The sequence below is a fragment of the Nicotiana sylvestris genome, chromosome 9, assembly GCF_000393655.2.
Source record: "Nicotiana sylvestris chromosome 9, ASM39365v2, whole genome shotgun sequence".
Taxonomy (NCBI): domain Eukaryota; kingdom Viridiplantae; phylum Streptophyta; class Magnoliopsida; order Solanales; family Solanaceae; genus Nicotiana; species Nicotiana sylvestris.
This window is the reverse complement of record NC_091065.1, coordinates 83,622,292-83,694,380: the sequence shown is the minus strand read 5'-3', so window position 1 is coordinate 83,694,380 and position 72,089 is coordinate 83,622,292. Positions and strand designations below refer to the sequence as shown.

General features: G+C 40.9%; 1 protein-coding gene and 1 long non-coding RNA gene across 2 annotated transcripts; one reads left to right on the top strand and one right to left on the bottom strand.

Moving 5' to 3' along the window:
- Positions 1–38,695: 38,695 nt before the first annotated feature.
- On the bottom strand, positions 38,696–41,156 carry LOC104215812 (uncharacterized). Its single transcript, XR_708314.2, has 3 exons — positions 41,026–41,156; positions 39,116–40,883; positions 38,696–38,962 (listed from the first exon to the last, which is right to left on the bottom strand). It is a non-coding gene; the product is annotated as an uncharacterized lncRNA (long non-coding RNA).
- A 5,562-nt stretch (positions 41,157–46,718) lies between these two features.
- Positions 46,719–47,915, top strand: LOC138877856 (uncharacterized). The gene is made up of 2 exons (XM_070157501.1): positions 46,719–46,868; positions 46,983–47,915. Exons 1-2 carry the CDS (start codon positions 46,719–46,721, stop codon positions 47,913–47,915), a joined length of 1,083 nt encoding a protein of 360 aa, XP_070013602.1.
- Positions 47,916–72,089: the final 24,174 nt, after the last annotated feature.

Below are 72,089 nucleotides of genomic sequence, written 5' to 3'. Positions count from 1 at the left end.
GCGGCCCCATCAAAGAAAAGTTTCCAGCCAGGTTTTTCAATTCGCTCCATCTCGTCGATATGCATTATTTCTTCATCAGGAAAATAGGTTTTCAACGGCTCGTACTCCTCGTCGACCGGGTTTTCAGCTAAATGATCAGCCAATGCTTGGGCTTTCATTGCAGTTCGAGTCACATAGATGATGTCAAATTCTGTGAGCAATATCTGCCACTTTGCAAGTCTTCCCGTTGGCATAGGCTTTTGAAAAATATATTTCAACGGATCCAGATGCGAAATGAGATAAGTGGTGTAGGAAGACAAATAGTGTTTCAACTTCTGAGCTACCCACGTTAGGGCGCAACATGTCTTCTCCAGATGAGTATACTTAACCTCATAAGCTGTGAATTTCTTGCTAAGGTAGTAGATGGCCTGTTCTTTTCTGCCAGTGAGGTCATGTTGCCCCAATACACAACCAAATGAATTTTCCAAGACCGTTAAGTAAAGAATCAGAGGTCTTCCTGGCTCTGGCGGGACCAACACGGGTGGGTTTGACAAGTACCCTTTTATCTTATCAAACGCTTCTTGACACTCATCGGTCCATTTGACCGCAGCATCCTTTTTTAACAATTTGAAAATTGGCTCACAGGTTGTTGTGAGATGGGCAATAAACCTGCTGATGTAATTTAACCTTCCCAACAAACTCATTACTTCAGTTTTGTTCCTTGGAGGTGGCAGTTCTTGGATGGCTTTGATTTTTGATGGGTCTAGCTCGATGCCTCGCCGACTGACTATGAATCCCAGCAACTTTCCAGACGGAACTCCAAATGCGCATTTGGCAGGGTTAAGCTTGAGGTTGTACCTGCGAAGTCTTAAGAAGAATTTCCTCAAATCCCCAACGTGGTCGGCCTGATGCTTTGATTTTATGATTACATCGTCCACGTATACCTCAATCTCCTTGTGTATCATATCATGAAACACTGTGGTCATTGCTCTCATGTAGATTGCTCCGGCGTTCTTCAAACCGAATGGCATTACCCGGTAGCAATAAGTACCCCATGGTGTGATGAATGCCGTCTTTTCTGCGTCTTCTTCATCCATTAGAATTTGATGATACCCGGCATAACAATCCACGAAAGACCCTATATCATGCTTGGCACAATTATCGATCAAAATATGGATATTGGGTAATGGGAAATTATCCTTCGGACTTGCTTTGTTGAGATTGCGGTAGTCGACGCATACTCTAATTTTGCCGTCTTTCTTTGGTACAGGAACGATATTAGCTAACCAAACAGGATATCGAGTGACTCGAATGACCTTTGCTTCCAACTGTTTGGTGATTTCTTCCTTAATTCTCACACTCATATCAGGCTTGAATTTTCTCAGCCTCTGCTTGACAGGAGGCACCATTGGATCGGTGGGCAATTTGTGAACCACTAAATCAGTGCTCAGGCCCGGCATGTCGTCATATGACCATGCAAAAACATCTTTGAATTCTATGAGTGCTTTAATTAACTCTTCTCGGATCTTTGGTTCGAGATGGACACTTATTTTAGTTTCCCGGATATTACTCGTGTCCCCTATATTGATGTCTTCGGTATCACTCAAGTTAGGTTTGATTTTTTCCTCAAAGTGAATTAACTCTTTACTAATCTCTTCAAAAACCTCATCTTCATCATATTCTGATTCATAATCACAATATATTTCTTGAATTATTATTTCGGAACCAGATTGATTTTTAAGACTGGGCTGAGGATTCCTCATGCATGCCATATCACTAGAGCCAGCGTAAAAAGAACTGTACAGAAAAAGAAGAAAAGGAAAAGAAAACTATCAGGAATGATAATGAAAAAGGAAACTGTATTTTATTGGATGATGAAAGATAACAAGGTTTGCACACTTCAAACAAACTGTAAGATAAGCATTGGGATTACAACCCTGAGGTAACCCAAACAAACTGAAAGAAAATCAAAATAAACTACCAAGACTCCTTTCGAATGGGGAGAGGAGTGGCTTTCCAATTATTAAGCTTTGTTTCTGGCCCAACGAATTGAACTTCTGCGTTGCTACACCCTTCTCCGCTTTCCAACATATTCACATCATTAAACAATTTCTCGAATCTTTCAATTAATTCCTCCTCAGGATTGACCCGGGATTTAGGAATTGTTGTTATCGGGCGATTTTTAGCACCGGTCTTGACAAAAGACTTTGACAGATGTGGGACTGGTTTTGGAAGAACCCATGCCTTGTGTTTCAGCTTTCTGGCCTTTTTCACATCGGTGATAGTGGGTATAAATCCCAAACCAAATGTTCCCCAGTTCTCGGGGAGAGATACTGGTTGTATAATTCCTTGCAAAGATGAGCCCAGACCTTTGCCGGGTATAAAACCATTTTTTAACATTTCATAGGCTACCATGACTGATGCAGAGGTTATCTTTGGATTCGGAAGGTACTTCCCCTCTGGAATTTTCTCTACCGACACTGTATCGGACACTTGGTATACCCATGGTCCCTGGTCATTTTCTATTCCCTCGACCGGTACAATGGCACTGCTGTGAGCATTTAAACTTTCTTCCCCATGCACAACTATTTCTTGTGATTCCATTCAAACTTGACCGCCTGGTGTAGTGTTGACGGGACTGCTTTAGCAGCATGGATCCATGGTCGACCCAACAATAAGTTATAAGAAACAGTTATGTCCAACACTTGAAATTCCATTGTGAATTCAACCGGCCCTATTGTCAGTTCCAACACTATGTCGCCACATGAATCTCTGCTTCCACCGTCAAACCCCCATACGCAAATACTATTCTTCTGGATCCTCTCTTCTTTGATTTTCAATTTGCTTAAAGTGGAGAGAGGGTAGATGTTTGCACTTGATCCGTTGTCAACCAATACCCGGGTTACTACGGAGTTTTCACATTTCACGGTGAGGTAAAGAGCTCTGTTGTGCTTGGTACCTTCCACAGGCAATTCATCAGCAGGAAATGTAATTATGTTTGCTTCAAAAATTCTGTTGGCTATTCTTCCCAAATGATTTACAGAGATTTTTTCAGGAACATGAGCCTCATTCAGGATTTTCATCAATGCCAGACGGTGCTCCTCTGAATGGATCAGTAATGACAACAATGAAATTTGAGCGGGCGTCTTCTTCAGTTGATCCACAATAGAATAGTCATGGAGTTTCATTTTTCTTAAAAACTCTTCCGCTTCTTCTTCCGTCACAGCTCTCTTTATTGGTGTTGGATTATTTTTAGTTTTTCTTAACTCTTCAGGAGTAAAACATCTTCCCGAACGAGTCAAGCCTTGCACCTCACACACTTCTTCCTTGACTTCTTTTCCTTTGTACATTACAGTCACCCGTTCATAGTTCCATGGAATGGCCTTGTTGTTGATCACTGGTAGCTGGGTTACAGGTGTGATAATAACCCGATCTACACGGGCTCCTTCCATGACTACAATGGGTTTACTGGCAACCCCTGGTACTATCACTTTCAACCTTTCTTGCTTTGTGGCAACCTTGCTCGAAGACCCCTTCTCGTCTACCACAGATGGTTCATCACCATTTCTGCTCTACTTAGGTACCGACTTCTCCTCTGTTAACTGCTTATCTGGCTTGGCTTCATGAGACTTGATCATCATGACAGTTTGTGACGGCTTCTTTGTCTCCCCATCAGCTTATATGATTTCTATCATATTGGCCTCCTGATGGGCTGGCATCAGATTTCTATTGATATTGGGAGCTTCGGGGTTTTGAACCTCGATTTTATTAGTATCAATCAGCTCTTGTATTGCATTTTTCAAATGCCAGCATTTCTCCGTATCATGGCCTGGTGTACCGGAGCAATACTCACAGCTAATGGTGTAGTCCAAATTCTTTGGAGGAGGATTGGGTAGCTTGGATTGTATTGGTCTTAGCATGTCCAGCTATCTCAGCCTGTGGAATAGACTAGTGTAAGACTTTCCCAATGGAGTGTAGGTTTTCTTTTTCTGTTCCCCTTCTCCCCTGAATGCTGGCCTAGGCCTGAAACCTGGTCCGGGATAGGCTCGTGGGTAAGTACTTGGTATGGCAGGAGCACGCCAATTAGCATGAACAGGTGGCTGATTGTATGCTTGTGCATGGTTAATGAAAAAATGAGGCTCTGAAGGGTGATAGTAGTGTTGGGATGAATCGCGGTGGTAAGTTGATTGGCGAGGTCGTTGTTGATTATAGTAAGGTGGTGAACTTCTGGGTCCTGACCAAATTCCTGAATCAACTACCGCTGCTTCCTCCCTCTTCTTTCTTCCGATTCCTCTTACCCCACCTTGAATAGCTTGAGTAGTCGCCTTAATTGCTGAATAGCTCATGATTTTATTTGTCTTGAGGCCTTCTTCCACCATACCTCCCATTTTTACTACTTCGTTGAATGATTTACCTACTGCTGAAACCAAATGGGCATAGTAAGTTGGTTCCAAGGCTTGGAGGAAGTAGTCTACCATTTCACTCTCCTTCATAGGAGGATCCACTCTTGCTGCCTGTTCTCTCCACCGGAAGCCATACTCTCTGAAACTTTCATTGTGTTTCTTCTCAAATTTTGTCAAAGATAGTCGATCTGGGATGATTTCCAGATTGTATTGGAAATGGTATGCGAATGCCTGTGCCAGGTCATCCCAGGTGTACCATCTCCCATGGTCCTGGCGTGTATACCACTCCAAAGCTGATCCACTTAAACTTTGACTGAAGTAAGCCATCAATAATTTGTCCTTTCCCCCAGCTCCTCGCATCTTGCTACAGAAACCCCTTAAGTGGGCTACTGGGTCGCCATGCCCATTGTATAGGTCAAATTTAGGCATCTTGAAGCCAACTGGTAATTGTACATTTGGGAACAAGCACAAATCCTTGTAAGCTACACTGACTTGCCCACCTAATCCTCGCATGTCTCTGAACGATTGTTCTAGACTTTTGACCTTCCTGAACATCTCTTCTTGCTCAGCATTTTTGGTTGGCTTGTCAATTTCGGTTGGGAGGTCAAAACGAGGAGTGGTTGAATGGATTTCGGAGGCTTTGAGGGTGGGCTCCGGGGGGTAATATTGGTTGTCCTGGGCCTGGAATGTAGGCTCACTAGGAGATTTGTGGACTGTAGCTGTGGGAGGTACCATAAAGACATGAGTTACAGGTGGATGAAAGTATGGAACTGGTTTCGGAGGTGGAGACTGCGGTGTCTGAGAGGTGGTTCCTCGGTAGTGTTGGTAAATGGGGAAATTTGGGGATAATTCAGTGGTAATATTATCCTGAGTTTGGGTCATTGATGGAGCAGGGTTAGTTGGGTAAGATGGGGGTAACTGTCCTGTAGACCAGGCTTGGTACATCTCAGCCATTTGCTGCTTGAGTTTAAACATCTCTTCTTTCATTTTCCCGACATCCATCTCCTCTAGCTCAATACCTGTGTCAACATCTGGGATAGACATACTTTCGGGTATTGGTCCTTTTGATCTCGTGTGATAATGATAATATGCCAGTATACTCTTTAGAGAAACTAACTGGAAATTCTGGAAATGAACAAACTTGTTAGTTTTGAGAGTTTAACACATATATAATTACACGTTGAGATGCAATGCTCCTAGAAAAGTAACCCCTTTCTATTATGCATTTGCTCGGCTGCTTGTGTCGTCCCAGCTTTCTTGAAATTTTTATTGTTACTCACTTTTATTTTATTTTTTATATATCTTTTATTGTGGTGGTCGAATCTTATAAAGATTGCCTACGTATCATGCCCCCGCATGAATCAGACCTTGCGTAGTTCGGACATGAGGCAAACACTTTTATTCATTATACAAAGATGAACAGACATTACGTTTGAAAACTTTATAATAAAATGGTTTAAAACACGCATAATTAAATCAAAATAAAAGATACAACTCTTAACATCTCACAACATGCCCCACTTTCCACTTTTGTTGTCAATCATTAGATTATCTGCTTAATGTAGGGCTTGACCTGGATGACCTCCCAGCGTACGATACATCCTTTCCAACTCCATTGCTAGATGACGGGCAAAAGTGGGTGCATGCTCTGTAAACCTTTCATAATCCATTCCTTGGCAGTTTACATAACTTTGAGAGGTGTAGACCGCCAGGTCGTGAATTTGTGCCATGAAATCTTGGAGACGTTGGCCTTGATTCTGCAATTGCTGCTGGCGAGTGGTGGCTATATCTCTGACACGGTCTTCACGATCTAGAGCTGACTCTAATAGAGCTCGGAGTTTGGCCTGCTCTAATCTTGCCTGCGCTCTTTCTCTGTCGATGTCCACTTGTTGATGCTCTCTGTTGTATCTTCTTGCCTCTTCTAGCTGTGCACGAAGTTGGTCTTCTGATCGTATCCAATGGTCTTTTTCCTTCTTGAATTGTGCCCTGTCTTCTTCGGATTGCCTTACTTGGCGTTTCTTATTAGATCTGGCTTCTTCGTTTAATTGTTGGATTGTTTCTTTTGCTTTTCTCAACGCCCTTTCATTTGTAGCAAGAATGGAATCATAATCTTGCATTTTTTCAAAAAGATTGGCGATGGTTTTTTTATCCTTCCAACTCCTCATTGGTGTTTCAAAAGCCCTTTTCATTTTTTGAAATCGAGCATGAAGATTTTCATTCTCACAAGCTAGACTCTTCTTCTTGCCTTCGGCTTCTTGTGCTTGCAAATCTTTCTCCAGACTGAGGCTCCTCAGATTTTCCTTTAGGGCATGGATAGTTGCTTTGTACCCTTTTTCCTTTTCTCCCCAGATCAACCGCTCTTGGATTTTATCATTAAAGCTTTGAATGTGGGGTCTTTTTGTTGGCCTTTTTAGCTCAGGTTCTGGTACATCATCCAGGCGAGACCGTTCCTCAAACCACCTTGCATATCCAGGATTTATCTCACCCTTTGTAGTATCTGGGACTTGAGTATCACTTTTCAAGTATCGACATCCATTCCACATCTGCTGAATTAGAACCTCGGGAATAGTGGCTTCTGGGTGTAATTCGATTACTTGCATACTCAAATCTTCATCATCAGGAACTACTTGGTATCTCCCTAGTTGTCTTAGGACTCTTAGGGGTGCATATGGCTGGATGCTTCTTAATCCCAATAGTAGCAAATAACTATTTGAGGTTGACATGTGTATCACTTCCCTCATCGGGAGCCATCCCAAAGTCCACTCAATTTGATTTGCCGTTAAAGCCCTTAGATGAGATACCCATGCTTCTATCCCTTCTGGAGACTTATAATCTTTTATTCTTTCCTCATAACTTTCGATGAAATTATCATTGCTTGGCCCATACTGTATGATCTTGGGCTGTTGTTGGAGATGTTCAATCACCCACATTTGCAACAAAATTTTGCATCCTTCGAAGACTTTCGCTCCTGATTTACATAAAGTCAACGCCCGATAAATGTCTGAGAGAATGATGGGGACAAGGGTGTGATTTTCCTTGGTGGTGAGGATTTGCACAACTTTTGCGGTGCGAATATCAATTGTTCGCTCTTTGTTTGGGAAGACCATGATTCCTAGAAAAGCCACCATGAAGGCAAAGCGACGGTGAATCTGCCAAGTGTCTTTGTTTTGCTTGTTAGTAAGGCCTTTCTCATGAATTTCGAATCCATCTGACTTTCCGAACCTTGAATATAAGAAGTTGAACAAACAACATCCGTTGATGACATTCCTTTTCCTGGTTTGATTACTGATGTTCAGAAGACCGAAGAATCGATGTACCGAGGGAGCCTTTGTGAATATCAGGCTTTGATTTCTTAGACTTCCGTCAAAACCAGCATATCCAGCTATCTCCTCTAATGTAGGAGTAAGCTCGAAGTCAGAGAAACGAAAGACATTGTGAACAGGGTCCCAAAAAGTTACTAACGCCGCAATCAGATCATCACGGGGTTTAACTTTCATAATATCCGTGAGATTTCCCAAATGCTTGACGACCCATTTTTGACCATCTTCGCCTAATTCATACCACCACATTTGAAGCTGAAATAGAAACTCGTCTGTATTCGTGGATGGGGGGTTTTGTGTGGTGCTCATTTTGTATCTGAAATTTAATTTAATAAAGTCAATATTCATTTTGAAAATATACACTAAAAAATCATTTTCATTTTTTATTTATTTATTAACACCCTTTTTTCAAGATTTAAAACTATTTTTTGGGAATTTTTTTTAAAAACAACCCATTTTATTCCTCGGTTCTCACAATGATTTCAATTAAGCTGGTCAACAAGCATGTTCGAGGCAAATGAATGCACATGTAGCAAGTAGGATGCATCAGGATGGTCTTTTTATTTCGGGTTCACCTGTCCTAGACAAACCCAACCCCTGTGTTGAGTCTCCAAGGTCAGATGTGCATGATGCAAATAGACGTTCCTACTAGGGATCCGGTACATGGCTGAGTTATTCTAGGTAAAAACCTGAGGCGTATTGTTCTAAACCTGGCTTACCCAAACGGACAGTTTGAGCCGAAGTGGGGGCAACATACCGGGAGCACGAAAGTCTACCCGGCCTAGTTACTTGTCCCAACTCCGTCTTATTTGGTATGACTTTAACAGAAAGGTGGGTCACGCGCACGTGTACACCATAAATTCAGAAGACTCAGAAAGAAGGGGGTTTCGTAGCAGTTGTATATATTCACAATTCAAATAATATTAAAGCGGTAAAAAAACAACATTTAGCATATTAAGCATATAAACAGTTGAAAATCATATAGTAAATAAAGCCAATTATCGCAGTTATTTTAAGCTCGAATTCTTTAAACCCTGAACCAGTGGTTCTGGGTTACAGTTTACACTTTTGTCCCCAGCAGAGTCGCCAGAGCTGTCGCACCTCCTTTTTCCGCACCCGCGGGGGTGCGTGGGGAGTTTTCTCCAATTGAAGTACAGTCGAAACGGGATCTATTTATTTGTTTCAGAGTCGCCACCTGGGAATTTTAGGGCGTCCCAAGTCACCAGTTTTAATCCCTGAATCGAGGAGAATATGACTCTGTTTGTTATTCTGCGAACCAGAAATACTGAGTAAGGAATTCTGTTAATCCGGAAGAAGGTGTTAGGCATTTCCAAATTCCGTGGTTCTAGCACGGTCGCTTAACTGTTTTTATTCTTGGCTTATCTTGATTTTACATTTTTATTGCAGGATTTTGTTATCGCTTCTGTTTATTGCTCACAATTATATAAACGAATTACGCGTACGTATATTCGTATTATATACCTTTTATGATTACAGAGGATTGTGCCACGCATACGTGTACACAATAAAATTGACCAAATTATAGTTTTTTTTATTAAAAAAAATATTATGTTCAAAATTTAAATTCGAATTTCTTTTAGAAATATAATCAGGTTACGCGAACGCATCCCTAATTACGCCAAATATTCTTAATGGTAGTATAAATTTTTCGCAAATTATTTATTATATCTATACATTTTATGTAAAAAATCATGAGAAATCTCCATTTAAGGTACCCTTAAATTCTTAAAAAAAATTCACAATTTATTAAATGTTTATTGCGAATTATATTTTTTCGCGTATGAATTATATTCCTCCAAGCTATTCCAATCCAAAGAAAGGAATAAACATATGATTAACACTATTTTAGTAAATACAACATATGTATACTCAAAAGGTGAATAGCGTATGAAACTTAAAAAAAAAATCAATTCTTGAAAGGAAATGATATTTTCGAAGAATTCTCGTTATTTTATTTGCAACGAATGTTATTTTTTACAATCTTAAACTTGTTACACATTATAAATCTAATCTCTTTCCACATTGATTGTTCCTAATCTAATGGGCCTAATTATTTTGTTAATTCTGCTTATGATTGAACATAAGATATATACATATAATCAAACCGATTTGATTCTCAATTTATGTGAACCATTGCTAAACACTAACTTTCGCATTGTAAAATTCCTAGGCCATTTGTTATTAAGAAAGAGAATAAATCTACCTATTGACTTAATAAAATGATATTGCATACAACATTATTCGCCATATTTTTGACATTGTGAACATAGCGGATTTTACTAATGCAACTTTCGACTATTGATTATAATCATAATCATTATTACGCCATATATGGACAAAATGCAACCAACATCATCTAGCCTTAATCCACAACCAAATACTCAAAATATGCTAACAATGCATTTTCTTGACATTTCCATACTACTCTGTACCTGACTAACAATGTCATAAGACTTAATTAATGGCCAACTTTATGCCATGTTTCCTATCTTGACAATTCAATCATAACTATACTTTAATGAAATTCTGGAATAGATAATACTATTACAACACTTATATGAGTTTCAAAAGAGAATGATCAACTGCTAATTATCATGTCAAGCATACTACTATATTAACCAACATGAAACAAGACTGAAATTTAAAATAATGAACTTAGACAAATAAAGAACTGCAATTCAAACTTCATTGATTTGTCATGCTGAATCTCTTCCCAACATAGAATTTAAAAGATATGTACCTGGAAATGAAGGTAGAAGGAGTAAATTTCAGCAGTTGCAGCAGTAACAAAATCAGCAGAATAGCAGTATTTCCACAGATTTGAGCAATAATAAGACCCGAGGAACCCAGATGCACAGTAACAGTATTTTTTAAGAAACTTCAGATTTTAACTGAACAATGGGATCAAATAAAACTGGACAGATTCAATGAAAGAATAATATTTCTGATTTGAGACTTAGAACAAAGCAGACTGAAAAAGCTTTCAATTTCAAAACACAGAATCAACTTCAATACTAGTTTCCGATGTAGAATTCTGTTTTACTGTTTCTGTTTTCCTTTCTTAACTTCTATCCAGATTTTTCTCTCTATGTATATGTATTTCTGTGTGTATTCCCTAATGCCTTAAAAATCAGATCTCCTTTCTCTTCAAATCAGTCCCTGTATTTATACAGGTCTGCCCCCCTCTCTTGAGTGTTGCCTGGATCCCTTCTTTCTTTTTAAAATCAGAAAATCATATCCAAAATCTGCTTTTAAAAACTTTAAATCCCATTAAGTGACCCTTTTCCTGATTTCCAGCATTCCATTACCTTTTGTTTCCCATTATCCCATTAATTTAAAAGCCATTAACATTCCACTTTCAGCCCACTATTATTATCATATTACGCTCAATGTTTTATCCCAAAATACCCCAGAAACCTTACTGTAATTACTGTTATTACTGCCTTTAAACTAAAATTCAGAATCTGATACAAAACAGAATTTAAAATCTGTCCAGGCTTAATTATCCTTCTGATTTAAACAGCTAGAACCAATCCTAATCAACTTCCTAACACAGTTGTATCTACCCAACCCCTGTAAACTTGAATTCAAACCCAACATCACAACAACATTATACAGAATTCAACATAACAAGTTAAACTGAACTTTAACATTGAACTAAGATCAAACAAACACAGGAGCATTGTCAATATACTGACAATGCCCTGAAACCAACTGGTTCAGAAATCAACATACACGCAGCATTCATTTGACGGACTCATTGAAATATAATCAAGGATGATTTAACTGACGAGTATTAATCAAACTGATTATCTATAACAATTGTCCACAAACAATAGGTAAACAGATTGTTTCAACTAGCATTATCACAAACGGGAATTCATAATGTAACTAATCGACGAACTTAATCGAGTCGATTACACACATTGTAAACAATCACAACCAACAGAAACAATTCACACTTTGATCAAGTAAGCGGGTATGAGACAGAATAACAGAATTAATCAAACAAAAATATGAAAAATTAACAGGTTATTGAAACAAATAACTATACATGTAGGAAACAAAAAGAAATAGGAAAAATACCTCTGAATCTTTAAACTTCATACGGACTCGAACTCAACTTGGATTCGGACTTTTGAAATCAAACAGACCTTAGTCGAAGTATTTTCAACTGAAAATACTTCGACTAAGGTCAATTAAACCTCAATCCCTCGTTTGAATTGAAAAAATTCCAAGATTGGAAAATTTTTTAGGGTTTCAGATTTTGGATCTTAAATCCGAACACTTCTGGGCAGATTCGAAGGGAACCAAAGATGACACAAGGGTGAGGGAAGCCTAGGGGTCATTTGGTGTTAATTTGGAAGGAATCTGAGTAGGGTTAGGTTTCACTCGAATCTTCAAATGAAGATTCGAGCAGTTCCATAAAGATTCGAACCATGCTACTAACAGATCCGTGATGAGGATGGATAGGGGATGCTATGGTGTTAATTAGGGGCTGTTTGGTTTAAATCTGAGTTTGTCTCGAATCTTCAAATGAAGATTCGAGAACCTTCAGGAGGATTCGAGCCAAGTGGCTAACATATTTTGATAGAGGATGTTCAGGGGGTTCTGGGGTGTTAAGGTGGTGACCGGCGGCGTTGTTGCCGCCGGGTTTCAGGCGGTGGGGAATGAGTGCGGCCAGGGTTAGAGGTTTGGTTCGAGGAAGATGATGAATAGTATGGAAGGGGGGGTGCTTAGTTAGGGGGCCGGGGTAGGGGTTTGGACTTATATAGGGACGGGGTGGATTGATGTTGACCGTTAGATCAGGCAGAATGAATGGCCAGGATTCGTTCATTAATCCAAACGATGTCGTTTGGTTTAATGCCAGGGTCGGGCTGAGTCGGGGCAATGGGTCGGGTAAAAGTTATGGGTAAGGGATGTGGGATCTCAGCCGTTGGTTGGGTTTGATCCAACGGCCCTTGATGAAGGACGACCAAATGTTGTCGTTTTGGTTCGTTTGAATTGGACCGGACATGGGAGTGTTGGGATTGGGCTGTGGAGGGTTAAAATTTTTGTTTGGGCCTGGATTTCAGTACAGGCCCGATTTTTTAATGTTCAGAATACATTTCAATTTCCTAATTTAAATTTTCCAATTTAATTATTAAAATCCTAATTAAAATTATAAAAACAAGAATTAACTTTACAAGACATTTAATCAACCTTTAACAATTATTAACACATAGACAAAATATTAATCACATAGTGAAACATGCATATTTTTTGTGATTTTATTTTAATTAACTCAATTATTAAATGCATAATTAAATCCTAGATATGCATGAAACATGTATTTTTATTTTAATTTTGTTTAATTATAACAAAGCAAACATTTACGGACAAAACACAAACAATTAATAAACGCAAAACAATTTCTAAAATTGCACACTAAAAGAAATTAATTTTATTTTTGATTTATTTTGGAGTAGTTTTCGTGAGGCAAAAATCACGTGCTCACAACTTGTACTATTCTTGCAGGCATTGTCAGCTTTGATCACATGCCTCGAGAATTTCCCATTTGTCTATATAGCCGTCGATCTGTGCCGCCCAGAGGTCGAGCATAGGGAACCCTCGGGGTCAGACTGGAACTGGTCCTCGAGTCCTTCGAGCCACGGAATGTCATATCGATCATAAAATCGGAGCGTCCGATTTTAGCCGTCTACAGATAGTCCCCGCGTTTCTTAGAGAGGAAATGATAAGAAACAACCTTGAATTCTTGCCTCTTCAATACACCTATCGTGGCGTCAATCGTGACATATCAACCGGTTGATGCTAAAAAAATGGATGACCAAAAGTCGCATCCATACAGTCTTCGAAAAGCCTTTGAATTAACTATAGCGGTTGGCTACCGTTTGGTCTGCTCCAACGTATATGTTTGGCCTTGATAAATACTTCTTCCTTCGCCCCCTATTTTCCACTGTAAAAAGAGTTCTTCTTACTTCTCTCTTGTGCTCTTTCTCTGATTACGATCTCCTCTTTCCTTTGAAACCTTTTGATAAGAATGGCGAAGTCTTCCATCTCTGTCCCTCAGGAGGATGTGCCTCCCTCTTCTCCACGCTCGTCTAAGGATAAGGCAATAGTATCCCCTATCCTTGAGGAATTCATCTCAGGATCCTGCGAAATGATCTTTGATTTCAAGGTTGAGAAGCCTTATTCGAAACCGGGATGGTATAAACCCGTGTCCCGATATATTAGTTTAATAGCAGACGCTGAGAAGGTGAAGACTGACTGCCTATGAGGGGATGCAGTGTTGGTGGAGATTCCTTCTCAGGGAGAGGACATAACGATATACAAATCCGATTTCCTTTGTGTGTATACTGATCACGCCCAACTATGCCTTCTAAAAGGCAAAGTGGTCGTTGCAAATATAATCTGATTTTAAGTTAGGAGTCGAATCCTCAGGGAACTAACCTATCTATTACAACTCTTTGGCAATGCTATTATCAACTCAACCAATTTCTAGATGCAAGATTTTTATCAATCAATCTTGGGTTTTTCTTAACTACTTCAAATAATATTGAAAATAACAATATGCTAGATTAAAGATAGTTCAATGGTAAAAAGGTCTAGCGCAGTGATTTCCCCAATTACTAGTTTAGGTCTTGCCTCTTTCGCTATAATCTCGCCGTAATACTCTATGAGGATTAAGAGCTATGGGTTATTATAATTATCTCTCGATCAACTACAATAATTTACTAGAGCATTCTCTCGAACTACTCTAGCTGACAATATGTGCAGCTCTAAATTATCCCACCAAAGTTTCGTTATCTCTAAACCTACTTTTAAGTTCAAGTAATGAATCTCTTCAATTACCCAAAGGTGGTGTTGTTCAACAGCCGTCTAACCTAATATTCTTTCTCAAGCAATATAAGGTAATTAGACACGATTAATCAAGGGCTCATTCAATTAATCACCATACAAAACGTAGTTGAACAATCATATAATAATATTGGCTCAATTATAACAAGTTGATTCAAACTTCAACCAACAATTGGTTCCATCAACCCTAGATAATTGTTTAGCTACTTATAACAAAATAGAATAAAACTACAAAGTTGTTCATAATGAATAATTGCAAGAATTAAAAGGAGATAGAAAAACTCTAATGTTTGGTTGATCTTCTCACACTTGTTCTTGCCTCCAAAGTAGTCTAAAAACAAGATTAATTCCGTCTTGGGCGAGCTTCTAAAGTTTATAAGGGTTTGGAACAAGTTTTCCCCGAATTACACTTTAGTCCCCAATTTTCTGGCACTTGAACAGTTCACCGCGGTCGCGGCAAGACCGCGGTGAACGCTGAACATTCTGCCTCGCATAATTGATCTGTCGCGGTTCAACCACGGTTCCAGTGCGGTCGCGGTGGATTTCACTCAATCCATTTTTGCTTCTTTATGCTTGGGTACTTCTTGATTGGGTGTTTTCTTCACATTATTGACTCCAAAACACTCTGTAGTGCTTCCTCACTTAGATTATTCCCTACGAAGAAAAAGAACACCATTTAGAGCATTTTGTTATCAATTCGCCTATAAAACAACAATAAATCATGGTAATATTAAGGTGTAAATATCATCTATATAGCCTAATATCAACACCCCACAGTTAAATCATTGCTATTCCTCTTGCAATCCACCACACTCTATCAAAGTTACTTCCCTAATCTTTTCCCTTAACGACTCACACCTTGAACAATTTACCAAAGTTGCACCTAGTAGTGAACAACCTTTGCCTCAAAAGTCGAATCTCTCGTACCATGCAACATTCGCACTTACTCAAACTACTCTATACAGAAGTCAAGACTTACCTTTCCTTTGTAAATCACATGCCCTCACATCACACAAGAGAGTAGTTCCACAACTAATATGATTAAAAACAATTAGGAACTCAGATGGACAAAATTCGCTCATTCTTCAAAAGAACATTCATATGCCACAAAGATGCACCATAGGCTTGCCCGTAGTGTAATACTCTACTAATCGAGCCTATCCAGTCTAAGATCAATTAGGACTTCATTTGGTTGTAATGTAGTCGAAGGGATGGGTAGGATATATTTGGATATAGTGACTAGCCTCCCTAAGCACTTTTAATACAAAACACATTAACATTCCATATCATTCTTATGTCAACGAGACATTCCCCACAATTTATTTATAACATCCCATTCCTTTAGGTGCATTTGCATCAAGCTACCACTTATCAACTACTATATTTATTTATTCATTTTTTTTCGTGGCGCTTCTTCTTTTATTCTTCAAAACTGCACCTTTCCTCTATTTCATTGGCTCCACTCAAAACCAAACCACCACCCCACACTTTACTTTTGCATATGTCAAGGCTATTCAAGTGCTCATGGGAGGTAAAAAGGTTCAAATAGAAGGCTATTCAAACAATTGGGTAAGGTTCGTAATGTGGTTGCCAAAGAAGCAGGCTTATAGGCTCAACGAGGTTATCTACGATGTATTACATTCAGGTGGATTTACGTTATATATCTGGCTTAACAAAGAAATGCCTATATCACTTCTAAGACTGAATGAAGCTACTATTTCGCTTTGCAAACACACAGGGCAAGCTCTAGGCTGATGTAAAACATGGAATACAGTATAGCTCACACACACATGGCATATGACTCACACCGGATTGATTTATCAAGACATTCTCTTTTGAGTGTTCAAGTCAGCTACAAACATACAACTTTAAGGCACTTTAGTAAGAGTCAACCATTGAGACTAAGCGTTACACTCTAGTGCCGATTGTATTCAGGTGTATTAATGCCAAGGGATTCTCTATCTATTTCAGCTCGTAGCACATCAATGCTAAATGAAACTAAAAACAAAATAAACAAAAACTACCTACACCCAGTTCAAGCTAAACCCTTGGAAAAGAACCGTGGCCCGAAGAAAAACCAAGGGGGAGTTACTACACTACCTAAAAATAAAATAAAAAAATCTTTTTGATATTTTCTCTAGAATAACTTCTCTCAAGAAACTGTCTCAAATATCCGTCATCAGGAAGAGTCCTTATATTCTCTTCTTTTTTTTCTTTTTTTTTGTTCGATTCATATCCCTCAAGAGACCTGTCGAAAGGTGTCCGTCGTTGAGCCAAGTCAAATTTAATTACATGATCCTACCATACCAATCAATCAAAAATAAAGCAACATCATACAAAGTTACACAATCTATTTACAACAACATCATACAACAACCGCCATCCCCCACCCCATGCTTAAAAATATGGCATGTCCCCATGTCAACAAATAAAGAGCAGAGTAAGGAATGTGACTTCCCTGAAGATCAATCCTGATCAGAGATGGTGTCGAGATCAAGGCGACATGCTCGTCCTAGCACTCGAAGCCATCCCATAATCTTCTTTTCTGACTTTGTCTGTTGAGTGGTTAGAGTGTCAACTCTGGTTCCCAAGTCTGTGACAGAAGTGCAGAGACCAATCATTTCCTGCTCCAGGGCTGTCATGCGGGTACTTTGGCGGGGCTGTGATGTGCCCGCCTCCTCAACTCTCGTAGGTGGTGGGACTTTAGCTGCCTCAACATCATCATCATCAGATTCATCATCTGATTCAACAACATTCACCACTGGCTCTATCCCAATTCTGATTTTTCTTGCTAGGAACGGGGCTTTCAGTGGCAATTTCCCATCAACTTTAAGGTTTTCAGGGACTCTAGCAAGACAGCACAACTTGGTGACTAGAGAAGGGAAGTAGAAGCCTTTGAGTAACTCAGGTGATCTAATGAACATCTCGTCATGGAGGAGCCGAACCACATCAAAATCCTTGTGGGCTATGAAACAGTAGATCGCTGCCGCTCGTGGTTGATTGACATCGATCGTATTGCTGGAGGGCAACAACTGACTGTTGATAATTGTGAGCCAACACTTAGCCTCCTAATTGAGAGCCTGGGAGTTAAGTGTGATCCGGGGTTTTATCCATATGTATTCTCTGTTTGGCACACACATAGTCTCAAGAAGAGTTGCCCACAAGGCACTTGTTTGGCTATAAGTACGATAAACATCAGATTCCCCCCCCCCCGAACACTGGCAGCCGGTACACCTTGCGGATAGCCTCGATAGATGCATTTACTCAGGTATTGCGTACAGTAACAACCTCATTCTCATGTTCCGGGCAATTAGCATAGAATTCCCTTACCATCTGAATAGTGGCCTCCTCTGGTTCCTCAAAGAAGATGTCCAGCTGACACCTCCTCAACTCATTGAAGATATTCGGGCATTCCACCTCCAAGGCTTCTCGGTCGATATGCACCTGATGTAACAATTTATTAGCCGTCTTTGCATTGTACCTATCCTCCACCGGTTTGGAGACAAACCTAGTGCTGTCAAACTGTGGCTCACTGGCTTGACTCTTAGCTCTCGAGGAACTTCCCGGTCCACTAGAGGAGGATCCGGTGTTGCGTCTCGTCCTAGATGGATGCATTTTACCTGTCAAATAAAGAAACGCCTATCAGTGAGGGTGTGAGATGCGTGAACTATGGGTGGTTACTCAGACTTCACCACAACCATGTCACATTAGCCTTTATAGCTTCATTGGGGCAATTCCACAAACACCTTGTGGGCAAAACAATTTCTTAACACATATAGCTCATATGGATATATCAAAGCTTCCCCCAAATCAAAAGTGGTACTACACCAATCCCCCCACAACAAATAGTTCAACACCCACAAACATACACCTCTCCACCACATTATACACATAATTCCTTAACAAGCACCCACCAAGACACAATTCAAAAGAAAAAGAACAAAAAAAGAAATCTACCAGAAATACTACACAATTACAACATTAAACTACATAAAAAAACTAAAATAAAATACAAAAGACGAGGTAAGGGAGAGGAGATATACCTTGATGGAAGAGAGAAGGAGATGAGTGGGGATGGGGGAAGTATGAGGAGTGAATAAGAAGAAGAAGAAGAAGAGAGGAGTGATTTGGGAGTTAGGGTTAGAGAGAGAGAAATTGGGAAATAAAGAAGGGGGAGGGGCGGGTTTTTTGGTGTTTGGTGTATAGGGGGGTAAGGAATATAAAATATAAGAAGAAGAAAAGAAAGAAAAAGAAAAGAAATAAAATAAAAAAAACTAACTTGGTTCCTACCGCGGCCGTGGTGGGTTACATACGTGAGGCAGTGAAGTAGCCTCTCACCGCGATCGAGCCATGGTCCCACCGCGATCGCAGTGGGTTGACGTTCCTGAGGCAGAATGCTCGCCTCTCACCGTGGTCCTACCACGGCCGCGGTGCTGCCCAGTTTTTTTTATAATAAACATGTTACACACACGAATGAAACACAACAATCTTGGGTTGCCTCCCAAGCAGTGCCTGATTTAATGTTGCGGCACGACGCAGGCTCGGAGCATCACTCTTCATTCACGTACTGGGGCTCTTCCAACATTATTGTCTCTCTATCCCCTTTCTCATTTGCCATTCCAATGTAGTGTTTCAACCTCTGACCATTCAATATGAACTTATTCGTCCCATTCACTGATTCAATCTCAACAGCTCCATTTGGGAACATTTGCACCACTCTGAAGGGTCCTGACCATCGGAACTTCAACTTACCCAGAAATAATCTCAATCTGGAGTTGTATAACAATACTAGATCTCCAGATTTGAAGTTTCAGTCCACGATGTGCTTGTCATGCATCATCTTCATCCGTTCTTTGTATAATCTAGCACTCTCGAATGCCTAGAACCTGAATTCCTCTAGCTCATGTAACCCAGTGACTCTGTTAGTGCCTGATGTCTCCATGTCCAAGTTCAACTGCCGTAATGCCCAAAGTGCTTTGTGCTCAAGCTCTACCGGGAGGTGACATGCCTTTCCAAACACCAACTTGTATGGTGACATACCAATTGGAGTTTTGAAGGTTGTGCGGTACGCCCACAAGGCATCATCCAGCTTCCTTGCCCAATTAGTCCTTATTTCATTCACTGTTTTTGTAAGGACACTTATAATCTCCCTGTTGGACACTTCAACTTGCCCGTTCGACTGTGGATGATATGGGGTGGTCACCTTATGACGAACTCCATACTTTTCCAGCAGCCGTGCGAAAGCTCTATTATAGAAATGGGTACCGCCATCACTGAGTATAGCTTTTGGGGTACTAAATTGTGTGAAAATATTCTTCTTCAGAAAGCCTGTTACCCCTTTAGCATCATTGGTCGGGAGAGCCACTGCTTCGATCCACTTGGAGACGTAGTCAACTACTACCAATATGTACTTATTACCATACGAGCTGACAAATGGCCCTATGAAGTCGATCCCCCATATGTCAAAAACCTCCACCTCTTGAATTGTGGTCATTGGAATCTCATGTCTGCGAGATATGTTGCCTGTCCTTTGGCATTCATCGCAACTTTTGACCCAAGCATGGGCATCCTTGAATAGAGTTGGCCAATACAAGCCCTACTCCAACACCTTAGCTGTTGTCCGAATTCCTCCAAAGTGCCCACCATATGGTGAGGCATGGCAAGCCTGCAAAACAGAATTTTGATCTTTCTCAGGGATACACCGCCGGATCATGTTATCTACATATATTTAAACAATAGAGGTTCATCCCAATAATAAGACCGACAATTACGAAAGAACTTTTTCTTTTGAATAGAGGAGAGTTCATGAGGCACAATACCACTTGCTAAATAATTAGCAATGTCAGCATACCATGGTGCCTCCTCCATTGTCATTTCTAGTAACTGTTCATCTGGGAATGTCTCTGTTATATCCTCAACCTCTACGTTCTTTTCAGCACCTTCCAACCGTGAGAGGTGGTCAGCCACTTGGTTCTCTGTCTTTTTTCTGTCACGTATCTCCATATCAAATTCTTGTAACCGAAGAACCCGGCGAATCAAACGTGGCTTTGACTCCTTCCTTTCTATCAGGTACCTAATTGTTGCATGATCAGTGTAAACAATAACTTTTGAGCCAATCAAGTATGACCTGAATTTGTCAAATGCAAAAACGACAGCCAACATCTCCTATTCTGTCACGGTGTAATTGAGTTGTGCACCGCTAAGCGTTCTGCTTGCATAGTAAATCGGGTGTATCAGTTTATCTTTTCTCTGCCCCAAGACTGCTCCTATAGTATAATAAATTGCATCGCACATGAGCATAAACAGTTTCTACCAGTTGGGTGCAACAATGATGGGTGCAGTCACCAATCTCTTCTTCAATTCCTCAAATGCTAACCGGCAATCATTAGAAAATACAAAGGGGTGATCCTTTTCAAGGAGTTTACATAACGGGTTAACAATTTTAGAGAAATCTTTTATGAATCGCCTGTAGAACCCAGCGTGCCCAAGGAAACTTCTCATTGCCTTGACTAAAGTAGGCGGTGGCAACTTTTCAACCATGTCAACCTTAGCATGGTCAACCTCAATTCCCTTACTAGATAGTCGATGCCCCAGGACTATCCCTTCTTGTACCATAAAATGGTACTTCTCCAGTTCAACACTAAATTTGTCTCCATACATCTTTTGATTACTCTTCTTAAGTTGTGAAGACAATCCTCAAATGAACCCCCCACCACGGAGAAATCATCCATAAAAACCTCCATAATGTCCTCCACCATGTCTATCAAAATGGCTAACATGCACCGTTGAAATGTCGTCGGTGCATTGCACAGCCCAAAAGGCATTCTCCAAAAGGCAAAGATGCCATACGGACAAATGAATGATGCTTTCTCTCTGTCTTCGAGGGCTATTGAGATATGATTGTACCCCGAATATCTATCCAAGAAACAAAAGTGTGATTGCCCGGCCAGCCTGTCCAACATCTGGTCAATGAATGGCAGGGGAAGTGGTCCTTCCGGGTGGCTATGTTCAATTTCGGATAATCCATGCAAATCCGCCATCCCGTGACTGTACGAGTCAAGATCAACTCGTTGTTCTCATTTTTCACAACCGTCATTCCCCCTTTTTTCGGTACACAGTGGACAAGGCTGACCCAATTGCTATCAGAGATGGGGAAGATGATTCCCGCATCTAACCATTTGATCACTTCCTTCTTCACCACCTCTTTCATATTCGGGTTCAGCCTTCGTTGATGTTCTCTGGAATGTTTGTGCCCTTCTTCCAAGAGAATCTTGTGCATATAGAAGGTCGGGCTGATACCCTTTATGTCTGCCATGGTCCAACCAATGGCAGTCTTACATTCTTGTAGTACCTTTAGGAGTTGCTCTACCTGCACATCTAGCAAACCGAATGATATAATGACAGGAAAAGTAGAGTCAGGGCCTAAGAAAATGTACCTGAGGTGAGATGGGAGCAGTTTCAGCTCCAGCTTAGGTGGTTTCTCTACTAATGGCTTTGCTGGAGGTGTAGACCTTTTTTCTAACTCAAGGGACTCGAACTGAGGTTCCTTTTTCCAGAATCCTTGGCCTTCAAGTTCCATGACCAACTCAGCTAACCCTTCACCATCCATCTCCTCTAAATTTGTCAGGCAAGCCTCTAATAGATCTTTAGCCGTCAAGGTCACATCATCTTCGTGCAGGATCACATCCACTACCTCCACCAAGGAGCAATTAGCATATTCACTGGGTCTCCTCATGTATTGCTGAACATTGAATATGACTTTTTCATCGTTCAGCCTCATTTTTAATTCTACAGTCTCACAATCAATCAGTGCTCTCCCAGTGGCTAAGAATGGCCTCCCTAAAATGATAGGTATCTCCTAGTCTACCTGACAATCCAGAATAACAAAGTCTGCAGGGAACACAAACTTCCCCACTTGTACCAACACATCATCAAGAATCCCAGTTGGCCTTTTAACCATGCGATCAGCCAGTTGCAACAGTATCGAAGTCAGTCTAGCTCTGCCAATGCCCAATTTGGTGTATATAGCCAGAGGCATCAAATTTATCCTGGCTCCTAAGTCACATAATGCCTTTGCAAAGGCATAAATCCCAATAGTGCATGGGATAGTAAAGCTACCTGGGTCAGACATCTTTTGAGCCATGGGTCTTGTCACTACTGCGCTGCAGGTCTGCGTCAGAGTCACTATGGATAGGTCCTAAAAATCAAACTTCCGTGACATTAGGTCCTTCATCATCTTCGCATAGCCTGGCATCTCCCTCAAGTCATCCATCAAAGGAATATTCAATTGAATTTGACGCAGCATCTCCATGAATTTCCTGTATTGATCTTCCTTCTTTTATTTTATCAGTCTATGAGGGAATGGTGCAGGTATCACCCTTTGTGCACTGCTTGCTGGATTCTCTCTGTTGGGTTTCTGTGGCACAAGAGGTGCCACCTGTTTTGCAGCTTGTTCACTCACCTTTACCTTACCCTTTTCATCCTGACCCTATTCAACCACCACTTCAGTAAGTTCTGTTGGTTAATCTACCTCTAGTGGAACTAGAGTGGATGGCGTAGTCTCTTTGTTAGCTTATGCAACTTCCTGCTCTTTGTCTAAGTCTCTTCCATTTCGGAGACTCACTGTCATCAGCTGATTCGGGTTTTGTTCCTTAGGGTTAATGTTTGTGTCTGCTGGCAATGTTCCCTGGGGGCAGTTGTTTAAAACCATAGACAGCTGCCCCAACTGAGTTTTAATGTTCTTTATAGCTGAATCATGCACTGCCAACTTTTCCTGCATCTTACCATTTGTCCCAATGAGTTACTGAAGCATACCCCTGATCTCTACCATGTTGTTATCTTGCTACTGAGGAGGTGGTTGATATGTCAATTGTTGCTGGTGGTTCTGCTGTGGATAACCTTGCTATCTCTGGTATGACACCATTTGGCCTTAGGGTTGCATACCTCCAGGCTGTTGCATGTTTGGCTTGTATTGCTGATTTGGTGCCGGTCTCCATTGTTGTCCTCCTTGTCTCTGACCCCCAAAGTTGTTAACATAATTCATATCTTCTCTTACCCCTTGATTGTCACCTTCTCCATTCCATGAGCACACATAAGACTGATTAACACAGGGTGTACATAGTCCTCCATTAGTCGTGTCAACAATATGCACATGTTTTGTACCCATCTCATCAATCTTTTTTGTCAATATACTCATAGCCATGTTCTCTACATGCGAATTATCTGGGTCAAGAGGAACTGAGTGCCCTATGGGTGCCAGTGTTGTACCTATAGTCATCCACCCCGAATTTTGGGACATCTTGTCAAGAAGGACTTTGCATTCGGTGAATGCCTTACTCAAAAATGCACCCTCAGCTAAAGCATCCACATTGGCCTTTAGATTGTCAGCTAATCCCATGTAGAACCTCTGACTGAGCATCTGGTATGGAATACCATGGTGATGAGACTTCACTAGCATCCTTTTAAATCTTTCCCAAGTTTCCTGCAAGGTCTCAGTCTACTGTTACTTGTACTGCAATATTTCATCAATCTGCCTTGTAGTCTTGTTGGGCGGGTAGAAGTTATTCAGGAACTGATTGACTAATTCCTCCCAGGTGACAATGGAATTGATTGGGAGCGAATTTAGCCAAGTCTGAGCTTCCCCAGTCACAGAGAACGGGAACAGTACTAGCTTGATAACTTTTGGGGTCACATTCGGTTGCCTTTGGGTCACACAAATCGACAAAAAAAATTCAAGTGCCGTTGAGGGTCTTCAATGTGTGACCCGGAGAACAATCCCTTATTCTGCAGAAGATAAAGCATGTTGTTGGTGATCTGGAATGTCTCCGCTTGGATTGGGGGCACAACTATGGTTGTAGCCAGGTTGTCAGCTGTAGGTTGTGCCCAATCATAAAGTGCAGCTTCTGGCACCATAGGTGCCACTACTCTGATGTTTGGGGGAGCTGGCGCATCCCCGACGTTCCCGTTGACATTTTCTACGTCACCCATGTCAAATTCGAGCTGGTGTGGTTGTTGTGATTATTGGATCCTCTTGTTGGCACGGTTCAATGCCCTGAATGTTTTCTCAGAGTTTGAGAGTCCTTCTAGCAGTTCTCTAGTCCACGAAGAGTTTCTAGGCATACACCTGAATTCCACGAGAGTTCAAACGTGAGAATTTCAATGAAAAGATTGTTTAACACCTTTGAAAATGGATTTAAACTAGTAATTCTAACACTACTTGTAAGTTTTAATAAATAACACCGTTAGTTCCCCCGGAAACGGCGCCAAAATTTGATCACGCCCAACTATGCCTTCTAAAAGGCAAAGCGGTCGTTGCAAATATAATCTGGTTTTAAGTCCGGAGTCGAATCCTCAGGGAACTAACCTATCTATTACAACTCTTTGGCAATGCTATTATCAACTCAACCAATTTCTAGATGCAAGATTTTTATTAATCAATCTTGGGTTTTTTTAACTACTTCAAATAATATTGAAAATAACAATAAGCTAGATTAAAGATAGTTTAATGGTAAAAAGGTCTAGGGCAGTGATTTCCCCAATTGCTAGTTTAGGTCTTGCCTCTTTCGCTATAATCTCACTGTAATACTCTATGAGAATTAAGATCTATGGGTTATATAATTATCTCTCGATCAACTACAATAATTTACTAGAGCATTCTCTCGAACTACTCTAGCTGACAATATGTGCAGCTCTAAATTATCCCACCAAAGTTCCCACTTTTAAGTTCAAGTAATGAATCTCTTCAATTACCCAAAAGTGGTGTTGTTCAACAATTGTCTAACCTAATATTCTTTCTCAAGCAATATAAGGTAATTAGACATGATTAATCAAGGGTCCATTCAATTAATCACCATACAAAATGTAGTTGAACAATCATATAATAAATCTGACTCGATTATAACAAGTTGAGTCAAAATTCAACCAACCCTAGATAATTGTTTAGCTACTCATAACAAAATAGAATAAAACTATAAAGTTGTTCATAATGAATAATTGCAAGAATTAAAAGGAGATAGAAAAACTCTAATGTTTGGTTGATCTTCTCACACTTGTTCTTGCCTCCAAAATAGTCTAAAAACAAGCTTAATTCCGTCTTGGGCGAGCTTCTAAAGTTTATAAGGGTTTGGAACAAGTTTTCCCCAAATTACACTTTGATCCTCAATTTTCTGGCACTTGAACAGTTCACCACGGTCGCGGCAAGACCGCGGCTCGACCATGGTGAACGCTGAACATTCTGCCTCGCATAATTGATCTGCCACGGTTCAACCGCAGCTGCGGTGGATTTCACTCAGTCCATTTTTGCTTCTTTATGCTCGGATACTTCTTGATTGGGTGTTTTATTCACATTATTGACTCCAAAATACTCCGTAGTGCTTCCTCAATTAGATTATTCCCTGCGAAGCAAAAGAACACCATTTAGAGCATTTTGTTATCAATTTGCCTATAAAACAACAATAAAGCATGGTAAAATTAAGGTGTAAATATCATCTATATAGCCTAATATCATATACCTATCCATTTACTCTTGGCCCGGTGGAGTTGTCTTCGCCTTCAATAGACCTTGTGATCCTCGACTTCTTTGAACGATACTAAGTGACTCTCGACCAAATTCATCCGTCGTTTTGGCGTATTGTTTATATGATCAGATATTTTGCGAGCATGATTAAGGGGATGCCTTTTACCCTTGATGACCTAGTCAATCCACGACTCCTCCAAGGGGGCCTGATTAAACTCCGAAGTCGGGCCTCAAAACCCTTTTTTGCTTGTATTGATGAGATTAGGGACGGAGGGAGGATGAGCCATTTCGTCCGAGTTAGGACCTCTGACCTGATCCCAGTAGAGAAGATGTCGTTCCCTGAAAGGTGGAACATAAAACGTAAACGGATATGCTAATTAAGTATTTTCTTTCCTTTTAAGACCAATTTCCCCATGAACTGATTTCCTCTACTGATGCAGCTGACGCGGTGTACCCTAGCATGGTTAGGGATCTCTTGGGCTGGATTCGCAGGCTAGATTTGACTTGCCCATATGTCGATCTTATGTGGCACGACCTGTCTAGGGCTTGATAGGAGGCCATGGACCATGGTGAGCCCTTACTTCTATTGTAGTTGAATTTCTTGGAAGAGCTATCATTGATTGGGTCCTCATTCTCTATGTTTATATTTTGTATCTGCACAGGTCTAAGAGAGGCCTCCTTGATGAGAGAAGCACCGCTTGGGGAAGCAGATGCCCTGAAACCTGATAGAGAGGAGAAAAGATGAAGGGAATCGTCAACTGAGCCTTTTAAATCCAAGAAGGCAAAAGTGGAAGAACCTAAGGCTGATTCAGCATCCTTAACTCCAGGAGTGGCGGGGAGTCCCCGAGCTGAAGGTGAGGAGAAAAATGATTCCTCGGTAGCACTCGAGGGAGGGGAAAACCCTATCGCCCCTTATACTGCTGAGACGGTGGCTTTCAAGTCGGGACTTGATGCTGTTGTTGTCCTACCTCGGGCTGAAGAGGCCTTTGAGGGTGTATCGGCTAATGTCCTCGAGCCGATCGATGGCCAAAATATTCCTCGAGCAGAGGTGAATTTGATAGGTGGTCTGGGGGAGCCTAGTTCTGAAGCTCTCCAGAAATAAGTAATGGCCCCGATCGATCTAGTCGGGGCTATTGAAGTGAGCGATTCCCTCCGATATCGACTTTACCTCCTGGGGAGATGCAAGATGCTCAAAATAAAGAACCTTCCGATGTGGGGGTGCCCATCGGAGATAAAGATGTGTTTGAAGGGCCTTTGGCTATGCCTAAGAAAAACCCTGAGCTCAACGCCTCACTTATTTTCAATGAGATAGATAGGCTCTGTGAGCAGGTAACCTTTTGCAAATTCTGCCCGGCGTCCTGCTCTTCATCTTTCTAACTTTATTTCTTTCACGGTTACAGGCCAAGGTTCTTTATAATCAGATTTGTGCCCGGTTTCAAGTTGAGTTGACTCGCTACGAGGGCGAGCACAGGAAGCTCACCTCGAAAGTTGATGTGCTTGGAGTTCTTTTTACTAGGAAAGAAGAGGAACTTTGTGGCCTTCGGGACTGTTTAAAGGCGGAGTCCCATGAGAAGACTCATTTTGCTGAGCAGGTTATGTAGTTTCCATTTGCTTTTGTCTAAATGTTTACCTGATTTCAGCGTTTTAACACCTTTGAGCTGATCTACGCAGTTCGAGAAGAAGGATGTCCTTATGAGGGAGGAGCTCCAAGCCAGAGACTCCGCAATTCTCGAACTCAAACGGCACGTGAGTGAGATAGCTTCTGAGAGAGATACCCTTCAGGGGAAGGTGGTCTTAGTCCGGCATCAACTTCATGATGCGAGGGCGGAGGGCAATAAGTATAAATATCTTCATACCGAGTTAGTTGTTGCGTTATCCAAGATCAAAGCTGAAGCCAAGGCACTTGTGTCCTCGCACAAAGAGGGTGTTGTTGCAAATGCTCAGGCCAGGGGAGTGCCCGAAGGGACCGAGCTGCAATTGACTCGAGCTATGGAACATGCTCGGTTAGAATCTCGGAGGTGGACTCTCAAGGATATATATGCATGCGGCATTGATCTATCTGCTAAGATCGAGAGGGTGAAGACCCTAGAGGAGAGGGATGCGGCCCTGCTAACTTCTAAGAGTAAGTCGATCAGTGGCTCAGGAGATGATGAGGATGGAGGCGAAATCCCCAAAGGGGAAGAGGCCATTGAAGACCCTGGGGCCGCGGCCTGAGCCGTTAGGGGCACAACCTCCGAGGGATCGTCAAATGCATAGACCCGGTGGTAGGTTAGGGTTTTATTTGTTATCTCCCTTGTAAGTGCCTTATAGGCCTTATGAATGTACCCTTGTGAGCAATATATATAAATCGCCTTTTGTTTCTCATTATTTCCTGTTTTTCCTTTGCTTTGACAATTGGTCCGAAAATTTGGACCTTAGATTAAACCCTTGGGTTCTTGCCACTACTAGGCAATTTGTGATGGTCGAAAGTTGACCATTTGGGACTTAGTCCCCGAGTCAGGCTCTTGACTCGAGTTTATCGACCTTTAGGTCAAGAAATTGGCCCTGAAATTATTTGGGCCAGCCATTGGGTTGGTGTGACTTCTAGTCAGCCTTGAGGCTCTTTTGCGCTAGCGACAATGGCTCTTACGCATAGGGTTGGTATGACCCTTAATTTAAGCGGTGATAGTGGCTCTTACGCATTGGGTCGGTATGATCTTTTAATTTAAGTTGGCGGCAGTGGCTCTTACACGTAGAGTTGGTACGACCTTTTAATTTAAGCTAGCGGCAGTGGCTCTTATGTGTAGGTTCGGTATGACCTTTTAATTTAAGCTGGCGGTAGTGGCTCTTACGCGTAGGGTCGATACGACAGTGGCTCTTATGCGTAGGGTCGGTACGACCTCTAATGTACGCTTTATTTTTCCCTCGTTGAAGTTTTTGTGTTCGTCCGACTCTTCAACGATTCGGTAAGAACCTCGATTGTGAGCTGTTATGTGATGATAGATGAGCACCTCGGGAGGTTTTGCTTGATTGTTGAATTTTTTCGAAGCCTTTGTGTTGTTTGGAGCTAATATGATCGAAGCTCTTTGCTTATGCCAAGGGTAGCCTGGTTAATCAGTTCTTTTCAAAGTATTTTGATGCAATTTGAAGGCCTGTGATTTTATGGCGACGGTCGGGCATCTCGGAGTCGTGTTAGTTTGGCTGGTACAGCCTTGTGACCATTGTCATTGTATTTGGCCATAGCCTTTTAGTCCCCGAGTGAAGTATCTTCGGCGCCTATATCGAGGGTATGCTTTTTTAGGGGTCTTACAAGTTCGAATATATAGCCTTGACTTTAAGATCGAGACTTGCCTTATGTAAGGTCTCATAAATTTGAGCATGCCTAACTTGAGGCCTTACAGATAGGTTACTTCGTACAAGCATAAATCATGCATGCTTAAGGTCTTACAGATATGGGCACGCCCGGAGGTCTTATAGCGTTGAAGATGCCTCATAGAGGACTTACATTGTTGATAATGCCTCATGGAGGTCTTACATTGCTGATAATGGCTCATGGAGGTCTTATATTGTTGACAATGCCTCATAGAGGTCTTACATTTTTGGGCATAGCCACATGGAGGGCTTTCGAGCTCGAGGTTGCCTGCATGGGGTCTTTTGGCCTCGAGTTTTCAATAGTTCGATGGGGCGGCAGTCCCCGAGACACCGAAAGTTCTTGGCTTTGGAGCCGTTTTTTGATGTTGCATTATTGAGGGATTATGAACTCGAAGTTCCCAGCCCGGAGGTCTTACGGCTTCGAACTTTTGATGTCAGACCCTCAGAGTTTGGGAATTTTCTGGCCCTGGGGCTAGTGCTTGTAATAATAGCAATCTTTGCTTGGAGCGCAAAGCGTTATGATGGTAAAAGTCAAAATGTATTCCTTGACTACTTGGCATAAGTATTACATAGTGTTCTCCGTTGAGGGTTCGATTGTCCTACGTGGACACGGTTTTTTCAACTGTTTGGCCCGATATATCATTTTTCTGTTGAGGCCCTCTTCAGCTCGTCTTGATTTCTCCGGGAGATGACCTCTCGGGGGGATGCCCCCTGTGTTCGAGGCTGATTAGAGGGAAGCCTTGAATACTTGTTGAGTTCTCCTTAGGTAGCATATGGATACTGCCTCGTTAAAAACCTTGCCGGTAAAACCCTTCTTGGGATAAAATCCAATCGAAGGAAAAGAGTGCAACGCATGATTTAAAACCTAAGGTCTTCAATCTGGAAGGTACTTCCATTCTTCTAACTAGACGTCTGCACACAGGTTAGTGTAGGGCGTAAATGAAAAGAGAAATGGTTATACCTTAGCAGTTATGGCGCTTCGAGCCTCGATATTCTTCAACTGCTTGCTCCGCGGACATGGTATGGTCGTTTGTCCATTCGCTCGGATGTGGCCGAGAGCGTGGTTTACCACTGCTACTTCACTGTTTTTTTATTTTTTTGGTTCCTTTGATGTTAAAGGGATTGATGTCGAAGTCGTAGGATGTTTCGGTGTCTTCCATTGGCCACCTCAGCAATAATAGAATTTAAGGATCGATATGTTGCAATTGCTTAGAAGTTGTTTGCCTTTCATGGTACCAAGCTTATACGACCCTTTACTGATAACTTCGAGGACGTGGTACAGTCCTTCCCAGCCTGGGCCTAGTTTCCCTTCATTAGGGTTTCGAGTGTTTAGGGTGACTTTCCTTAGGACTAAGTCCCCGACCCTGAAATATCAGAGATTTGTTCTCTCGTTATAATACCTTTCGATCCTTTGTTTTTGGGTGGCCATTCGGACCAGTGAAGCTTCTCGCTTTTCATATAGTTCGAGGGTTGTAGTCATAGCCTCGTTGTTTGAGCTCTTGATGGCATGTCAAAATGTAGAACTTGGTTCCCCGACCTCGACCGATATTAATGCCTCGGAGCCATATACCAGAGAGAAAGGCGTTTCTCCTGTGCTTGATTTTGGAGTTGTTTGATATGCCCATAGCACCTCGGGCAATATTTCTCTCCATTTTCCTTTTGCATTTTCCAACTTCTTTTTCAAGTTTTGAATGATGGTCTTATTTGTGGACTCGGATTGGTAGTTTGCACATGGGTGGTAAGGTGTTAAGAGGATCCTTTTGATTTTATGATCCTCGAGGAACTTTGTTACTTTGCTCCCGATGAACTGCTTCCCGTTATCACATGTTATCTCAGAGGGAATCCCGAATCGACACATAATATGGTCCCAGATAAAGTTAATGACTTCTTTTTCCCTTATCCTCTCGAAGGCCTATTCTTCTACCCATTTTGAGAAGTAGTCAGTCATAAATAAAATAAATCTAACTTTACCAGGTGCTATCGTTAGGAGTTCGACGATGTCCATCCCCTACTTCATGAACGGCCATGGTGACAAGACTGAATACAGTTGTTCACCAGGTTGGTGAATCATTGGTGCAAACATCTTTGGCATTTGTCACATTTTCGAACGAATTCTTTGGTGTCCTTCTCCATGTTGTCCCAATAGTAGCCTACTCAGATCACCTTTCGGACTAAGGAGTCGACACCGGAGTGATTTCCACAGGTGCCCTTGTGAATTTCTCGGAGCACGTAATCTGTGTTCCCCGGTCCTAGACATACTGCTAGGGGCCCATCAAAGGTTCTTCTGTCTAGAGTCTCATTTTCATCGAGCGAGAACCGGGCTGTTTTGGTTCGCAGGGCCCTCGACTCTTTTGGATTCGCGGGTAGCTTCCCACTTTCTAGATAGTCTATATATTTATTTCTCTGATCCCATGTCAGGATAGTGGAGTTGATCTCGGCATAGCCTTCTTCGATCACTGATTTGGATAGTTAAACAACAGCCCCAGGGAGTATGTCATCTTTCTCGACTGATGATCCCAGATTGGCGAGGGAATCGGCCGCTATTCTGCTCCCGAGGTATGTGGACCAGAGCCCATTATTTGAAGCGGTGCAATGCGACTTGAATTTTGTCTAAGTATCTTTGCATCCTATCCTCTCGGACCTTGAAGCTCCCATTTACCTGATTTACCACCAGAAGGGAATTACATTTATCTTCGATTGCTTCCACTCCTAGGTCTTTGGCCAATTCCAAACCTACAATCATAGCCTCATACTCGGCTTCATTGTTAGTCAACATTGCGGTTTTTATAGATTGCCTAATCATGCTGCCCGTAGGCGGCTTCATAACTATGCCGAGCCCAGACCCTTTCACGTTCAAGGCACCATCAGTGAACAAGGTCCATACCCCCGAAGATGTGCCCGTTTTCAACAGGAGTTCTTTCTCTACCTCAGGTACGAGGGCTGGCGTAAAGTCGGCCACAAAATCTGCCAAAATTTGGGACTTGATAGCCGTTCGGGGTTGATACTCGATATCATACCCCCCGAGCTCGATGGTCCATTTGGCCAGTCGGCCCAACAATTTGGGCTTATGCAATATGCTTCGAAGAGGATATGTCGTTAAAACACAAATACGATGGCATTGAAAATAAGGTTTTAATTTTCGAGATGCGCTTATCAATGCAAGAGATAATTTTACCAAGTGCGGATACCTAGTTTCGGCATCTCCCAGGATCTGACTTACATAATAAATAAGGAATTGTGTACCTTATTCTTCTAGAACTAGCACACCACTTATCGCTATCTCGGATATGGCCAGGTACAAATATAGTGTTTCACCCTTCTTTAGGGTGTGGAGCAAAGGTGGGCTTGTCAGATATCGCTTCAACTCCTCTAGGGCACATTGGCATTCCGGAGTCCATTCGAAGCTATTTTTCTTTTTGAGCAAGGAGAAGAAATGATGACTTCTGTCTGATGACCTTGATATGAATCGTCCCAGGGCTGCTATCCGTCCGGTCAGCCGTTGCACGGCCTTCACATTGTTTACCACCGTGATTTCCTCGATGGCTTTGATTTTGTTGGGGTTGATCTCGATCCCCTTATTTGACACCATGAAGCTTAAGAATTTGCACGAACCTACTCCGAAGGTATACTTCTCGGGATTGAGTTGCATGTTGTAGCTTCTGAGGATGTCAAATATTTCCTGCAAATGAGTCAAATGGTCCTCTGTGCGTACGGACTTAACTAGCATATCGTCAATGTAAACTTCCATGGATTTGCCTATTTGATGCTCGAACATCTTATTAACTCGGCGTTGGTACGTGGCTCCCGCGTTTTTCAGCCCGAAGGGCATTATATTATAGCAATACGTACCGTACTTCGTGATGAACTAAGTCTTTTCCCTGTCCTCGGGGTTCATCTGGATTTGATTATACCCCGAGTAGGCATCGAGAAAGGTAAGGATATCGTGGCCAGTTATGGCATCGATCAGGCGGTCGATGTTGGGCAGTGGGAATGAATCTTTGGGGCACGCCTTATTCAAGTCTTTATAATCTACGCACATTCTTAATTTATTTCCCTTTTTGGGAACTACCACCATATTAGCTAACCATTCGGGGTATTTTACCTCCCTAATAGACCCTATTTTGAGGAGTTTTGTTACCTCGTCCTTGATGAACGCGTGTTTTACCTCGGATGGAGGTCTCCTCTTTTGCTTCACTGGTTTGAACTTGGGGTCGACACTTAGTCGATAGGTGGTTATTTCCGGTGGTATCCATGTCATGTCTAAATGGGACCAAGCAAAACAATCGATGTTATTAATAAGAAATTGAATGAGTTTTTTCCTGAGTTCAGGGGTTAGTACTGTTCCCAGGTATACCATCCGATCTGGGAGATGCTTGATCAAAACAGCTTGCTCCAGTTCTTCAATTGTTGACTTTGTTGATTTCAATTCCCAGGCGGGGGGTGAAGAAGTCCTCTTCATCGTCCTCGGAGGTCTGTCTACCAGCTCCTTCGAGGCGGAGGGTATAGAAGTTGGTACCTCCTCGTGAACTACAAACATCTCCTTTGCCACACGTTGTTCCCCATATACTGTTTTTATACCGTCTTTTGTTGGAAATTTCATCATCTGATGAAGAGTTGACGGTACTACCCTCATATCGTGTATCCATGGCCTTGCATTGTATCTCATGTCACCCTCAATGACGTGAAATTTGGTATTCCGAACTACATCGGACGTGTTGACCGGAAGGATGATCTCATCGTTCGTTGCTTTGTCGGCCATGTTGAAGCCATTGAAGACTCGGGAAGTAGGTATGATTTGGTTGAGCAGTCCGAGCTGTTCTACTACCTTCGACCTGATTACGTTGGCTGATGATACAAGGTCTAGAAGTCTTCTTCACTGAATGCTAGGATGTCCTCTGGCACGAGGCCCCGAATTTGACCTTCTGTTGCAGCGAAAACTTTTGTTTATTTGATCACGGGTCCTCGAGGGACGTCGGTCCCTCTAATGATCATATGAATGATGTGCTGAGGTTTTCCAGGCATCTCCCTCTCATCTCCAGTTGTTATGGTGAGCCCGCTATTGTTCCCGTTGGTACTTTCGAGTCTAGTTTATTTATATAATTAAGTATTGATTGTCATAGAAGCTCTGTGTATATTGTGGGTCGTGTATTTATGTTTAGAGCGTTGGTATTGTATTCATCAATCTATGTATAATTTTTGAAAAGATTTTGGGCCATTGAGCCGAATGTTTATGATTTAAACTTTGAGGTCTATTTTAACATGCACCATGCATTGTCCCAGTATACAACAAGATGAATATTGGTTCATTCAGTCACAAATTTAAAGAATCGTGTGTTGTGTTTGTCCTCCAAAATCAAGGCGTGACACATAACACACGTTATCTAACAACAAGATGCATGACTATATATAAATCAAGAATGCACCGTAAAAGTTAATAACTACTATATTTTTTTTCTTTTTTCTTTTTAGAGAAATACCTAGTTTCAATTTGGAGCTAGATGAAAAAGTTGAGACCCAAAATACCTTTTTCGATATCAAGTTCAAAATATTCCTTCTTTTTTTTCAAACAGCAACTGAAGTTGGGCATATTCCTATATATTATAATGTTACTTCACTCATGTTTTAACTGCTTTTTGATGCTATTTAATCTTTAAAATGCCCGACATAGTTTAATTATTGGTTTTATGACTAATTGAGTTGTGTGTGATGATTTAACGTGTTTGGAGTGCAAAAATATGAAGAAAAAGTGCTCTAGCTAGAGGAGAGTCGCATCCAACCTAGAAAAAAATCATATTTTGGGTAACCTTGGCAGTGAAGTCGGACCATAGCATCCGCCTTAGCATCCGCACTTGGGCACAGCAGAGATGGAGGAACAAAGGGTGGATGTGAAGAATCCACCCTAGCATGCGAAGCTGAAGAAGAGGAGGATGAGGTGGATGCGAAGCATCTACCCCATCATCAATCCCTGAAGCTGAGTCGGATTAGGAGTAGGAGAACTTTGGCCCACGACTTTTATACGAAATATATAAGCCAAAAACGCCTCTTTTAGGTCATCTAACATATTGGAAAGCGAGAAAAAGCCACGATAAAGCTTGGAAACCACGGAATCCATCTTGAGTTCTTACTTTTTCCTTCTTTTATTGATTTTTATGTATTCTTGGGAATTACTTGAGATTGTTACCATGAGCATGTGTGGCTAAGAACCATGTTATTCTGGAGTCGTGGGTGCTACATGAATGTTGACGTTTGAAGTTTAAATTGACGAGTTTGAGTTTATCATATTGGGTTGTTTATTTAATTCTGCTTTTTAACTATTTTGCCAAGGAGCTAACAGTGAAATACTATCTACGAATCTAGAGTTGAACTCAAAAGTGGGAATTCTAGATTGCATATAGAATTAAATAGAGCAAGTTCTTGAACCCGGACATCGGGGAACCGATTCGCAATTAGGATAGAAATATATCTAATTGCCTTGCTTGGTTGAAATACAGAAAGTGTAAATGCATTCTTGTTAATCTTAATTCCATAGACATATAGGCATTAAGTTAGCTTGAATAGGGCAAGAACTCGACAGATTCTTATGAGTAATATCAACCCCTGTCAATCAACAATCCAGATAAATCAATTAGTCATTTTAAACCAAGAACGCAACATGATTGTTAGCTAGCCTATGACCCTGGAATATCTTGTCCTACTGATTGTTATCCGACATTGCTTAAGTGTTGTGGTTGAATTCTAGTTATTTCATTGCTTGATAGTCCTTAGTAAATTAGTCAGTTACACTTTTTGTGAAAAATCTCTTGAATCAATAAGTTAATTGAGTTTGAATCAGTCAAAAGTTAATCATAAGTCTCAATGGAAAAGATACTCTACTCACTACTTTATTACTTGACGACTACATATACTTGCGTGAGTGTGTTTGGTCGCTACAAATTTTTGGCTTCAAAGTTTTTCTTACCGAATAAAATTGTCTTCAAGGACTATTCTTTGAAGTTGTTGCTATGGTGTTTCCCAAAAAAATATTCTTCCACTTATAAAATACTCACAAATCCTTTAAAAAAAGAAACTATAATTATCCTACTCTGAGCTGCCATTGGTTTTTGGAGGAAAGGAACAATATCTTGATCAAGTTTGTGTTCTGCACTGTCACCTTTTATCTTTAGTCCATTAGAGATCAATCTGGTCAACAATGCAATTGAAGATATTGGATAAGGAAGGAGGCATTATTTTTACTCCTATTGAAGAAAAATTAGGTAATGTGTGAGGTGGGACAATCGTTTTGGATTTTTAAACTTTTTGACGTGTCAATCGATCATTAGAAACATGTCTTTTTCGTCTCACGTCATGCTACTTCATTTAACAAATTAATCAATGTTGTTTCAGGTGTCAATTATCCCGACCAAGATGAAAATGTTTTCTAATCTACTCTATGAAAAATATGGTATTACCAAGTTGAATATTCAAACATAACTTCGAAATTGATTGAAGACCGGACATTAACTCACTGAACATCTTAATTCTTAGTGGGTAACAGTGTATAAAGGACATTTGTGAAGGAAGAGAATGGATAAACACAACGCATGAAGAAAAAAAATCCAATTAATACAGCATATGAATCTGCTAATGAAGGTTACAGATTCGGTCAAGAGGAAGAAATTTATAACATCATAGCCGCTCATGATTATTTTGACCGATTGATCTTCCAATATGCTAGTTTCAACCTCTTAAAATGAACTAAATTAGCATACGAAAATTCTACAATAGAATTGTTTAAACATGTTTATACAAAGTAGATTGCTTTTTGTATAAAATCTAAAATATTTACCCCGATATTGTCCTAGACAAGAGGTCCACTTCCATTACGGATTCTTTACTAGTTGCTGGAGCGAAGTCAATCAAAATTCGATGTTTTTGTGTTCCAAGACGTCAGGTTATCATTGAAGAAAAATTGTAATAATGCATGGATGCATAAATATTATTATACCACTCCTACTAAACAAACCAATATATAGTAGCTGAAAGAAGCGAGCAGCACATTGTATAAATTGGACAGAGCTTAAATAAGCAAGCTCTTATCGGTAAAAGTCATTTTCCATTAGCCTAGCTAGCTAACATTTTTCAGCTAGTTGCTAAATTAGTTGTCAGCCTACCCTCCTCTCACTTTGGAAAGACTTTTAGTATTTTCTTATGATGATTTGATCCAGAGAGTACACACATCGCTGTACAAGATTTAAAGGCAATGCCATTACCCATCTTTGTTCTTCCCCTTTTTAAGAGTGTACTATTGGTTTAGATGTTAACGGCCATAAAACTTGTCACTGTGTTATATAGGGGAAACGTCTAACATGAGACGAAGCAGGCAATAAGTTGAGTTATGAACAAAACTAGTCAAGAACTTCCTGCTAAGAGTTCTCTATTGCAATATTTGTTGGCCATGCTGCAGACCACGGACAGAAACATCAAAATATGTCTGAACCTATTGACTTTGCAGCTTTCAACAGCGCTCGTGTTCAACATAATACCTTAATCTCCTTACACTTGAAAATTATTCTTCATGGATTCTTACCAGGTGTGTCACTCTTAACCCAGAAAAATGCAAGCCACTGTTTGTAACCCAACTCAATTTGACCCCATTAAAATTAGAAAAGTAGAATCGTTACCCTTTCATTTACCCAATCTGTTTTTCTCACCCCTAACACTCCTAACTTTTTTCTATTATGGTATTTCGAGTGAATAGAACTTGGAAGCCTCACAACAGATAAATGATTAGTTGTGGGTTGGCAAAGGGTACTTCAAACAGCAATCATACAGACAAATCATTAGTTGAAGTGTTAAATGATGTACTTTACTATGTTGTATGTGTTTTTGATAAATGGAACGTGTATTCAAATATACTGGTATGCCAGCAATAAAGATCCACTACAGCCATTCAATGAGGTATGAGGTGCTCATGCCACAGCTTAGCACCAGCTAGTAAACTTTGAAAATATGGTATATTGCAATCTAACAGGCTGTTATGACTTATGAATTGCTTTCTGTTCTTTCCCAAAATCAAATAAAACATTTTTCAAGGGGTTCAATTAAGAAAAAAAACTTTGAGATATGCTCCTTAAAACCATAATATTGATCCTTGAAAACTCCCACGAGGCATAATCTGGGAATGCAAATAACTGAAGCAACTATCACTATCTATATCACAATGCTAACCTTAAAACCATAATATTGATCCTTCATACAAATGCAAGACCTTAAAACCATAATATTGATCCTTCATACAAATGCAAAAGTACCTTGGTACAAAGGCAAAAGTAGACTTAACAACCCCAAGATCAAAACATAACATAACGAGATAATCATGGCATAGTATCAGTTTTGCAAGTAACAAGAAAAAACACCTAATACAGATATTAAACTTTCACCAATTACACGATGATGAAATGCGATATAGTGCTACCAACTAGAAAAACTTGGAGAACAGCCTCTTCAACAATCTTCGTCTAACTCTGAACAAGGCCCTGTACACCCAAAAACAAAACCAAACAGAATTTAAAGTAACTTTTTTTTTTCTGATAGGTTGATAAGCAAACAGAATTTATAAGTAACATGCACAGCAAGTGTTAGATACAGAACTAAATAATAGTTTAAAAAGAAAAGGAGGAGTGGCTCACCTAGTCAACAGCCAGGTATGATCAACAATCTCCAGAGGCAGAAAGGAACTTTTAGCAGAGAAACAAGTGGAACAACCACAGAGGAGACCCTAATTAGACTTCACAAGAGGAAAGCTCAATAGGCCACTTACCCAAGAGCAGGAGAAGAAAAGGATATAACTAACTTTTACGTCCCACTTACCAATTTTCATTCCAAAAAACAGAAAATGGTGAAGGGGAAAACACAACTTAGAGAGGGGAAAGTATGAGTTAGATCCTATTCAAGGTTAAGGAAAACAAATGACAAGGAACACAGATGAAACGAACGCTGACAAGCCAATTCAGGCATCATGAATTTGTAAGGAGCAAGAGATACCTAATACTCTATACAGGAGAAGTTTCTGCTATTGAATTGCAAAGTAATAGAGGGAAGGATCCTAAATTCAAGACAGAGGGCCAAGAATTTAGTCAGTATATAAAACAAAAGTCTGAAAGAAAGCTGTCCACCTAATCTGATCAGAGCTCTAGTATATGTACATCAGTTTGACAAAGTCAAAAGCTAACTGATTATGAAGAAACAACAAGGAATGAACAAACTACTAAGAAGAGTATAATCAAGAACAAGAATCTGATATCACAGGTAATGTGATCAACCAGAGCACTAAAGATAATTGAGCAACCAGTTCTGAAGGCTCAGCAAAGAACTGCCAAATATAACAAATACCGCAATACCAAGATTCGTCTGCCCAATGACCTCTACACGAACACGCCTCCATGTTGTTGCACCACTACTGAAGCTAACCCGCTCTGCTTATAAGACTAATCAACTTTGAATCTACCAGGAAATGTTGATCAACCTGCCATTGTTCATCTCATACAACCTAAACCACCAAAAGACTATAACAACTATTGTAGCCCATCCACCATTGAACCAAAGCTGCTTTCCAGTTCCACCACAACAAAAGCTAATTAACTAATACCATGTCAAGATAAAGACTGATTTATTATTCACCTATATACAATCTACTTAAAAACCAACTTGCAAACTAGATAACTGCCTTATTTATAAATTCTTCACTAACCCCTCATCACATTCATCAATCTATATTTCAAGATTGAGAATGCGACGAAGAGTCTGCGTCGCGGAGTCAGTAGTATCAAACAAAACGCCAGGAGACAGGCTGCGATCCCTGGTCGGGGATGCAGGTGCAGATTTAGCCAAGGGAGGCAAATCAATATCAGAGGGTGAAACAGGCAACTCAAGGGAAACAGTCCTTTTAGGCTTGAGAGAAAATTTGGGCATAGGCAAAGAACTAGGTGGAGGTGAGTTTGAATAAGCTGGTCCAGCCCAAAGTTCAGAATAAGCAAATTCATCATTCAAAGACTCCCCTTTTCTAGATTCAGCACCTACTTTAATGTTAATTGGTACTGTAATTGCACTACTTGGGGTTGATTTTTTTGGAGTGGAGTAGGATCTTAATGGGGTAGGAAGTATACCGGCACCTGAATCAAAAGTCCGGCAATTAATCTCCTTAAAACCAACAGAAGGAGGTGAGCCAAAATGCCCAAATCGAGCATGGGATTGACCCCTAGTTCTATCATAGTACTGATTCTTATGCTGAGAAACAATAACAAGTGTCTCCATTTCTGAATTAAACAACCGATTCAACCTCACTGCTTTATCCCAAAAACCTGAAGATCTAGTAAAACAGTGTCAATGCTTACTCGCACATATACTTGTACGTATACCTATCAACGACCACCACTTCACTCTTCAGTTTCTTCAGATCTATCAGCAGGAACAAAAACAAAATTCAGAAAATTCAAAATAATCACAAGAAAAATGACTAACCCAAAAGCTAAAAAGAAAAACCCATTAGAAAAAAGCTGATACGAATTCAGTTAATAAGAAAATACGAAACGAGATTTACCTAATTTGTGTGAAATTTATCTTAAGCCCTAATCTAGATCTATATTTACTCAAGATATTTGGTCAGTACTAGTATTTGGTATGGGAGCTTGTGCTCTTTGCCTCTCCGTATATCACAACATTGGAAGTTCAGCCACTGAGCTTTTTGATACGTTAGTAGAATCTCCGGATTCGAAATGTCCATTAGTCGTATTTTAAATTTCAGCACAGGTCCGACGCAACTATTACAAAATTAGCCTCCTAGGTGAGTTGAATAACAAGATGCCACTACCCTTATATTTATTCCAATTTTTCGACTATAAAATACGGCATGGAGCTGGAATGGCATGATATGAAACTATCGATTTAACACAGTTACTCACAAAAATAAATTATTTATCTTTATTTATTCATTTATTTTTTAATTCATAAATTAATTATATTTTCTATCCATAATAATTTTTGTGGGAATTTTTTTCTTTATTCTCCAATTCTTTTTTATTTCTATATTTCTTTTCTTCTTCTTTTTCTTTTTTTTTTCTTTTCTCCTTTTCCTTTTTCTCTTTTTCTTCTTATTTTTTTTCTTTTTTTCTTTTCTAATTTCATTTAACTTCTTTTTTTTTATTCTTTCTCTCTTCATAATCTAATTTCATTTACCGTTTTTATTATTTTTTATTTATTTTTTTATACAATAAGAAAAAATAATTGATATAGTAAACATTTGTTTACCTTTTTTAATATAACTAGTACAATATACCTTTTATTTTTGTTATTTCTCATTTTTTAAATTCAATTATTAAACTGAAATAATATTAGTTGTCACTTGATCTAATTCATTGAATATCATATTGATTGCTGCTGAGCACCATAAATTACAAATAATCAGATTCTAAGAATCAACACGTGATTGACATGCAAACCTTGATCTCATTCCCTATAAATATCAGTACACACTTTACCATTAGTAGTAATACAATAAGTTATAGAGCAAGAAAACATAATCTACGGTAACCAAATCTCCATATATACTAGTTAGAACAAAAATGACAATAAAATATTGAAAAATGCAACAAAAGTATAAGTAGCAAAAAAGATTTCTATTACCATGTGATACCAATATGGTATATATGTATACCAACAGAGCATATGATTTCTCTAGAATATTGCTACAACTATCTGCGACTATACTACTGTAACAAAACATTAAAGGACGCAATAAAAGTATGAGAAAATTATATGCTCGTATTGCAAGCTAAATATTCGCAAAACAACTTGCTCATTTCGTATACTAAAAGGGTATATAGTTGTATGGGGTCATTCCAACAATTGCCTATAACTATAAAAACTATTATACACATAATTTATGTCCATCGGCACACAAAAATTCCAACATTGCAACTCATGTTAATATAAATATTTTCATAATAGAATTCACTTAAAATGCAGCTAAAACAACCAAAACAATATTCAACTACCATATGATACCAATATGGCATATAACTATACCAACATGGTATACAATTTTACTAGTTAATTCCCGGCAACTATATGACTATACTACTATTACATAACACACATGCATAAAGAGAAAAATAAAAAAATAGTGTACCACATATTAATATAATAAGGTATTTCAAGATATTGTATTATATTACTATTATTAAAAGAAAATCAAATATTGTACCAATTAAATGCAGTTAATACAACCAAAAGATGATTCAACTAGCATATGATACCAATATAGTATATAGTTATACTAATAGGGTATATAGTTGGAATGAATTGTATACCAAAATGGTATATTTGTATACTGTTTGGGTATACAATACAAATTCGTCTTCTTCTCTGGTTCAACTATATTCCAACCCAAATTTTTAAAATCTACTACAAAATCTCCACCAAATTGACTAAAACTTTAGCTACAACCTCCAATCAACTTTCCAAACAAACCCATACAGGATTGGATCAAAATAATTAAAAATTCAAACAAACCAAGTTATAAGTTTCAAGCTTCAAGATCCTTCAATGGTGGATTTAATTTTTTGTACAATAAATCTCCAAAAACTAGCATCAAAGGTACAATCTACATATCAAAGAACAATAACTAACGAATTTCAACAGTAAAACACTATAAAAAATCAGATCTGACATTTTGAACTCATTCATATGAAGTTTCAAAAATTGATATGTTCTTCCTATGATCTAGTTTTTGAATTATGCCCTGTATTTTAGTGTTGAAAACTTGTTTGCAGTGCTAAAATCACGAAGGCTTGAAGTTATTTCAATTTTCAGTGCGAACGGATGAGAGAATAGGGCAAACCAATGCCTCAGTTCTTGGATGCATAAAGTATCGCTGGAATTAGCGGGTAAATAGTTTGAGCCGCATGGGTAGGAGTAGTAAATAGTTTGGTCCTGAGCATTAAAGGATAAATAGTTTGGAATTAATGGGTATAAAGTGAGATTTTCTCAAGAAACTAAGGGTGTCTAAAGGGCCGGGTCAGTCCGCTTCCTGACCGGCCCAGACCGGTTGAAACCAGAACTGGCTTGGATCGGTACAAAGGGGGCCGAGTGGGCTGGGTTAATAGGGCAAGGGGTTGGTCCGTTTAACTTGGGGCAACCGGTTAACCGGCCCGGTCAAACTCTATCAACGGGATTTATTGTAGAACCGGTTAATTGGCCCAGATCGGCCCAAATCGGTGCAATTAAGTATTTGGCTCTCATTTTTTTGGAATTTCATTTATCGTATTATTTAATATTTGAAGTTTGAAGTTTGAACAATTGACGTTTCTTCGTGGTAACTATGGAGTTGCGAAATCATCAAGTGTTCAATTTATTGCCGAATTCGGTGCACTCCCTTGTCACGATCCAATATAGGATCGTGACTGGCGCTTAGGAGCAAGTGCCCCCAAGTAAGCCTCATCGGTATTTTACAAAAAATCGGCCAGAGATTCCCCTATTTTTGGATCATGCCAAAAAAATTCCTGTCTCAAATTGTGATGACCCAAAATGTCATCTTTAAATTAAATAATCATCTCGGTATTTTAAAACCTCGAAAAAAAAGTGCTATCAATAATTCATCGGCTTGTGTGCTGATAGGAGGTGAATTTAACTATAATTAGGCCCTAAATAATCACCTTCTTGTATAGTTTGGATGATAAAAGTGATAACAAAATGCTCTTATTAGTGTTGTTCATGCTTTGCAGGTTATATATGACCAGAGAAGGCTATGGAGTACTTTTGGGATCAAATATGGAGAAAAAGAGGCTGATCGTAAAATTCCGTCAAGTAAACCACGCGAAACAGATCAAGTCAGAACTAAAAGAGTATTGTCGTGGTTCCACCGCGACCGCGGCAGAACCGCGGTAGAAGAGGGCTGCAGACAAAGTGAGAATCAGAGAGCAAGTTTGGCCGCGGTTTGACCGCGACCGCGGCAGAATCGCGGCGGAGGCAGACAACTTCAGGGACTAAAGTGCAAAACACGGGATTTTTAGCCCAAAACCCTATTTTAAACACTAGACTTCGCCCAAGAGAGGCATGTATTATTTTGGAGAGTTTTTTTGGCAAGAAGAGAAGTGTGAGAGAGCACCCAAAATATCTTGGTTTCTTCTTCTCTTTATTTTTCTCGCAAGTTTTATGATGAATATTGTTTTAGTTTATTTACCCATAGTTATGAGTAGCTAAATACTTTGTCTATGGTTTTGATGGAACCTATTTGGGGATGAACTTCTTGTTTATGTTAATACAAATTGCTAGTCTCAATCTTTATTTGTTCAACTCTGTGTATGTTATAGTTAATTGACAGGATCCTCAATTAGCTGTGCCTATTTAGTGTGCATAACTCGGGAGAGAGTGCATATTTAGGTTATTGTTGAACAACACCACTCCCAAAGTATAAGAGGGACCTATAACTGCGGGTGTAAAGGCGGGATTAGGGATAACGAAGCCTTGAGTGTAATCTAAAGTGAACCGTGTTAATTAGAGCTAGCTAATGTACCTCGGAAGAGTGCATTGAGTATATTACTGTAATTTCTCGGGAGAGAATTACGGTAAGATGAGCGTTCATGGTTGATAGAGAGGTGTTGGTCAATTTGTATGAAGCATAAATAGAAGGGATTCCATCAATAGGAGAAGTCATTACCTTAGCGTCTTCTCATTATTGTTTACAACCTTAGCATCCTTAGTTTAAAGCTGTTTATTTACGTGCAATTTTAGTTATTGAAGACACCATCAACTGTGATTCAAATGTTTGGGGAAATTGGTTCTCAAGAGTTTAGTAGTTCTAAAGATAGTGATTGATAGGTTAATTCTCTGTGGATTCGACTCTGGGCAGAATACTCAGGTTATATTTGCAACGTCCGCATTGTCCTTTTTATAAGGCATAGTTGGGCGTGATCAAATTTTGGCACCGTTGTCGGGCACTTAACGGAAGTATCAATTACCATTGATAGAAATACAAAAATTCTTAGTATAGTCAGTCTTCTCTACACCAAGTTTTAATTGAAAATTTTGACGGTTGTTGACGTGGTTGCACAGGTGTATGCCTAGAAACTCTACGAGGACTGGAGAATTACTTGAAGGACTCTCAAACCCCGAGAAAACATTCCGTATATTGAACTGTGCCAACAAAATACTTCAACAACCTCATCAAACACACAACCTCGAAATTGACATGGGTGACGTAGACAACGTCAACAGAAACGTCAGAGATAGGGCACCTCCTGTGCCTGAGGCTGCACTATATGACTGGGCACAACCCACAGCTGACAATCTGGCCACTGCCATTGTTGTACCCGCAATACAAGCTGAATCATTCCAGATCACGAACAACATGTTGCACTTGCTGCAAAACAAGGGACTATTTTCTGGGACACCAGCCGAAGATCCTCAGCAGCACTTGAAGAACTTCCTGTCGATTTGCAAAACTCAAAGGCAACCCAACGTAACTCCAGAAGCAATCAGGCTGTTATTATTTCCATTCTCGGTGACAGGAGCTGCTCAGGTCTGGCTAAACTCACTCCCCATAAACTCTATAGAAACTTGGGATGAGTTAGTCAAGCAATTTCACATCAAGTTCCACCCGCCCAACAAAACAGCTCAACAAATTGATGAGATCGTGAGCTTTAAACAGAAACCAATGGAGACACTGCATGAGACATGGAGCCGGTTTAAAGGAATGTTGGTTATATGTCCACACCATGGTATTCCATATCAGATGTTGGGACAACGATTTTACATGGGACTGACAGATAGCATGAAGAACATTGTAGATGCCTCAGCTGGTGGGGCATTTTTGAGCAAAACTTGGAGAGAAGGTCAGAGTCTGCTTGACAAAATGGCTCAGAATTCGGGGTGGATGACGAGGAATGCACCTATCACTCCAGTGGTACACTCAGTGCCTTTTGACCCATCAAATTCCATGGCTGAAAATGTGGCGACCCTTTTAACACAGATGAGCATACTCACCAAAAAGGTGGAGAATCGGGGCAGAAACAGCAAGTGCACATTGTAGATACTACCAATGGGGGCTTGTGCACATCTTGCATTAGTCAGCCAATTGGTAATCCGTGGAATGCTGAACATGATCATCATTATCAGCACCCTGAGGACATGAACTATGTAGCAAACTATGGAGGCTAGAGACAGAGCAATCAAAACTGGGGTCAGCAAACTCAGCAGCCATACAGACCACCTCAGCCACAGTACAACGCTGGAAACATGGGAGGTATGAGACCTCCCAACAATATGGCACCTTATCCAAGACCACATGGGTACAACAATCAGCAGCAAGGGTATCTCCCACCTCAGCAACAGCATGGTGGAAGGCAAGAAGATGGGTTCACAAGACTTGAAGCAATGATGCAGCAGGTTATTGGGTCCAATGCAAAAATAAATGAAATAGTAGATGCACATGACGTAGCAATCAAAAATATTGAAGTGCAATTGGGCCAAATTTCAATGTCTCTGAACAATCGTCCTCAGGGGACATTACCTGCAGACACCCAGATTAATCCAAAAGATCAGGGCCCAAAGCAGCTGATGGCGGTGAGTCTCCGTAATGGTAGGGATCTAGATGTAGAACAAAAGAGAGCTCGAGAAAATATACAGGCTGAGACATTCATTCCAGTGCCTATTGAGCTGGATGAGTCTACGATACTGACAGAAGTGACAGTCCAACCTGCTCAGGAAGAAAAGAACATTCAGCAGGAGACTGAGAAAGTAGCTAAGCCAGTTGAAGAGCCAGTAGTTGAAATAGAATCTGATAAAGAGAAGTCCCAAGTGATTGGGAAGAAGAGACCTCTTGCACCCTTTCCACAAAGGCTGGCCAAGCATCAAAAGGAGGAGCAGTATAAAAAGTTCTTTGAAATGCTCAAACAAATCCAGGTAAATATTCCACTGATTGAAGCTTTAAATGAGATGCCTGGGTACGCAAAAATGATGAAGGACTTGATGTCCCGGAAATTTTATTTTCAAGACTTGGCTACGGTTACACTTACTCAGACCTGTAGTGCAGTGGTGACGAGACCTATTGCTGAAAAGCTGTCTAACCCAGGTAGCTTTACAATTCCATGCACTATTGGGAATTTCGCCTTTGCTAAGGCACTCTGTGATTTAGGGGCCAGCATTAATCTCATGCCCCTGGCTATCTATAAGAGGTTGGGCATTGGGAGAGCTAGACCCACCTCCATGTTGCTGCAGCTGGCTGACAGGACTGTGAAGCGTCTATTCGGTATCCTTGATGATGTGCTGATTCAGGTGGGGAAATTTGTGTTCCCTGCAGATTTTGTGATCTTGGATTGCAAAGTGGATGAAGATATTCCTATAATCTTAGGAAGACCATTCTTGGCCACGAGGAGAGCTCTGATTGACTGTGAGACTGGGGAGCTCAAAATGAGACTTAATGATGAGGAATAACGTTCAATGTGCAGAAGTCTATGAGGCGACCAAGCGAGTTCGTCAATTGCTCTCTTATTGATGTCGTGGATGTTATTATAGAGTCTGATGATGAGGTGTTGACAAGTGAGGACCCCCTTGTTGCATGTTTGATGAACTTAGATGAAGTGAATGGTGAGGATATGGCGAAATGGGTGTTGGCATTGGAAGGTAGAGGGTTCTGGGAGAGAAATCTAGAGTTTGAGCCCTTGCACTTAGAAAAGAGAGAAACCCCTCCAGCCAAGCCATCCATTGAAGAACCACCAAAGGTGGAGTTAAAGCCATTACCAGCCCACCTCAGGTATGAATTCCTGGGACCTGACTCCACATTACCTATTATTATCTCATCTAGTTTGTTAGACGTGCATGGTCAAAAACTTTTACAGGTACTAAAGGAGTACAAAACTGCCATAGGGTGGACCATGACAGATATCAAGGGGATCAGCCCCGCCTACTGCATGCACAAGATTCTGCTGGAAGAGGGGCACAAACCTTCCAGGGAACATCAGAGGAGGCTAAACCCCAACATGAAGGAAGTGGTGAAGAAGGAGGTGATAAAGTGGTTGGATGCATGAATTATTTTCCCAATCTCTGACAGCAGCTGGGTGAGCCCAGTGCAATGTGTTCCTAAAAAGGGTGGCATGACAGTTGTGAGAAATGACAACAATGAATTGATCTCAACAAGACCCGTCACAGGCTGGAGAATTTGTATGGACTATCGAAAGTTGAATCTAGCCACCCGGAAAGACCACTTCCCACTTCCCTTCATTGATCAGATGTTGGACAGATTGGTAGGGAGGTCACACTTTTGTTTTCTGGATGGGTACTCAGGGTACAATCAGATCTCGCCCGTATGGCATTTATGCCTTTAGACGGATGCCCTTTGGCCTATGCAACGCACCTGCCACATTCCAACGGTGCATGATGGCCATATTCACTGACATGGTTGAGGACATAATGGAGGTGTTCATGGATGACTTCTCAGTGGTGGGGAATTCATTTGATGAGTGCCTGATAAATCTGACGCGTGTGCTAAAACGGTGTATCGAGACTAACTTGGTTCTGAACTGGGAGAAGTACCATTTCATGGTACAAGAAGGCATAGTCTTGGGGCACCGGGTGTCAAGTAAGGGAATAGAGGTAGATCGCGCGAAAGTTGATGTAATAGCAAAGCTGCCTCCACCAACTTCAGTCAAAACCATCAGAAGCTTCCTTGGACATGCCGGTTTTTACCGGAGGTTCATAAAAGACTTCTCCAAAATCGCCAATCCCCTCTGTAAGTTGTTAGAAAAAGATCACCCGTTTTTGTTTTCTGATGATTGCATGGCAGCATTTAAGGAGTTAAAAAAGAGACTGGTCACAGCACCCATCATTGTTGCCCCCAACTGGGAGAAACTGTTCAAACTAATGTGTGATGCCAGTGACTATGCATTGGGAGCAGTGCTGGGCCAACGGAAAGAAAAACTGATGCACCCAATCTACTATGCTAGTAGAACGCTGAGCGGAGCCCAGTTGAACTACACTGTGATTGAAAAGGAGATATTGGCTGTAGTGTTCTCGTTTGACAAGTTCCGATCCTACCTGATAGGGTCCAAGGTAATTGTATATACTGACCATGCAGCTCTCAGGTACTTAATAGAAAAGAAAGAATCTAAGTCGCGCCTGATTCGTTGGGTGTTACTATTGCAAGAGTTCGATCTTGAGATTCGTGACCGTAAGGGCACTGAGAATCAAGTCGCTGATCATCTTTCACGACTTGATTGAGCTGAAAATGTAGTTGAGGTTGAAGAAATACTGGAAACTTTTCCAGACGAGCAGCTGCTCGCCACCACTCATCAGGAAGCGCCATGGTATGCAGACTTTACTAATTACCTGGCCAGTCATATAGTTCCTCACGACCTTTCATCGGTCCAAAGGAAAAGATTTTTTCGTGAAAGCCGCCAGTATTACTGGGATGAACCTTATCTGTTTAGAATATGCCTTGATAATATGATCCAGAGATGCATCCCCGAGATAGAGTAATTTTCTGTTTTGCAGGCTTGTAATGCATCGGCGTATGGTGGACACTTTGGAGGGGTTAGGACAGCGGAAAAGGTGCTAGAGGCTGGATTCTTCTGGCCGACAGTGTTTAAAGATGCGCACCTATGGGTGAAGGGCTGCAATGAATGTCAGCGGATCGGGAACATTTCCCGACGCCACGAGATGCCAATGCACCCAATTCAAGAGGTAGAAATGTTTAACGTCTGGAGGATTGACTTCATGGGTCCCTTCGTCAGCTCTTATGGCAATAAGTACATTATTGTTGCTGTAGACTATGTGTCAAAATAGGTGAAAGCTGCGGCGTTACCCACCAATGATGCAAAAGTGGTGGTGGGATTTCTAAAGAAGAACATATTCACCCGCTTTGGGACACCACGAGCAATTATCAGTGATGGAGGCACTCATTTCTGCAACATGGCCTTTGAAAAGTTGCTTGCTAAGTACGATGTGCGCCACAAGGTGGCTACTCCTTACCAACCGCAGACTAGTGGACAAGTTGAAGTGTCCAACAGAGAAATCAAGAGTGTGTTAACCAAAACTATAAACGCCACAAGAACTGATTGGGCGAAGAAGCTAGATGATGCACTCTGGGCTTACAGAACTGCCTTCAAAACTCCAATTGGTATGTCACCATACAAGTTGGTGTTTGGGAAGGCCTGCCACCTGCCAGTGGAACTTGAACATAAAGCGTGGTGGGCATTGAAACAGCTGAACTTAGACATGGAAGCTGCGGGCACATCAAGAGTCACTGAATTGCATGAGCTCGATGAGTTCAGATATCTTGCTTTTGAGAGCACAAAATTGTATAAGGAGAGAATGAAGAGGCTGCATGACCAGAACATTGTTGAGAGAAATTTCGAACCTGGGGACATGGTACTGCTATACAACTCAAGACTATGTCTGTTCCCAGGTAAACTTAAGTCACGATAGTCTGGACCATTTCGAGTAGTTGATGTTTTCCCTTCAGGAGCTATTGAGATTGCCACAGAGAATGACTCTCGTACATTCAGAGTCAATGGTCAGAGATTGAAGCCATATGTGGGCATGAGCGAGAAAAAGGAAGTGTCTGAGCTGCACCTGACTGACCCACAAAGGTCGAACGAGCCTTAAATGTGCTCATCCTGCATTGTGCCGCGACATTAAATCAAGTGTTGCATGGGATGCAACCCACGAAATTGTTGTAAGTGTAACACATTATATAAAATAAAATAAAAAATTTAAATCAGACAACTGCCCAGACCGCGGTCAGAGACACTCTCTGAACTTCGTCTACCGCGCTTCTACCGCGACCGCTGTCAAACCACGATGGGAACCCCTCTCTGAACTACGCGACCGCGGTTCTACCGCGACCGCGGCAGACCCCGTCGGCCCAGGTATGCAAAAAAAATATTTTATTTTTTATTCACCCCCCCCCCCTTTTGTCTAATTCACCTAATCCTTCACCCACCCCAAAACAATTATTTCCCCTCCACATTCACAATCAAAAACGACCCCTCCCAAAAAAAAACCAAATACTCTCTTCTCTTTCTCTCTCAAAATTCCTCCACACCCCCTCTTACCACCACCCACCCCTTCCAACCTTCATCAAGTAAGTGTTCTCTTCTTTTTTATTCTATTTCCTCTTCTAATTAGTGTAATCTAGTCTAAACTTGCTTAGTTAAATCCTTAGTGGGAATAGTGTAGATTTTCTTTCAACTTTTGTTTCTTCTCTATTTTTATTGTTGTATTTGCTTCTTGTAGATTTGTTTGGTGCTAAAATGGTTGGGTTTTTCTTATACTTTGATTGTGGGGGTTGTTTAGATGATTTGGAGGCCTAGAAATAATTTTTGCGGTGTAGTTTGGTGGAGGGCCCTTTTTGGCCGAAAATTTGGGGCTGGAGGTGCTATTTTGTGTCTATCCTAGGTTGTGGTGGTGTTGTATTTGGTGACGGGTGGTGTTATATTTAACGTGAATCACTTGAGGGAGTAAGTGTGGGGTGTTGTATGCCAGGATTTGTAAGAAAGTTGTGGGGCCATTGTGGGGTTGTAACTTGGAACACCTCATTAGTTGGAGGTTTGGCATAGTGTATGAATCAAATAAATGGGGGTTATTATTTGATGTCATCGGGTGGTGAAGTCTGAGTACCCATTCAGCTGGCCCTTGTAGGATGTCTTTGATGGTTCTCTTGTATTCTTTGCAGGTCATATGGCTCGTAAGAAGCAAAAGAGATCGGCAGGCACGTCCCAACAGCCTACATATGATGCCTCACGGTTTGACTCAGAATTGGCAAAGGACGACTTTCATTCCAAGGCTTCAAAGAGCTTCATCCTTAAAATTCTGATTGACAGGGCGGCCTCCGTGCAAAAAAGGAGGAGATGTATGAGGAAATCCGGCGGAGGGAAATGGAGTTCTTATTTGATGAACCTGAAACGGTGAACAAGATGCTTGTAAGGGAGTTCTACGCGAACTTCCCATCACATACGTTGCGGGAGGTGACTGTGCGGGGCAAATTGGTAGATGCCTCAGTTGACATTATTCAACAGGTGTTGCGGCTGCCCCGGTTTACTGGTGACGTCGACTATTACCAGGACGCACCAGGAGTCACTTGGGATATTATGACTGATGCACTATGCACAAGGGGGCAACCAATCTGGATACGTGACCACATCACCATGAACTCCAATTCATTCACCCATTTGGCTAAGTGTTGGCTCACTGTCATTTGCAGCCGGTTCTTGCCCTCCGGCAACACAACTGACGTGAACTTCCAAAGAGCCCTCTTGACGTGGTGCTTCGTCATAAAGAAATATTTTGATGCGGCAAGACTTATTAGTGATGAAATGATCATACGGTCCCCGCTGAGGTCAAAGGGATTATGCTTCCCCTCCCTGGTGGCTACATTGTGCCTACTGAAGAATGTCCCCACCCATCCTACTGATGGAGAGTTGCCCCCTAAAGCAGCTTTCAGAGCTTCCAGCATCAGAGTGGGTAGGAGTACCCGCACCACCATTCAGATCGAAGATGGGGAGGATGACCAGGTTCCCATGGCACCATCCAGGAGATCCTATGACAGTGCCGGACCCTCTCGGCGCCCCCATGCTGGGACAGGCTTATCCAGATCACAGTCCACCCAGCCTATGTTGCGTACTATGGAGGACGAGGTCGCGGATCTTCACACCTCAGTGGAGGGCCTACACACACGTATGGATGCCATGTCTCAGCGGCAAGCCAGGTCTGAGAGCCGGTTCATGTCCTAGTTCCGTGCTTTGGGAAGGGCGTGCCATGTGGACCCCAGAACCATCTCTGACTCTGATTGAGGCTCAGGGAAGTCTTCTTACCCTTCTGCTCGTTATTTTTTATATGACATAGGGACATGCCATAATTTTTAAGTGTGGGGTGGGAGACTTGCTCGGGTAATGTATTGTAGTGTATATAGACATGGTGTATGTTGTAGTAATTGATTGGTGTTGTGGTGTATAATTGACTGTACTCACAATAGAAGTAACTGAATTGGCCCAACGACGGACACTTGTCGATGGGTCTCTTGAGGGTCAAAGTCGGATTTAAAAAAAAATAAAAAAATGTAAAGGACTCTTCCTGAGGATGGACCACTTGGACAGTACTCTTGAGGGAAGTAGTCCATATAGTTTCTTTATTTTATTTTATTCTTTTTTTTAGGTAGTGTAGTAATGTTCTCTTGGTTTTTCTTTTGACCACGGTTCTTTTCCAAGGGCTTTTCTTGAACCGGGTTAGGTAGATTTTTCGTTTGTAGTTTTAGGACCAAAATGAGTGAAGGATAGAATGTAAACCTTGATGTACACGCCTGAGAATAACAAAAATGAACATGAGGGTGCGACGTCTAGGCTCGTTTGTAGACTCGTAAATCTATGCCTTAATTTTGCATATCCTGTCTTGCTTGAACGCTCGTATGAGTGTGTTGATAAACTGATTCGGAATGAGTTACATGCCAAGTGTGTGTGAGCTATTACTTGTATTCTATGCTTGCATGTGATACCTAGAACTTGCCATGTGTGTTTGCAAAGCGAAATAGAAGCTGTTTGGTTTTAGAGATGATTGAGGCATTTCTTTGTGTAGCCTGTATATTTGTGAATCCACCTGTATATATTGCCATAGTTAACCCCTTTGATCCTGAAGCCTGTTCTTTGATAACCCTATAATGACCAATATCCCTGTGTTTGAATAGTTTGACGGTTTGACCCTGTACCTCCTAGAAGCACTTGAATTGCTAAAAAACATACAAAAGTCAAAGTGTGGGGTGGTAAGGAAGTAAAAAAAAAACAGTTGCACCTAAAGAAAAGTGGGGGTCACCTGTGAACTGAAATGTGGAAGAATGAGCGGGTTGAGCATGGAAATTAAAATAAAAGAAAGTGTGTATTCAAAAGTGCTTAGGGAGGTTAGTCACTATATCCAAATATATCCTACCCGTCCCTTAGCCTACATTACAACCAAATAAAGACCTCTTGATCTTTGACTGAATAGCTCGATTAGTAGAGTACTACACTAGGGGCAAACTTATGGTGTGTCTGTGTGGCATGTGAATGTTCTTTGTTGATAGTAAGTGAATTCTGCCTATCTTTGGTTCTTTGTTGCTTGAATTTTATGTGCGTGGAACTTCTCTCAAAATTATGATGTGAGGGCATGTGACTCAGGAAGAAGAAAAGTGAGTTTTCACCTCTATTAGAGTAACTAGAGTGAGCATGAGTGTGTCATGGTGTTAGAGTCTTCATCTGAGGTGTGACGGTTGCACTACTTAGATTGTTCCTTCATAATAGCGGGTGTGGCATAAAAAAAATTGGGTAATGCATCGAACGATTAGGCCTAGAAGTGTGGTGTAACTCGCTCGAGGACGAGCAAAGGTTTAAGTGTGGGGTGTTGATAAGAGGTGAATTTAACTATAATTAGGCCCTAAATAACCACCTTCTTGTATAGTTTGGATGATAAAAGTGATAAAAAAATGCTCTTATTAGTGTTATTCATGCTTTGCAAGTTATATATGACCAGAGAAGGCTATGTAGTACTTTTGGGATCAAATATGGAGAAAAAGAGGCTGATCGTAAAATTCCGTCAAGTAAACCATGCGAAACAGATCAAGTCAGAACTGAAAGAGTACTGATGCGGTTCCACCGCGACCGCGGTAGAATTGTGGTAGAAGAGGGCTGCAGACAAAGTGAGAATCAGAGAGGCGGCAGAACCGCGGTGAAGGCAGAGAACTTCAGGGACTAAAGTGCAAAACACGGGATTTTTAGCCCAAAACCCTATTTTAAACACTACACTTCGCCCAAGAGAGGCATGTATTATTTTAGAGAGTTTTTTTGGCAAGAAGAGAAGTGTGAGAGAGCACCCAAAACATCTTGGTTTCTTCTTCTCTTTATTTTTCTTGCAAGTTTTATGATGAATATTGTTTTAGTTTATTTACCCATAGTTATGAGTAGCTAAATCCTTTGTCTAAGGTTTTGATGGAACCTATTTGGGGATGAACTTCTTGTTTATGTTAATACAAATTGCTAGTCTCAATCTTTATTTGTTCAACTCTGTGTATGTTGTAGTTAATTGACAGGATCCTCAATTAGCTGTGCCTATTTAGTGTGCATAACTCGGGAGAGAGTGCATATTTAGGTTATTGTTGAACAACACCACTCCCAAAGTATAAGAGGGATCTATAACTGCGGGTTTAAAAGCGGGATTAGGGATAACGAAGCCTTGAGTGTAATCTAAAGTGAACCGTGTTAATTAGAGCTAGCTAATGTACCTCGAGAGAGTGCATTGAGTATATTACTTTGATTAGTCGGGAGAGAATTACGGTAAGATGAGCGTTCATGGTTGATAGAGAGGTGTTGGTCAATTTGTATGAAGCATAAATAGAAGGGATTCCATCAATAGGGGAAGTCATTACCTTAGCGTCTTCTCATTATTGTTTACAACCTTAGTATCCTTAGTTTACAGCTGTTTATTTACGTGCAATTTTAGTTATTGAAGACACCATCAACTGTGATTCAAATGTTTGGGGAAATTGGTTCTTAAGAGTTTAGTAGTTCTAAAGATAGTAATTGATAGGTTAATTCTCTATGGATTCGACTCTGGGTAGAATACTCAGGTTATATTTGCAACGTCCGCATTGTCCTTTTTATAAGGCATAGTTGGGCGTGATCACGTGCACAGTCCGTATAATTTTCTAGAATGTTTTTGTATGAAAAATGGATTAAATTATGAATTAGAGCTTTAAAACTCAATTGAGTTGACTTCGGTCAACATTTTGAGCAAACGAACCCGGATCCAAGTTTTGACCATTCCAATAGTTCTGTATCGTGATTTGGGACTTGGTCATATGCCCGAAATCGAATTCGGGGGTTCCTAGCTCAAATTATCGCCATTTAACGGAATCTAGAAATATAAGGCTAAAGATTTCTTAAATTTGACCGGAGATTTGACTTTTGAACAAACAATCTCGGAATGGAGATTTGATAATGTCAATAGCTTTGTATGATGATTTCGGACTTAGGCGTATGTTCGGATTTGGATTTGAAAGTCCGTAGGACAATTCTACACATTTTGGCGAAAGTTGGAAAAATATAAGATTTTGGAAAAGTCCGACCGAAGGGTGAATTTTTGATAACGAGGTCGGATTTCGATTCCGAAAATGGGAATAGCTCCCTTACGTCAAATATTACTTGTGTGCAAAATTTGAAGTCATTCCTGATTGATTTGATATGTTTCGGCGCAAAATATAGAAGTTAGAAGAATTGAAAACTCATAATTCGATTCATGGCGCGATTCGAAATTTTAGTGTGGTTTAAATCCTCGACTAAGTTCTTATTGTATTCTGGGACATATTGTCATATTTTGTTAGAGTCCTGAGGGGCTCGGGTGAGTTTCAGAATGGTTTCGGGCCATTTTTAGGCCAATTTAACTTGCTGGATTTTTGACAGCAAGGTTCGAAAATTCTGATGCGAGGAGCATAATTGGGACGACCCAAAGGGTCATCACCTGTTTTCTTATCCATTCCGAGCTTCCGAGTCCTTGAAAACCTCATTTACGGTTGCCTCGATTTGCGTGAACAGTCTGAGCGCGTAGCCGGAAGCTCAAATATGAAATTCTGTGAAAATTTGCTAAGTTTTGATATTAAAATGAATAAATTTGACTTCAGTCAACATTTTGGGTAAACGGACCCGGACCCGTAATTTGACGGTCCTGGGAAGTCCGTAGAAAAATATGGGACTTGGGTGTATGCTCGAATCGAATTTCGAGGTCCCAGGCCCGAGAAATGAATTTTTGAGTAAAATTGTTTTCTGAAAATGTTTAAGGAAAATGGAAATGAAATTTGATTATAAAGTGATTATATCGGGCCCGTATTTTGGTTACGGCGCCTGGTATAGGTCTTATATATGGTTTAAGCACTTTCTGTAAAGTTTGGTTGAAAACGGACGTCGTTTGACGTATTTCGGACTCAAAATGAAAAATTTGATGTTTTATGAAATTTGAAAGAATTCTTGGATTTTAAAGCTTAATTCATGGTATATGACGTTATTTTGGCGATTTGATCGCACGGTTAAGTTCGTAGGATGTTGTTGAGTTAGTGTATGTATTTGGTTAGGAGCCCGAGGGCTCGGGAGTGTTTCGAAGGTGTCTCGGAGTGATTTCGGACTTAGGGAAAATTGCAGAAAATTGCAGAAACAGTACCGTGTATAGTGCCCCATGAACAGTACTGTGTACAGTACCCCGTGAACAGTACCGTGTACAGTACCCCCGTGAAAAGTACCGTATACAGTACCCCGTGTACAGTACCCCGTAAACAGTACCGTGTACATTACCCCGTGAACAGTCGTGAACAGTACCGAACGCGTGAACAGTGCCCACAACATTTTCTGGACAGATTCTTAAGCTCTGAAAATGGGACTCGACCCATATTCCATTTTTAGCAAATTGGAGCTCGGGGAGAGGCGATTTCGGGATATTTTCAGAGAAAACAACGGGGTAAGTGTTCTTAACTTTATTTTTGTTAGATTACCCGAATCTATTACTAGTTTTGGCATTTAATTGGTGATTTTAGTTGGGAATATCTTGAAAACCCTCTTAGTTTAATTTGAAGATTTGGGGGTCGAGTTGTTTTCGGAATTGGATAAAATTGGTATGGTTGAACTCGTATCGGAATGGGTGTTCGGATTTCGTAAGTTTTTTCGGGATTTGAAATATGGGTCCCACTACTGAATATTAAAATTAATTTCGGATTTTTATCCGAAAAATTAGTAAATTCTTATGCAATTCATTCCTACGATCCGTGTTGAGTATTTCGAATTGCTCGTGAATAGATTTGATGCCTTTGGAAACAAATTCAAAAGGGAAAGTTGTGGTCGAGTAATTGATTGAAATTGCAAAGCGAGGTAAGTGCTTGGTTTAACCTTGACTTGAGGGAATAGGAATCCCCAACTTAATTATTATGTGAAATTTCATGTGTGTGGTGTATAGGTGAGGTGACGAGTATCTATGCACCACCAAATTTTCTGCTTACATGATCCTTTCCCCATTTCCAATATAATTGCTTCATGTTTTAATTGTTTCATGTTCATTGTTGTTTCTATGATTACTTGGCTTGTTAATTTGTTGTTAAGCCTTGTTGCAATTATTATTATTTTTGTTGTTTTCCTTGGTTTTATTATTGTACATAAAGATTGAGTGGGTTGACGTTGTTTTACGATATATATATATATATATATATATATATATATATATATATATATATATATATATATATATATATATTCCTACTGGTTTCATTTTGAGATAATATTGATGAGTTTATGAGAAGTACGGTTTTCTGTTTACATTTGTTGAGATAAAAGTGTTGTGAAAGGCTTGGCCTGAATTGTGAAAGTTTTAATAAATTAAATAAATGATAGTGATAAGGGTGGACAGGTGAAATAAATGATAGAGATAAGGGTGGACAGGTGGGATCGGGTTGCACGCCACAACAAGACAGTGATAAGGGAGGACATTTATGTTTTACTGATTATTAATACAAGATTTGGAAAAAAATTATTGTTTTACTCTACTATTTCTCATACTCTACACATATGGTTATTTTAATGTGAAGATTGAAAATTTGGAGATTTGTGTGAGATCTTGGTTACAGCTGAGGCCTGGAATAGGCGACTGAGCTATTTTATTTAATGTTACAGTTTATCTTTCTTGTTGGTGTAGAATTGTTTTATTGCTTTATTATATATAATGTTGCAGGTTAAGTTACACTGCCTCGCCTTAGCCTCGTCACTACTTCGTCGAGATTAGGCTCGGCACTTACTCAGTACATGGGGTTGGTTATGCTGATACTACACTCTGTGCTCTTTTGCACAGATCCAGGTATCGGACCGCAGCAGTAGCTTGGGAGCCAGCCTTCAGTCCAGTGAGACACCGAGGTAGCATTGCAGGTGTCCGCAATCCCGGCGTCTCCTATATCTTTTGTTTCAGTCTGTTATCTCATGTATTCGAGACAAACAGTTTATATCTTTTTTCAAACAGTTGTATTTAGTACTCTTAGTAGTTCGTGAGTAATGTGACACCAGTTCTTGGGTAGAGGCTTATGTTGATTTCCGCATTTACGTTCAGTTTCTTTAATTTAAGTCTTCCGCTTATTTATTTAATTCCGTTGTTTTCATGCTATCACTGTTAAATGTTAAAAGAAGTAATTTGATAATGATGTAAGCAGTTAAGGATTGGCTTGCCTAACTCTCATTAGTAGACACCATCACGACTTCTGAGGGTGGAAAATCCGGGTCGTGACACAAATTCAGCAACCAAACATCCTAATAGCAATTCAAATGACAATGACTTTATCCATTAACCAAAATAAGTATCTACCTTTAACAGTCCACTCATTAACAACTAGGAATACATGTGATGACCCAAAAGGTCATCACTTATGTTGTAAGTGAATTCAGTGTTCTGAGGCCTAAAAATCTCCTTTTTACCCCACCCTGATTTACGTGCGTGGTCCGGACATATATCCGAAAAGCCTTCTATGTGAAAATATGGGAAATAAAAATTTTAGAGTTACAAATTTGATTATGGTTGACTTTGGTCAATATTTTGAGCAAACGGACCCGGATCCGTGTTCCGGTGATCCCGGGAGGTCCTCAATAAAATATGGGACTTGGGCATATGCCTGGAAATGAATTCTGAGGTCCCAAGCCTTAGAAATCAATTTTTGAAAGAAATTGTTTTACTGAATTATCTAAGAAATAAAGAAAACAATTAATGTTTGAAACCATTGTTGTCGGGCCCATATTTGGCTCCGGAGCCCGGTACAAACTTGTTATAATATTTGAAAGATAACTGTGAAATTTGGTGAAAACGGAGTTTATTTGACGTGAATTGGACTTCCGATTGAAGAGTTATGAACTTTGAGAGTTCTTGATGAAAATGTTGAGTTTTGAGGTTTAATTCATGATTTTACATGTTATTTTGATGATGTGATCGCACGAGTAGGTCCATATGATGTTTTTGAGTTAGTATGCACATTTGGTTTGGAGTCCCGAGGGCTCGGGTGAGTTTCGGGTAGGTTCCAGGGTGTCTTAGGCTTAAAACATGGCTATTGGAGGTTCAGAAAAACTACAGCTCTCTGAACCTGCTAGTGCGGTCCGCATTGGTTTTGTGCTGTCTGCACTAGTGACTGTGCGGCCGCAGTTGATTTTGTGCGGTCCGCACAAATTCACTGGCGACTGTGCGACCGCAGTTGATTTTGTGCGGTCCGCACAGGGAGTCTGAGAGGGGTATATTAAGACGGGATTTTCAGTTATTTTTCATTTTTCAAAACCCCAAAAACATAAGAGGCAATTTTTCAAACAACCTTTCTTCTCCAAAACATTGGTAAGTGATTTCTAACTCATTTTCTTCAAGCATTAATATCTTTTCACATGATTTGAACTCAAAATCAATGATTTTCATGGGGGAAATTGGGTGTTTTGGGTAGAACCTAGGTTTTTCAAAAATTGGGGATGTGGACCTCGATTTGAGGTCCCATTTCAAAACAAATCATATAATTGTATTCATGAGGGAATGGGTAAGTGTTTGGTCTAATCTTAGCTTGAGGTATTAGGAGTCGAGTCCTATTTGCTATGTGGTAATTGTTGAGTACGATGTATAGGCATGGTGACGAGTATCTATACGTTGGTGTCTAGCATACTCGTGAGCCTTATATTGTGATTATCATGACTTTGTTGTATCTTTCATGCCTTGGTAATGGTTTCTACTTGTTGTGTAAAGTTTGTGGAAGGAATTGTGACCTATGAACATTGAGGAGCGTTGGCTCAAGTTTCATAATGAATTGTGAAAGTATAAGTGATAATTAAACCTCTAGAGCATTGGATCGAGTTGTGGAGTGAATTGTGAAGTAAAAGTGAGAAAGAGAAGAGATCACTATGTTGTCGCCCTTGCCGGGCTATTGTTGATTTATTTGTTATCTCCCTTGCCGGGATGTTGAGGTTATTGATGATGTTCCCTTGCCGGGATTTATTTGTTGAATTGTCGTTCCCTTGACGGGATCTTTATTGCAATTTCATTTATTCCCTTGCCCTATTGTTTGTGATTGTTGTTTGGGTGAGGAAGAGAGTTAAAGCACAAAGAGTGATGTCATGCATTGTTTGTTTTGTAAGGAAGGAGTGTAAAGCATGAAGGGTGATGTCGTGTATTATTGTGAGGAAAGAGTGTAAAGCACGAAGGGTGATGTTGTGCCGCACGATATACCATTCCGTGCTGATTTTATTGATTATATGATGAGGAAAGAGAGTAAAAGCACGAAGGGTGATGCCGTGCACATTTTATTATATGATTGCTTTGGTGAGGACGAGAGTAAAAGCACAAAGGGTGATGTCGTGTATTTGTTGATTTCTGATTCTTTGTTGATATCTGAGTTATGTTGTTTCTTTCGTTTATTTGATGTCTTTCTACTTGGAACTGTTAGCTCCCCCACAGCATGCTCCCCCTTCCATTTTGTCTGGTTATTTCTGTACTTCTTTTTTGTTGTATATATATTTGAATTGCACAGGTTATTTGGTATTCTGGTCCTAGCCTCGTCAATACTTCGCCGAGGTTAGACTAGACACTTACCAGCACATGGGGTCGGTTGTGCTGATACTACACTCTGCACTATGTGCAGATCCTCGAGTAGCTTTTGGACCATAGTGTGGAGGCTACCTTCAGTCCACGCGAAGATCCAAGACCTGCAGGCGTCCGCAAGTCCTCGTATCTCCTCTATTCCTATTTCCTGTTTCATTTTCCTTTTATTTAGAAACAGTGTAGTGTCATTTTCTTCAGACTTTAAATGTAGTAAATCTTAATCGTCTGTGACATTGTGACACCAGGTTTTGGGTGCTTTAGGTTTTAAAAGTTGTAATAGATGCAGATTTTAGATATTTAATTGTTATCTTCCGCTTAATTATTTAAAGTTCCGCTGTTTTCATGTTATCGTCTTATATTTATTTTAAAGAAATAATTGAGTAATGAGATAAGTAGTTAAATGATTGGCTTGCCTAGCTCACATTAGTAGGCGCCATCACGACTCCCGAGGGTGGGAAATCCGGGTCGTGACAAGTTGGTATCAGAGCTCTAGGTTACATGGGTCTCACAGTTCACAGACAAGCTTAGTAGAGTCTGAGGGATCGGTACAGAGACATCTGTATTTATCCCCCAGAGGCTATAGAGTTAGGAACAACTCCGCATTCATTCTCACCTGTTGTGCAATTTGGTTTCTCAATGTTATTTGAATTTCTACTCTGTTTTTTCGAAGATGGCGAGAACACGTGCTTCCTCATCCACTGACCAGCAGCCCGAGCCCCCAACAGCAGCTCCCACGAGGGGTAGAGGGCGAGGTCGAGGCCGTGCTAGAGGCCGAGGTAGGGGCAGAGCTCAGCCCCGAGCAGCAACACTAGCGGCGGAGCCTCAGGTTGACTTTGATGATGAGGTTCCGGCCCCAGCAGTTCCGGTGGGCCCAGCTTAGGTCCCAGATGGGTTTATTTCTACCCCAGTTCTTCAGGATGCTCTGGTCCGTCTGGTGGGCCTCATGGACAGTGTCACCCGAGCAGGCTTGCTTCCTGTAGCACCAGCTGTCTCTCAAGCTGGAGGAGAAGCCCAAACTCTTGCTACTCGCACTCTGGAGAAGGTAACTCCTCAATTTCAAACTCTAGCGGTTCAGCTAGTTAGAGAGTTCAGCTGGGTATGGTAGCTCAGACTGGCGATGGAGCAGCTATGTCTGCTGATGCTTTGTGGAGGTTGGATAGGTTCACCAAGCTCTTCACTACTACTTTCAGCGATGCCTCTACTGAGAATCCCCAGGATTATCTAGACAGTTGTCACGAGGTTCTTAGGAACATAGGGATAGTTGAGACTAATGGGGTTGATTTTGCTACTTTTCGCTTATCTGGATCCGCCAAGACTTGGTGGAGAGATTATTGCTTAGCTAGACCAGCCAGATCGCCAGCCTTGACTTGGGAGCAGTTTATGTAGCTATTTCTAGAGAAGTTTCTCCCCATCACTAAGAGAGAGGCCTATCGGAGGCAGTTTGAGCACCTCCAGCAGGGTTCTATGACTGTTACCCAGTATGAGACCAGATTCATCGACTTGGCTCGTCATGCTCTTATCATACTTCCCACCGAGAGAGAGAGGGTTAGGAGGTTCATTGATGGACTTATTCAGCCGATTCATCTTCAGATGGCTAGGGAGGCTGGGAGTGAGATATCTTTCTAGGAGGCGGCCAATGTGGCCCGGAGAGTTGAGATAGTTCTGTCATAGGGAGGTGGTCATGGGTCGGATAAGAGGCCCCGTCATTCAGGCCGATTCAGTGGTACCTCGTTTGGAGGTAGAGATTCGTATGGTATAGGCCATCCTCCTAGGCCTTTTCAGTCGGCACTCCAGTTTCTCACGGTACTTCAGGTGGTAGAGGTCCTCAGATGCAGTATTCTGATCAACAGCCCTACAGTGCACCACCTGCTCCTATCAGTACACTGCCACTTTAGAGTTTTCGGGGTGATCATTCAGGTCATCAAGGCCAGTAGTCTCAGCAGCCGAGGGCTTGTTACACTTGTGGTGATATAGGTCACATTGCTAGGTTTTGCCCTCGAGCACCGGGTAGCTCTCAGCATCAGGGTTCCCGTGCCATGATTCAGGCAGTAGGTGTTCCACAGCCCGCCCAGTCAGCTAGAGGTGGGGGTAGAGGTGCTAGAGGTGTAGGTAGAGGTACTAGAGGTGGAGCTCAGGCCGCTAGAGGTGGAGGCCAGCCAGTAGCAGGCCATCCTAACGATGTAATTCAGGGTGGTGGGGCCCAGCCTCGATGTTATGCTCTTCTAGCCAGGCTCGAGGCTGAGGTTTTAGATGTGGTTATTACAGGTACGATTCTGGTTTATGATAGAGATGCTCAGTGTTATTTGATCCAGGGTCTACTTAGATGCTCAGTGTTATTTTATCCAGGGTCTACATACTCGTATGTGTCATCTTATTTTGCACCGTATCTGGTCATGTCTAGTGATTCCTTGAGTGCTCCTATTTATGTGTCTACACCGGTGGGTGATTCTATTGTGGCAGATCGAGTCCATCGTTCATGTATAGTTTTGATTGGAGGTCTTGAGACTCGTGTAGAGTTGCTTCTTTTGGACATGGTTGATTTCGATGTCATATTGGGGATGGACTGGTTATCACCTTACCACGCTATCTTGGATTGTCATGCCAAGACTGTGACCTTAGCCTTGCCGGGTTTACCTCGTTTAGAGTGGAGAGGGACTCCTAGTCATTCTACCCGTACTATTATCTCCTATGTGAAGGCTCGGCGTATGGTCGAAAAGGGGTGTTTGGCCTATTTGGCATATGTTCATGATTCTAGTGCTGAGGTTCCTTCTATTGATTCTGTGCCCATTGTTCGTAAGTTTCCTGAGGTTTTTCCTTCAGACCTACCGGGTATGCCACCCAACAGGGATATTGACTTTTGCATTGATTTGGCTCCGAGCACGCAACCCATTTCTATCTCGCCGTATCGTATGGCCCCACCTGAGTTGAAGGAGCAGTTGCAAGGCTTACTTGAGAAGGGTTTCATTAGGCCAAGTGTTTCGCCTTGGGGTGCGCCAGTGTTGTTTGTTAAGAAGAAGGACAGATCGATGAGAATGTGTATTGACTACCGACAGTTGAACAAGGTTACAATCAAAAATAAGTATCAATTGCCGAGGATTGAGGATTTATTTGATCAGCTTCAGGGTGCCAAGATATTCTTGAAGATTGACATGAGATCTGGCTACCATCAGTTGAGGATTAGGGCATCCGATGTCCCTAAGACAGCTTTCCGCACTCAGTACGGGCATTATGAGTTCTTGGTGATGTCATTCGGGTTGACGAATGCCCCAACAACTTTTATGGATTTGATGAACCGAGTGTTCAGGACTTACTTGGATTCATTTATGATAGTTTTCATTGATGATATTTTGATCTATTCCCGCAGCCGGGAGGAGCACGAGCATCATCTTAGAGTGGTTCTTCAAACCTTGAGGGATAGTCAGTTATATGTTAAGTTCTCGAAGTGTGAGTTCTGGTTGAGTTCAGTTGCATTCCTAGGTCATGTTGTATTAGCGGAGGGTATTCAGGTTGATCCGAAGAAGATTAAGGCAGTCAAGAACTAGCCTAGACCAGCATCAGCTACAGAGATTCGGAGTTTCTTGGGGCTGGCAGGCTACTATCGTCGGTTCGTGGAGGGGTTTTTATCCATTGCAGCCCCGATGACCAGGTTGACCCAGAAGGGTGCCTAGTTCAGATGGTCGGATGAGTGTGAGGCGAGCTTTCAGAAGCTCAAGACAGCTCTAACTACGGCACCGGTGTTGGTATTGCCTATAGGTTCAGGGCCTTATACAGTCTATTGTGATGCATCTCGTATTTGACTTGGTACAGTGTTGATGCAGGATGGCAAGGTCATTGCCTATGCTTCGCGGTAGTTGAAAATTCATGAGAAGAACTATTCGGTTCATGATTTGGAGTTGGCAGCCATTGTTACGCGTTGAAGATTTGGAGGCATTATCTGTATGGCGTGGCATGTGAGGTGTTCACGGATCACAAGAGTCTTCAGTATTTATTCAAGCAAAAGGAGTTGAATTTGAGGCAGAGGAGGTGGTTGGAGTTGTTGAAAGATTATGATATCACTATCTTATATAACCCGGGAAAGGCCAATGTGGTGGCCGATGCTTTGAGTAGGAAGTCAGCCAATATGGGCAGTCTTGCTTATATTCCGGTCGGTGAGAGACCACTTGCTTTGGATGTTCAGGCTTTGGCCAATCAGTTCGTGAGATTGGATGTTTCTGAGCCTAGTCGTGTATTAGTTGCACAGTCGCTCGTTCTTTGTTATTGGAGCGTATCCGTGAGAGGCAGTATGATGATCCCCATTTGTGTGTCCTTAGAGACATGGTGCAGCATGGAGGTGCCAAGCAGGTTACCTTAGGTGATGATGGAGTTTTGAGATTACAGGGTCGAGTTTGTGTGCCTAATGTGGATGGGCTTCGAGAGTTGATTTTAGAGGAGGCCCATAGTTATCGGTACTCTATTCATCCGGGCACCGCAAAGATGTATCAGGATTTGCTGCAACATTATTGGTGGCGGAGAATGAAGAAGGATATCGTTGCATATGTGGCTCGGTGTTTGAATTGTCAGCATGTTAAGTACGAGCATCAGAGGCCCGATGATTCATTTCAAAAGATTGAGATTCCTGAGTGGAAATGGGAGTGTATCACTATGAACTTTGTTGTTGGTCTCCCACGAACTCAGAGGAAGTTTGATGCAGTGTGGGTTATTATTGATAGGCTGACCAAGTCAGCGCATTTCATTCCTGTGGCAATCTCTTATTCTTCCGAGAGGTTAGCTGAGATCTATATCCGGGAGATTGTTCGCCTTCATGGTGTGCCCGAGTCTATCATTTCGGATCGAGGTATGCAGTTTACCTCCCATTTATGGAGAGCAAATTAGTGAGAGTTGGGCACACGGGTTGAGTTGAGCACAACGTTTCATCCTCAGATGGACGGGCAGTCTGAGCGGACCATTCAGATTTTGGAGGATATGCTCTGAGATCGTGTCATTGACTTTGGAGGCTCGTGGGATCAGTTTTTGCCTTTAGTAGAGTTTGCCTACAACAACAGCTACCAGTCGAGTATTCAGATGGCTCCGTATGAGGCTTTATATGGTAGGCGGTGTCGGTCTCCGGTTGGATAGTTTGAGCCTGGAGAGGCTCGGTTATTGGGTACGGATCTGGTTTAGGAGGCTTTGTACAAGGTTAGGATTATTCAGGATAGGCTTCGTACAGCTCAGTCCAGGCAAAAGAGTTATGCCGACCGCACGGTTCGTGATTTGGCATTCATGGTCGGTGATCGGGTATTGCTTCGATTGTTGCCTATGAAGGGCGTGATGCAATTCGAGAAGAAGGGCAAGCTTAGCCCTAGGTTTATTGGCCCGTTTGAGATTCTTGATCGAGTGGGAGAGGTGACTTATAGACTTGCATTGTCGCCGAGCTTATCAGTCATGCATCCAGTGTTTCATGTGTCCATGCTTCGGAAATATCACGGCGATCCATCCCACGTGTTAGATTTCAGCACTGTCCAGTTGGACAAGGACTTATCTTATGAGGAGGAGACGGTAGCTATTCTAGACCGGCAGGTTCGTCAGCTGAGATCGAAAAGTTTTCCTTTTGTTCATGTTCAGTGGAGAGGTCAGCCTCCTGAGGCATCGACCTGGGAGTTCGAGTATGATATGCGGAGCCGTTATCCCCATCTTTTTCTCGACTCAGGTACTTCCTTCTTATGTCTGTTCGAGGACGAACAGTTGTTTTAGAGGTGGAGAATGTGATGAACTAAAAGGTCATCACTTGTGTTGCAAGTGAATTCAGTGATCCGAGGCCTAAAACCCTCCTTTTTACCCCACCCTGATTTACGTGCGTGGTCCGAACCTATATCTGGAAAGCCTTCTATGTGAAAATATGAGAAATAGAAATTTTAGAGTTAAAAATTTCATTATGGTTGACTTTGGTCAATATTTTGAGCAAACGGGTCCGGATCCGTGTTTCGACGATCCCGGGAGGTCCTTAGTAAAATATGGGACTTGGGCGTATGCCTGAAAATGAATTCCGAGGTCCCAAGCCTTAGAAATTAATTTTTGAAAGAAATTATTTTACTGAATTATCTAAGAAATAAAGAAAAGAATTAATGTTTGAAACCATTGTTGTCGGGCCCGTATTTGGTTCCAGAGCCTGGTACAAACTTGTTATAGTATTTGAAAGATAACTGTGAAATTTAGTGAAAAAACGGAGTTTATTTGACGTGAGTTGGACTTCTGATTGAAGAGTTATGAACTTTGAGAGTTCTTGATGAAAATATTGAGTTTTGAGGTTTAATTCATGATTTAACATGTTATTTTGATGATGTGATCGCACGAGTAGGTCCATATGATGTTTTTGAGTTAGTATGCACATTTGGTTTGGAGTCCCGAGAACTCGGGTGAGTTTCGGGTAGGTTTCGGGTGTCTTAGGCTTAAAACATGGCTATTGGAGGTTCAGAAAAACTGCAGCTCTCTGAACCTGCTAGTGCGGTCCGCATTGGTTTTGTGTTGTCCGCACTGGTGACTGTGCGGCCACAGTTGATTTTGTACGGTCCAAACAGGGAGTTTGAGAGAGGTATATTAAGACGGGATTTTCAGTTATTTTTCATTTTTCAAAACCCCAAAAATATAAGAGGCGATTTTTCAAATAATCTTTCTTCTCCAAAACATTGGTAAGTGATTTCTAACTCGTTTTCTTCAAGCATTAATATCTTTTCACATGATTTCAACTCAAAATCAATAATTTTCATGGGAGAAATTCGGTGTTTTGGGTAGAACCAAGGTTTTTCAAAAATTGGGGATTTGGACCTCGATTTGAGGTCCGATTTCAAAACAAATCATATATCTGTGTTCGTGGGGGAATGGGTAATCGGGTTTTGGTTCGAACCTCGGGTTTTGACCATATGGGCCCGGGGGCGATTTTTGACTTTTTTGGTAAAACTTTAGAAAACTCATTTTCATGCATTCAAATTGATTCATTTAGCATTTATTGATGTAATTAAGTAACTTATGACTAGATATGAGCGAATTGGTGGTGGAATCAAGGGGTAAAGCTATAATTGAATCGTGAATTGTGTTTGTGGCATCGAGGTAAGTGTTTGGTCTAATCTTAGCTTGAGGTATTAGGAGTCGAGTCCTATTTGCTATGTGGTAATTGTTGAGTACGATGTATAGGCATGGTGACGAGTATCTATACGTTGGTGTCTAGCATACCCGTGAGCCTTATATTGTGATTATCATGACTTTGTTGTATCTTTCATGCCTTGGTAATGGTTTCTACTTGTTGTGTAAAGTTTGTGGAAGGAATTGTGACCTATGAACATTGAGGAGCGTTGGCTCAAGTTTCATAATGAATTGTGAAAGTATAAGTGATAATTAAACCTCTAGAGCATTGGATCGAGTTGTGGAGTGAATTCTGAAGTAAAAGTGAGAAAGAGAAGAAATCATTATGTTGTCGCCCTTGCCGGGCTATTATTGATTTATTTGTTATCTCCCTTGTCGGGATGTTGAGGTTATTGATGATGTTCCCTTGCCAGGAATTATTTGTTGAATTGTTGTTCCCTTGCCGGGATCTTTATTGCAATTTCATTTATTCCCTGGCCCTATTGTTTGTGATTGTTGTTTGGGTGAGGAAGAGAGTTAAAGCATGAAGGGTGATGTTGTGCATTATTTGTTTTATGAGGAAGGAGTGTAAAGCAGGAAGGGTGATGCCGTGCATTGTTTGTTTTGTGAAGAAAGAGTGTAAAGCACGAAGGGTGATGCTGTGCCGCACGATGTACCATTCCGTGCTGATTTTATTGATTATATGGTGAGGAAAGAGAGTGAAAGAACGAAGGATGATGCCGTGCACATTTTTATTATATGATTGCTTTGGTAAGGACGAGAGTAAAAGCACGAAGGGTGATGCCGTGCATTTGTTGATTTCTGATTCTTTGTTGATATCTGAGTTATGTTGTTTCTTTTGTTTATTTGATGTCTTTCTACTCGGAACTGTTATCTACCCCACAGCATGCTCACCTTCCCATTTTATCTGGTTATTTCTGTACTTCTTTTCCGCTGTATATATATATATATATATATATATATATATATATATATATTCGAACTGCACAGGTTATTTGGTAGTCTGGTCCTAGCCTCGTCACTACTTCGTCGAGGTTAGGCTAGACACTTACCGGCACATGGGGTCGGTTGTGCTGATACTACACTCTGCACTATGTGCAGATCCCGGAACAGCTTTTGGATCGTAGTGTGGAGGCTACCTTCAATCCACGTGGAGATCCAAGGTAGACATGCAAGCGTCCGCAGGCCCTGGCGTCTCCTCTATTCCTATTTCCTATTTTATTTTCCTTTTATTCAGAAATAGTGTATTGTCATTTTCTTCAGACTTTATATGTAGTAAATTTAATGGAACTTAACTTGAAAGGAAATTGGTTCTTGCTTGTGTGTATGTCAATATATATATAGATGGCTTATACAGATACTTGGGAACTCAATACCTTTGCAATATTTCATGTACTGCTTTGCAAGCTCTCAGAGACTCTCCACTAAGGTAGCATGACTAATAGATTCATTACTTCTCAATTTAGAATAATGACAATCTAATCTCATTACAATTCACTTGAAACTCAATATAACCAAGTTATCAATATCACTGTTTAGCCATGATAATCTGGATATACCTATGTCAACGGATGAAAAAAAATACCTTGAAACTTGAATTAAACTCTGTTGATAGTGGCTCTCTTGCGGCACCAGATCGCTAGACACTGTAAAGACCTTCTTGATTTCCTCTTTATAGATGTGAACTTTCTACCAACAACTTTATTGTTCCTTCGATTTTCTTTTTTTTTTTTTGTTGTTGTTTGCAGGAGCTTTTATGCCCCCAACTCTCCTTCTCTTATTCCTTTTTCTTTGAGATTGCAAGGAATTGGAATTTTACCCATTCCCAAACTCTATACGATGCCCTATATCAATTTTTTCTTGGGCTTCGCCCCCCCCCCCTCTATTTTTAAATTAGTTATTATTATTATTATTATTTGTTAATGACCAATACATCCTTACTAAAAATATAGGGTATTACATCCTCCCCACCTTATGAACCGAATTTAACTTAAGTACATACCTGTAGACTGAAACAAGTGGGGATACTTCGCTTGCATATCTTTTTCTAGTTCCCAAGTAGCTTCTTCGACTGTATGATTTCGCCATAAGACTTTTACGAATCAATTTCTTTTGACTGTAGTTTTCTTACTTGCCTATCAACAATTGTCGTCAGCTCCTCCTCGTAAGACAACTTCTCATCAAGCGGTATAGTTGGTGCCTTCAAGCACCTGAGATGAGTCTGATATACATTTTCTTAGCATTGAGACATGAAACATTGGATGAATAAAGGAAAACTCAGGAGGAAGTACCAAACGATAATCCACAACTCCCACTCGATCTAGTATCTCATACGGTCCTATAAACCTGGGGCTCAACTTGCCCTTTTTTCCAAACCGCATCGCACCTTTCATAAGAGAGACTCGTAGGAAGACTTTGTCTCCAATTGTGAACACTAAATATCTTCTTCTCTTATCAGCGTAAGACTTTTGTCTGCTTTGAGCTGTAAGCAATCTCTGTCTGATCAACTGGACTTTGTCCATTGCTTCTTATTCTAAGTCGGGTCCCAATAAGTTAGCCTCACCAGCTTCAAACCATCCGATAGGAGAACGACATCTTCTACCATATAATGCTTCGTATGATGCCATTTAAATACTGGACTGGAAGCTATTGTTGTAAGCAAATTCAGCTAACGTAGATAAGTGTCCCAACTACCTCCAAACTCAATAATTCAAGCTCTTAACATATCCTCCAAAATCTGTATAGTACGTTCTGACTGCCCGTCTGTCTGTGGATGAAATGTAGTACTAAGATATACTTGTGTACCCAATGCTTCTTGAAAAGATTTCCAAAAGCGTGAAGTGAACTGTGATCCTCTATTAGAGATGATGGATACTGGAACTCCGTGAAGTC

Coding starts and splice junctions, on each gene's coding strand:
- LOC138877856 (XM_070157501.1), top strand. CDS start 46,719: ATGGGAGGTATGAGACCTCCCAACAATATGGCACCTTATCCAAGACCA. Junction 46,869..46,982: donor TTGAAGCAATGATGCAGCAG/GTTATTGGGTCC, acceptor AATCGTCCTCAG/GGGACATTACCTGCAGACAC.